Consider the following 72,089-nt stretch of genomic DNA (forward strand, 5'->3'; position numbering starts at 1 on the left):
CAAAATATATCACATATTTGCAAAAATCGTTATTTCTATCATTTGGCTGCGCGTGGTGTGAATGTCACGTGCGGACAAATAATATAAATAGCGAATTTTGTAAACATATGAAATATATTTTACCAATTAAATAAATATAGAACAAAAATAATAATAGATATACCTATAAAATACTTTTTGCAATTTCTAGCCTATAAAAATTCCAAAAGCATCTTTTCGTGAAATGGCATTGGAAATCCCAAAATATGTACACTAGGCAAAATATGTAAGCAGGATTAGGTATTAGTTAGTGTGAGAAACCCGAAAGAAAATATGCAAAGCGGATGGGGATGGGGAGACGTATTGTATGTATATTGTACTCCATAAATACAAATACAGAAGCAAGACGTATGCCTAAATAAATAGATAAATACATCATTTGCCCATGTGGGTTAAGATCCGGGTGACGAGAGCTTCCTTTTTCCCGGTAACTGGCAGCTTCTCAACATTCAAATAGTACTTCAGCTCTGCCACCGTCAGATCCTTCAACTGCAACATTACCAATCAAACACACTTACTAATGTCAACCCAAGAAAAGAAAATGCAACCCTTTAGTACAGTGAAGAATCCATTTGAACATGAATGTTTCTAATTCATAATTGGCAAAATTGCATATAAATCCCTTGCGACTTCGAACTCAGCGTAAATCTCCCTTCATTTTAAAAATTAGATGGCATCTCCACTTTTACTTTAAAAAAATATTGCATGAAACCCCTATGCGGTTTTGAAACTCAGGTAAATCCTCACTTTACTTTAAAAAATTGTATAGTGACCTCTTACACTTTAAAAAATATTGCATGAAACCCTTCGTTATGCAAAATATATTGATAGGAAATCATTTTTTCATCTCATAAGGAAGGTTTCATTGTGGTGGAGTTTCATTCAAAGTTCTATTAGGGGGTGCTATGCAATTTTTAAAGTATATGAGATTTTACGCTGAATTTCGAAATCACAGGGGAGTTAAATGAGCAATTTTACCTTCATAATGACAAGTTCGTTGAGTTTGTTCCAACAATTTAGAACTACTTTCGGGTTATTGTGCTGATTTAAAAACCCAAACACAAGTTGGCTCAGAGGAACCCATTTTTAATCAGCATTTTGACTCAATGCCGGATTCCAATTTATAAATTTTCATGCACAGAGCAAACTATGGACATACTAGCAAAGGTTATAGCATTACCTGTCCACTGTCTGCAAGATCAGACCAGTTGTAATTAGCATATTCCTTGGAAGCATGATCAGCAATCAATTTCCTTTTTCTGGAAGCTTCACTTGTTTTTCCGGTGTCCATCGTATCATTCTCCTCATTGTAGTTTTCTCCATAAACAGAAAGCTTAAACTCTTCTAATGCTGTAACTATCTTCGGTCTACCAAAAATGTAACAAAAATTGATATCAAATGGCCGACAATGGACCGCAAAACAATCAACATGAAGAAAGACACTGAGCATGCACCTATCAAAGTATTAATTCCACAGTACCTGGCAAAGCCTTCTTCATCAGGAAGAGTATCATCCTTGACATCCGGCATTTCATCTTCATCCAAAGCCAGAGCTTGTAGTACTGCATAATGTCTCTGCAAGCCTGTGATCATGATGTCATAAGCATATGAAAAACAGTTGGTGAAACCTTCAATTTCTGTTGCGTGCACATAGGGGCACCAACTCCCACACGGTTCAGATTCTTTCATCAATTATACTATGTTCCTCAGGAAACTAAACTGCACTGATAATACCTGGAGCACAATCCCTTCGATAGATTACTTAATGTGAGGGGAAGGAAGCACTTCTATTTTCAAATCTTTGAACTTAGCTAAGTCGCGTATCTTTGGATTAACAAACCTCCAGGCATTAAGGTATAGAAGATCAAGAAACAGAGTAATTTAATCATGCATTTGATACCAAAAATGTAGGTATTGCTTTGTAAACAGCCCATGCAGTTATATCTTCTTATTCCGCGTACACACATAATCTTATAACATACAACCCTGGTATTGTAAGATATTGTTATAATGTGTTATTAGCCTTCTTCTAAGTCATAACAATATCAAAAAATTGAATAAAATACACTCAAATTAAAATCTTACTAAGTGCTAAAACATTCTCAAGGCAGGCATTGACTAGTTCATAAAATACTTATGTAGTATTTATAATTTCCATTTGATATTAAATTTTGGTCAAAATTACTCTTCCCGCGATCAGGAAGAAACCAGACAACTAGAAGAAATGCTTTCCACAAATCCACACGTGTAGTGTTAATTGTCATATTCTTATCTCCTGATTCAATATGCCTTTTTGACACATTGGTGTATCTCTCAAAACAGTTTAGTGTGGGGAAAAATAATCTGGTTTATTTAAAAAATTAGTAACTCTGATCGCCATCATAATTGACATTATTGTGCGGTTACAAAAGCCATTTCTCCATTTATTGCTAATATCATATGCTTGAAAAGCATGTTCATGGGTAAAAACACCTGATATCGACCTTACCAGGGTTTGAGAATTGGCCCACTGAAAATTCTTTTAGCTCAACACGCTTCACGAATGAAGAGGCACTCTTTATTTGGTCATCAGTTGCCCGAGGTGCCACAGGATTTTTATCTGTGTGAAGCTGCAGACCCACAATATCTATTTAAATCTAAGATCTTTAAACAAAAACTAGCAGAAGGAAACAGAAAACTACCTCTTCAATGGGTCTGATATCATCAGAATATGGAAGATATATCATATGCATTCCAGCCGGTTCAACCTGACCACTGGCGCTAACTATCTCATCCTGTAACAGAAAGAGTTCCTCAGCAACGCATTGCAGATTTTTTTTTTTATTGGTTTGAAAGTATTGTATTAGCAGCCCAAACGCGCAAGTTGATTACTATCAATAACATCTTACTTGAGCAACTAAAGCCACCAAGTGAGGATTGCTGGAGCTTCCATTGAATGCAACAGCAAAGCTGCAACATAAAATGATGAAATAAGAAGCAAAACCAAAATGCAAATTCTTAAGGGGGGCCAACATCCAACACCACTCAAATCCTTTCCGGTCAACTTTCTGGTCAACTTTCTATACTTTCAATTCTTCCTCACATATGAATCCTTTTGCAAAATCAAACACACTCATGCATACTAGTTTATTTAAGTCAGAAATTGCCAAATAATCATTTTTTTGTGTTAACCATGACATAGGGATGTACAATAAGATGTAGTCTCCAAAATTAGAAAGCACAATTTACAAAAGCCTTATTTAGTATACCTTATTCAAGTGCCTTATTTCCAGTCCAAAACCCAACTTGTTGATTTATTTACAAAAGCTTTGGAGACTCGCACGTGTAATACATTTTTAAGAAGCTTAGCTTATGATATGTATGCTTTAACATGAGGGGGGATATTAGATATTAATTAGAAATATTTATTGGAGTTAGGTTTTTGATTTAGTAGGTGTTAAGGTTGTCTTTGACTCTTCCGTTTCATCTTCATCGCCTCTTTTGTTTCCCATCCTCCTTTAATTTCTAAGCCGATTGTCTTTAAATGGCTGTGTGATGTATTGAAAATATAAACTATGTAATAACAGTTCTCTTCTTCATTTCCTTTCTCTTTGCACAACAATCATGTAGGGAAAATGACAAGGAGGATTTTTAAACACACTATAACATGCGAAATGGCAGTACCTAGGCATGCTAGACAAAACTCAGAAAAGCACACTGTAATTAGCATGTCATATGATATGCAATAAGATTCTAGAGTATTATATCTTAGTACTGGTTTCTTTATCTAATTCTAGGAAGTGAATTATTTCAAAACATGACGTCCACTTCATCCATGACTGAAGTAACAAAATATTTATTCCCAATACATATGTGGTTGGTTTTACTCACCGCTTCAGCCGTAACATTGATCTGAGGAGAGCAATGAAAATCGAGGTACTTCCAATCATTTCCTGACCAAAGAACGTGTAAATAGAGGGAAATTTTTAACACCCAAAAAAACCTTAAAAAAGAGCTATTATCAATATCAAATGAATTGAGAGATTTAAAAATAAATTGAGGTAAAACAAATTGACAGGAAAGATAGACTTCTCATCACATTCTGGGTACAAGTTACTGCAATTACTCCTTTCTTCCCTGACAATATTAACTTGCACTATATAGATTACAAGATCATATTGGCTTATAAAGGAAAACTTATCATCAACCAGATTTTGACCTAAGCTCCAAGCTTGGATGATCACCAAAGCATATCTCTCCCTTAAGTGAAGTACATTCTCGATTAGTTAGTGAACACTTGTCAACATGTTGCTATTTTCGTATAGGTTCTGTTGAGATTTATTTTTATGTTCAGTAGGTTTCTACAAATTTATTACAAATAACATTCTACATTATTTTTAAGAATTTAACTCTGCTTCCAATTCTCCAATTCGAATTAACACTATAAAGGGAGGAAGACATTCCAGCTTCCAGGTGTGATGCCTACCGAACTCATTGCAGTCTTATTAGTTTCTAGAATAGATTACAATGCTTATCTGGAGTAAATTTCAATTCATTGCAAGGCACTATAGGTAGAGTTTGTGATTCATTAGTGTAATTATGTTGATTAGAAGCAAATGATCATTACTATAGATTTGATGTATGTAAGGTGATAAAGTAGAGATTTTGGATGATTAAGTTGACAAAAGTCACAAAACTCTAAATACTGCTTGTAATAATCTTAATGCGCAATATGTGTATAATGTTCATCTCCACAATATTCAAAGGTTAAGACAATGCATCACACTTATCCACACCAGCACAACTAAAACTGCTGCAATGATGCACTATGATCATAGATTTCAAATGCCTGATCTTCGCTCAGAATTTACACACTCAATATTGCCACGGTGAGGTTTCAGGCAACGCGCCACTGGACCGATATATTGCCTAGGCGACACGGTTTCTGCCAAAGCGACAAGTTGGCAATACGGTGACCTGTCACCTACCTATAATAAATTTCTAATATTTATTATATAAAATAAAATTATAAACTTGAATTAGTAAAATTTACTAAATTTCTAATAAAATATTGAAGCACAAACATACCAAAATACCAAGCATCATCATCAAAAGAACAAAGTTCTAAGATGTCACTCACAAACATCATGAAGAGAACATTAACTTCTAAAAAACAGTAAACTTCCCAAATATCACACTCGTCATCATCCATAATACAACTAGTGGCATATGCATCAAGGATCCATGATCTACGAGAGGTACCAGAGTGAGCGAGAAAGGCAGCCGGTGAAGGAGATGACTCTTACTAAACTTGGTATGCCATGTATTCTTCAAAATCAAAACCAGTTATTAACTATACAGTAGCTTGACAATGGAAGAGATTCAGCTTGTGAAACATTAGCCCAAGTGACCGGTCATGTAAGTTAAGACATTTTCATAGTATGGCATCACTTATTGCAATAAGTGCAATGCGGATGAAGTGCATTTTGATTCCAAGGGCTCCCACGTCACACACAAATGAAGAAGCCAAAGATAGTAGAACAAACTTGTTTCCAGATTCAATAGTTAGATGATTGACCGATGAGACACGTAACAATCAAGAATAGACATCATCTAAGGTTTAAATAACCGAGCTAGAAAGAAATTGTTCTGAAACCAAGCTCAAATCAAAACTAAGGTCAATAAGTGCGAACACTATAAAGGATGTATAATATCGTTGAACAAGCTCTTCATCAGCTATTTTCCCAAAAGGAAAAACAGAATTGAGCTAAATTTTTATTGATGAAAGTTTGCCTAGATATTTAGGAATTGTTGATACAAACGTTGAATACTATTGATTTATAGAGTTTTGACATGGTTTCAAAATTCATAGCAGTTGGTAAAACTGGTGAAAAAAGGACGCAGAGTTGGATCAATTGTCTGTCAAAACAAACTACATAGCAATGCATCAGCCTTAAACCAAGCAACTTTGTCGGACTCAACAACCTATTCAAAAGAAGTTACAAGATAGGTCTGTGAAGCCTTAACATTAGATCCCCCAACATTGTTCAATTGCAATTGCAGGAGTTACGGAGAAAGGGTCCCTGTGAATGAACTAGACATTGGGAGTAAAGAAAGCCCTATCAATAAAAAATTAACGCAACAACAAATTAGTGACGGGTTTCCAGACATAAGTGGCAACAACAAGAAACACAAGTGATCTGGGCACTATGATAGGGCAGTAAGGGCAACTGGTGAGGGCAACCAGACAACATGATAACACGATATCAATGAGAAGCAACAATGGTGAGACAGTTGTTAAAACTTAGTTTGCGGTGTGAGATGACCAATGAGGAGCATAATATGCCGGTGCGCTAGTGAGAAACTGCTGGCGACTCGGATGAGATAGTAGCGAGAGTAAGCAACCGAGCCTAAAATGGCTCTAATACCATGAAAGCTTGAAGCAGTGAAACTTCATTTCATCCGTGAACCTTAGGATACAAATTATATACTAACAACCAAAAAAGACCTATAAAATTAGGCTAATTTATATTAGGCTAACTATTACATAATATGTCCAACATGGTCCCGTTTCCGGGACACAAAACCGGGTCTCTTAGGTGAGAGCCGAGTATCCTAACCATCTAGACTACAACGGAAGTACCCGTTTGATATTTTTGAAGAAATTGGTTTGTCTGAATGAAAGCCAATAGATTTGCACATATATCCAAATTCCAAGCTTCTTGTCTTAGTGCATCCGTATTGTTTATAAGCTTCCATAGGCCTTTATTTCAATAAATGACACATCAACCCTAAGCCCATCTATGCACAACATTGACCCTATCATCCCTTTGTTTGAACCCCATCACCCAACCCCCATTTGAACTCCATCATTCTGCCATTGTTTAACGATGGCAACTTTCATCCCGCCACTAGATCATCATCCCTCAAAAAGGTCAAAGCTATATCTCTTCATCATCGTTATCCTCTCTGGCGGCCCACTAGATTTCTAACGCCTCCTCTCCGACGTCTAATGCATCTTCCATGTCAACGCCATCCTCTAGCAGCGAAAAAAGTTTCTCCAAGACTTTAAGATCATCCCTGCCATCAGGATACCTCTATTTCTCTCTCCAGGAGCCCTCCTAGTTTTTTGTACTAGTTTGTGATTGATTGGCTTTTTTCATTCCAAATGTCTAATTTCTTTATTGGGACTTTTTCAACTCCTACAATCACTACTGAACAATTGATTGGAGGATCTAATTATGGTCCATGGGCCAAGGCTTTTCAAATGTGGTGTGTGGGTCAGGGTTTGGCAGATCATCTTGTCACTCCTTTCAATTAGGTTGCAGAAAAACAAAGTTTCTTGGCTTAAGACTATGCCTTACTATATAGTTTACTTTGGTAGTCAATTGATCCAATCTTGCATCCTTTATTCATCAATTTTAACAATTGCTATTGAACTCGGGAAGTATGCCAAGACTCTATACACCAATAATATTCAACGTCTATACAATGTGGTCTTCAATTTAGTGAATCTTTGCTCCAGTGTAAGTGTTTATACAGGAATTTGGCACCGTTCGAAGTGCATAAAACCATTCTACTTTTTATAAAGACATGTCAAGTGGTAAGTGTTTATACTTTATTATTTGTTCTTACTAGGAATGATCAAGAAATGGTCACCCAGTTAAAACATTTATTTTAGCATTTTCAAACTAAAGTCATGGGGCCATTAAAGAATTTCCTTAATATTGAGTGCTCAATTGGTATTGCTCCTCAAAATTGTAAACAAATTGGTTTGTCTACCTGCAAGCCAATAGAATCTCTTATGGATCTAAATTCCAAGGTTCTTCCAAGACAAGGGAGCCATTAGTTAATGTTGGTAGATATTGTAGGTTGGTTGGTAAGCTAATTTATCACACACTTACTCAGCCTAATATCTCGTTTGTTGTCAGTTAATTCATCCAGTTTCCATGCGATGCTCACTTGGGTGTTGTAATTCGGATTCTAAGGTGCATCAAAGGGTATCCTGGTAAAGGATTATTGCATACTAATCAAGGTAACACTAAAGTAATTGATAACTCGGATGTTTGATCAGGCAGAATCTATATTTGCAGAATCTATATTGAATCTATATTGTATATAGGCCCTTTTTAGATATTTGTTTGTATATAGTGTGGGGTTTACTTATGAAATATTGTGTGAGTTAGAATATATATATATAAAAAAAAATAAAAAAAAAAATCATCTCACATTTGAAGAGAATTGATCTTGTATGTGCTCGTGAGCAATGACATGTTTAATGATATTTATTAAAAGATAGTCAAAGATAAGAATTGATGAACAAGTTCAATGGACAAGTAGATGATTATGATCAAATGTGAGAAAGCTTTGGCAAGCACTAAGCAAAAGTTCTCAAAAGTTTTTTAAACTTGTATTTTTTTTATTTTTTTATTTTCCATTTTCTATGAAATTTTAATTTTGAATGCTATATCAATTATTTCTTGATATGTATGGTTGATTGGTAGGATGCATATGACCCTAATAACGAAGAGCTTCAATCATGTATCGTAGGCACTATTAGTCTTTGTTGTTTTTCTTCCGGTTGTGAATGCAATTGGAGCACATTTAAGTTTATAAGTAAATTAGTTTTATATTTTGTTCTACATTAAGTCCTTTTAACCGATACTGGTAGATGAGTGTTAGATATATTATGTGTAGGGGTATTTTTGTATTTATAATAGTACGAGAGCAGTTTAGGTATTTTGTATAGTTTTAATATATTAGGGTTTTGTATATTGTAAAATTATTCTTCCTTTTGACGAAAATAATAAAAAAATACAGCGATATTCTTTATGGTATCAGAGCCACCGTAATCCCGTCATCCACCCTACCCCGCCGCGCCGCCCGCTGCGCTATCCTCTCTTCTTTCCTTCGGTCTGTTGTCTGTCAAGGCTGTTATGATTTCTCCTCCTAGGTTGGATTGTTATTAAGTTGTGGCTTAGATATTTCTTCAATTCAAATATTGCCCAACCATGTCTGGCTCTTTTACGGGTGTTCTTTCTCCAACCCCAGCTATTGCTACAGAACGATTGGTTGGGGGTTTTAACTATGGCTCTTGGTCTAAAGTTGTCCAATTTTACAAACTGTTATGATCTTTGGAGACATGCGAAGACACTGTATACCAATGATATTCAGCGTCTCTACAGCGTAAGTATTTAATTTGGTCAATCTTCGTCAACCTGGATTGACAATTCCAGAGTATCTCAGTAAACTTTCATCCATCAAAGTTGAACTCAATTCAGTTTTACCTCGAAGGAAAACGGCTGCGGAGGAGCTTGCTCAGCGTGATACATTCTATACGGTGTGTGCACTAATTGGTCCTAGTCCAGATTTGAGTTCGGTTCGTGATCAACTCCTTTCCAGCTCAACAGTTCCGACTCTTGATGATGTTTATTATCGCTTATTACGTGTCTCCTCTATGGCATATCCGATTATTGATTCTGGAGACAAGTCTGCTCTACTAGCTTCACCTTCTTCACATATGCGAGGTGATCCTAGTCCTCATGGGAGCTCTCGTGGGACCTCTCGTCCACGCTGCACTTATTGCAACAGGTGGGGCCATACTCGTGATAAATGTTTTAAATTGCATGGCCGGCCACCTCGGGCTATTGTTGCGCAGGTTGAATCTCCTCGGTTATCGGGTAATTCTGTCACTTTGACTGGTTCAGACTATGAGGAGTATATTGCATACCAAGCATCAAAACAGTCATCTCATTCACCCGTTGCCTCTGTCGCTCACACTGGTACCTCTCTTTGACCATGGGTCCTTGATTCTGGCGATTCTCATCACCTATCTGGTAATCCAAAATTGTTTTCCGAATTTCATAAATTTACCTCATTATCTAATGTTACTTTAGCTGATGGGTCACGAGTTTCTGTTAAGGCTGTCGATGATGCTCAACCATTGTATGTGTTCCTTTATCCTCCGTTCTTTTTGTTTCTCATTGTCCATTTAATCTTGTTTCTGTTAGTCAATTAACCAAAACATTGCACTGCTCAATAACATTTGACTCTGATTCATTCTCTATTCAGGACCGCAGAACGGGGAGGACGATTGGCAAAGGACTTGAGCTCCATAGACTATACCATCTTGACCACCCTCCACCACCTTCACTCCCAATTGCATGTTCCACTGCCAGTTCTCCTCAACTTGTACACCAACGGCTAGGTCATCCGAGTCTCTCTAAGTTGCGTCGGCTTGTTCCAAGTCTTTCTAGTTTATCTTCATTGTGCTGTGACTCGTGTCAGCTAGGAAAACTAACTCGCGTTTCGTTTCCCCAGCAGGTTAATAATAGGGTTGATATGTCTTTTGCTTTAGTCCACTCTGATATACGGGATCCGTGTCGAACTACTTTTGTATTTGGGTTTCAGTACTTTGTTACCTTTATTGATAATTTCTCAAGTTGTACTTGGCTTTATTTGATGAAAGCTCATTCCGAACTATTTTCTATCTTTGAAACATTTTATGCTGAAATTCAAAATTAGTTTGGTGTTTCCCGTAAAATACTTCGGACGGATAATGCTACTGACTACTTCTCTACTCCTATGACTCAGTTTATGTCATCTCATGGTATTTTACATCAGTCCTCTTGTACCTATACTCCTTGGCAAAATGGGTTGGCTGAACGCAAAAATCACCACCTAATTGAGACTGCTCGTACTTTGCTTGTGCATCATCATGTTCCTTTCCGGTTTTGGGCTGATATTGCTCTTACTGCCTGCTATGTTATCAACCGCATGCCGTCCTCGGTTCCCCAGAATGAAATTCCCTACAAGATATTGTTCCCTCAAGATCCTTTATATCATTTACCCCTCGTGTCTTTGGGTGTACAGCATTTGTGCATGATCACTCATTGGGTCGGGATAAGTTAGCTCCACGTGCGCTGAAGTGTGTTTTCCTTAGTGTCAAACTTATTTTCCATCTCCCTTCCTAAATCCCTTCGTGAAGCTCTTTCTCACCCAGGTTGGCGACAAGCAATGGTAGATGAAATGGCTGTTTTGCATGCTAATGGTACTTGGGACTTGGTACCTTTGCCTTTAGGTAAGTCTCTTGTGGCTTGTCGTTGGGTTTTTGCAGTTAAGGTTGATGCAGATGGTCAAGTTGGTCGTCTCAAGGCCCGTTTGGTGGCTACGGGCTTCACACAGGTCTTTCGTCAGGATTATAGTGAAACCTTCTCACCTGTTGCCAAAATGTCTTCGATCCGTTTTTTTATTGCTTTTGCTGCTATGCATTTATGGCCTCTTCATCAGCTTGATATTAAGAATGCATTTCTACATGGCGAACTTCAGGAGGAAATTTATATGGAGCAACCACCTGGATTTATTGCTCAGGGGGAGTCTGCTTTTGTTTGCAAACTATGCCGTTCGCTTTATGGATTGAAACAATCTCCGCGTGCTTGGTTTGGTCGATTTAGCAGTGTTATACAGGAGTTTGGCATGATCCGAGACGCATTAGACCATTCTGTCTTTTATAAGCACACATCAAGTGATAAGTGTTTATACCTTCTTGTGTACGTTCATGATATTGTTATCACCGGAAAGGATATTGTTATCACTCAGTTAAAGCAACATCTTTTTAAGCATTTTCAAACTAAGGATATGGGACCATTGAAGTTACTTTCTTGGTATTGAGATTGCTCAATCACGTGATGGTATTGTTCTTTCACAACGGAAGTACGCATTGGATATTCTTGAAGAAACTGGTTTGTCTGACTGCAAGCCAGTAGACTCTCCCATGAATCCAAATTTGAAGCTTCTTCCGGGACAGTGGGAGCCATAAGCTGACGCAGAAAGATATCGTAGAATGGTTTGTAAGGTTAACTATCTCACACTTACTCGACCTGATATCTCTTTTGCTGTAAGTGTTGTGAGTCAATTTCTTCAGTCTCCATACGATAGTCACTTAGATGCTGCCATTCGAGTCTTGAAGTACATCAAAGGGTCTCCTGGTAGAGGATTATTGTACAACAATCTAGGTCACACTGAAGTAATTGGCTACTCAGATGCTGATTGGGCAGGATCCCCAGTTGATAGACGCTCTACTTCGGGATATTGCATATTTGTGGAAGGTAGCCTTATCTCATGGAAAAGTAAGAAACAGAATATTGTTGCTCGCTCAAGTGCAGAGGCAGAATATCGAGCCATGGCATTAGCGACATGTGAACTTATTTGGGTAAAAGAACTTCTTCATGAGCTCAAGATAGTGGAAGTTTCAGAAATGAAACTCATTTGTGATAATCAAGCTGCCTTGCATATTGCGTCTAATCCGGTGTTTCTCATGTGTTTCATGAGAGGACTAAACATATAGAGATTGATTGTCATTTTATTTGGGAGAAGGTATTTTCTGAATGCGTCGCCACTCACCATGTTGCTTCGAATGAGCAACTTGCAAACATTCTTACCACATCTTTTAGAGGCCTCGAATTAAATTTTTATGTGACAAACTTGGATCATACGATTTGTATTCTCCAGTTTGAGAGGGAGTGTTAGATATATTATGTATAGGGGTATTTTTGTATTTATAATAGTATGAAGGCAGTTTAGGTATTTTGAATAGTTTTAATATATTAGGGTTTTGTATATTGTAAAATTATTCTTCCTTTTGACGAAAATAATAAAAAAAATACAGCGATATTCTTCAATGAGGATGAGGGAATTGATAAAGATGATGATATACATAATGAGAAAATGCATTTCCCACCAATTGAACATAATGAGAAAATGCATTTCCCACCAATTGAACATAATGAGAAAATGCATTTCCCACCAATTGAACCATGGATGATGATGAGTGAGATACTTGAGAAGTTGGAGTTTTTAGACGTTAATGATGTCTTCAAGGTGTTTTGAAATTTTAAAAGTGGCATCTTAGTACTTTGGTGTTTTATAGTAATGTTTGAGACATTGGTATTTAGTACTTCGATAGATTATTTGGAACTTAGTAAAAGTTAGTAATTTAATGTTAGAATTTTATATTGTATAGTAAATATTAGAAATTCATAATAGGCAAGTTGTATATAGCCAAATTGCCACCAACAAGGTGATTGGAAGTTTGGTGGTGCCACGCCCGGAACCTGACCATGACAATTTTGATGTCATATTTTCTAATAAACCATATGTTGAATATAGGTGATTGGAAGTTTGGTGGTGCCACGCCCGGAACCTGGCCATGACAATTTTGATGTCATGTCTTCTAATAAACCATATGTTGAATATATCTCACATTGGAAAAAATGTTGGGACTCCCTTAGTTTATAGGGGTGAAGGGCATCTCCATTTATTACCAATTAGTTTTAAGTTCGAGCCCCGGATTCTTTAACATAGTATTAGAGTCATGGTACCCTTATTAGATATTGATCCGGGGTTAGGATTTCGGGATGATATAATCTCGAGGAGAGAGTGTTGAATATATCCTACGTTGAAAAAAATGTTGAGGCTCCCTTAAATTTATAAGGGTAAAGGGCAACTCCACTTATTACCGATTGGTTTTAAGTTGGAGCCCCGGATCCCTTCTTAACACCATACAAATAGCTTAGCTATTGTAATCACTTTCTTTAGTGGCTTATGGCCTGAATATGAAACTTTTTCTCTCAAGTTTTGTTAGAATCTACTACTCCTTCCCTACCAGAGACCTTTACTTGATTTCTTTCAAAATGAGTTTCAGCTTTCTCAATCTGTTGTTCGTAACAGTTCTCTTGTGGAAATTCTTGCAGTGGCTCTCATGGTGGGGATCATGCTGTTAACACTAAATACATTCCAAAAATAAATGGAAAACCATTGAAGTCCATACAGATAACACTATATCATTTTAAGATAGTTTATATTTCAACAACTTTGTTCTAGTGCATTGGTTGAAACAGTTAAGTGCGCAGTATATTCTGGATCTAAAGTTTCCACATGGGTCATCTATTTTGTGACTCAGGTAATCCTAACCTACCACCATCATTTTGTACCACTACACAATACACCCAGTTTACCATAGCGGACAACTTTGTCTCTTATTCTTGGTTCTGAGTCTTCTGACACTATGGGTCTCACTTCATGTATCTCCTCACACTATGTGTAAGGCATACTAAATAATTTACCCTGTAACTTAATCTTTGCAATGTTTTCCTTGCCCCTGCCTTCCCTGCTTGTACATTTATATCATGATATTCTAGTATTGATTGAGACTACTAGGATAGGCAAGAAATTTCTTCAAATTACATTGTGTAAGGAACTATCATAAGAAAAATAGAAAAATTGCAAAAAATATTCCGTACATATGCCTAATTATTAATCTGTCTTTTAATTGTCACCATAGCTAAATACATCTTGCAAGTGTTACAATTTTGATATTTCAGTACATTGACCGCACCTAAATTTCACATCTTGCCAAATCCATGCGTTGCTGCAATTGAATGACACGTGGCACAATATTCGATAATATAAAATATATATATAAGATATTTTTTGCAAAATCGAGACATATACCTGATATATTTTGGCTAAAGTGTCCGTGAAGTGCAAGTCACTACGACTCGGATAGAAATTCATGAGGAAAATATATTTTTCTAGAATGATAAGTAAAAGACAAAAATCATAATTGGGTATAAGTAAAGAATATTTTTTGCAATTTTCCCTAAAAAAAATTAATGCACTTTGTCAATAGAATCCACAGGTTTAGGCCTTAGGGATTATGCAGATACAGGATAAGTCAAGGTGTATGTGCATGTGATTTCCCCAAATATGCATTAGTGGAACCACGGACCAAACACATCAAATCAAAGAACAAGAGAACAAATAAAGATAACAATTGTATTTTCAAATACCAAAATAATAACAATAATAATAATAAAAATAATAATGATAAATAAATAAATAAAACTGTAAATAAAAAATCTTCTATGAAAGGGAGCAGAAGATGCAAAAAGGGTCATCAAAACTAACAGGCATAATGATAAACAAAGTAAGTAAAGTAACCTCGTCACTTGGGAAAACAAAGGTAGATGGCCTCAAGTTGTGATAATCCTTCAACAAACTCAAAGGCTTGAACCCTAACAGACGAAGATGACCAACAGATGTTCTCTTTATTTCGGAAATTTCATCAACTGAGAACAAGATATTTTGACTGGAAAATAGTGTGATGTCAGTCATTGACAGTAAAAGCTAATGAGTCAAATGCATGTCAATAGAAAGCACATGTTTGAAGCAATAGAATAGAAAAGTCACCATAAGTACACTCAATAGCAAGAGAACAAATGCTTACAAAACACTAATTTCTTATATAACATGCACATCATATTCGAACAATGAAAATAATAGCAGATTGAAGTTTTGTTTAGCAAGTTAACGACTTTACAATTTACAAAGTGGCATACAGCTCAAAAGAATGACTTAGAAAGCATCATCAAAATAAAACAAAAAAAAAAAAATGAGATCTACATATTCAATGCAAAAATACAAAACAGAGGGCTGAAATGTAGAAGTCAAACATGAGTTCTATGTGACTTTGACAATGGAAAAGAGCCCTACATATTGCACTAGACAATTCAAGCATGACAGAGTACAAACAATGCAGCTTTCTCAAATTTGACTATCTAATAGCATATTTTTATACAAAAAACATGATCACATATATATATATATACACTATAGATTCTTATCGTCGCCAACAGATAAAAGAAGAAGAATAAAAAATAAACGTAATTGTAGTCTCAATGGAAAACACATACTTCTTGTAAGTCTGAAACAGCTGCGGAGACTCCTGAAGCAAAGAACCAGTGTCTGAACAGAAGAAAGATCGTTCTGACTGCAAAAGTGATAATCTAATAATTCATATTATGATACTGAATATCAGAATATACAATATTTGCAATTCTTTCATGTTGAAAATCAAAGTTTCAATTACAATACACCAGTTTAGAACAAAAAATTTTGTTCATTGCAATACCTTAACAGGAAGGTTAGTGACCGAATCAAGCCAAGTGATAGCTCCTGAAACCAAAGAGCAGTAAGAGATCCATAACTGAAAGGAATCTATAGAAGACATACACACACTTTAACAGACCTGGGTTGGTTGGGCGGACTAAAGCATAGGAATCCACCTCAATGGATATGCCATTGCCAAGGATGAAGTTTATTCTTCTAACTTTGCGTTTTCTAAACATGCGCTTTCTAAGTTGGTTTTTCATGTCTTCAAGTCTGAAAGAAGAAAATATTTTTGAACATAATTAGTCGATGATGCATATCAAAGCCAACACATTACGAATATTCCTGGAAATTGATACATCTGTTTATGTATGACTAGTAGAACATAAAAGTCATTGTCATTGTCTATATCTAAAATCCATCCAAGATATAAACTCAGGAGTTTCTACTCATTTCTCTAGACTGTTTGCAGACCCAGGCATCCCTTACTTCACTCCAGAATCAATGTTTTTGATTTTATCTCAAGGATGTCACCAAGTCTCTCTCCCGCATATTTATAGGAGAAGAAATATCTCTAACTATTTCAGCTTGCAAAGGGAACAAGGCACTGAGCCAAGATGGCTTCAGCTAAGTTTCTATAAAGCCTTCTGTAATTCTTACCGGCCAAATATTATAGATTTCTTTGCAGCCTTCTACTCATATGGTTTTATTCCACTTTATGGTGCTTGATGCAATATATTAGGAGCTGTTGACCAGGATGAGAGAGTGGATGGAGGAGATACACATTGAGATCCATTTTGTGGCCAAGCCTAATATGAAAAGGTGAAAAGACCAATTGACATTATCAAGTGCCTTTTGAAGTCCAGCTTAAGGACAAAACCACCGTCGTTGTTGTGCCTATGATGGTCCACTACTTCATTCGTGATTAGAATATCATCCATCCCTTGTTTGCCCATAAGAAAACATATTTGCATGGAACTAATAACATTTTCAAGAACTTCTTAAATAACTTATAGAGCCCCTGGATAAGAAAGATAAAATGTACTGGGAGGTTTCCATAGGTTTTGAAGACTTTATGTGCCGTTGATGAAAGAATAAGGGCATCCAAGTAGAAGGAAAAAAACATTCTTTACATCTGATGGAATGGAATTCCAAAATGGCTTTGAAGATGTCAAGGTGAAAACCATCTGGACCCAGAATTGTTATCATCGCTAGTTGAAAGAGCTAAATTCATGTAGAATGGGTTATGACGGACAAGTACATGTAGAATGTATCTTTACATCCCTGTTAAATATGTGCAACAAAAAAATAACTAGCATATAAATAATTTCTTTATAAATGAGTTCATTAATAAATTGATTTCTTTTCATTAATGTATAGAGTAAATGAAATATGAATACCAACTTGAAAAAATTTCGATCAAAATAGGTGTTAAAAAATTAGCACAGAACTAGTGAAGTGCAAACCTTTCTCCTACTAAGGCCTTGAAATCAGCCAAATCCTTGCCTTCCAATCCCAGTAAATCCTGAAAAAGTGAGAAGGGATGTTTGTACCAAATAAAAAAGAAAATCAAAGAAAACAAAAGAGATAGAAATCATGAAATTACTGCATAAAAAGTGGACATATTAAATTCATTGTCTGGTCGACTCAAGGGAAGAATCTCAATCGAGATGCCAAGCTCTTGAGCATCCTGAAAAAATAAATAAATAAATAATCAATTTTTAAACTCATATATTAAATAAACACAAGTGATAAAGTTTGGCACATTCAAAGCTCGAGGACTTTTGATCTTTATGAAGACTCAAGTTTTTAGGAAAGCAGGAGCATCAGAGACAATACTTTGGCTCTCTGTAGTGTTGTTCTCATCATGTCCATTTTTGTCACTCCCTTGATGTTCCCAAACGGATCATCTTCATTAGTAATCAGCAGAATCCTTTTATCTGTTGTCTTAATAGACCTGCATAAATTATTACACTACCAACATAAGGAACAATGAAAAACATGCAAACAAACATTAGCAAAGATTCTGCAAATAAAGAGCTTCTCTATACATTATTCTGAATAAAGCAAAACGAAAGTGCATACCCTTTACGTAATAATCCTTGTGCAGCCCAAAGGGCATTGTACAGAGAATTGTCACGAGTTCCAGACAAGATGCCATATGCACTCCCAATGTTCTTGCTAAATGAATCTGTTTGAATGAAAAAAAAAAAAAAAAAGTGAAAATTTGGGACAAGAACCACATTGGCAATGCTTCAGAGAAGGAAGACAAAACGAATAAAAGATAAATAAATAGGTAAATAAGAATATTGAAAATGCAGTGGCCATTTAAATGTAAAAATCAAATCAAAAGTTTATCCTGAATAAATAACAAAATTAGATTTTCATAACAATATTGAAAGTCACATCGCGGGGCACAACAATGTCGTAATATTCTTACTTCCTAGACTCTCAAATTTGGAAGAAATAATATTATTTCTTATATCTATTATGAGGTTACTTAACCTCTATATATACATGAGTCTACAGTCTATTTTAGGACACCTAATTCTAAGGAAAACAAATCTCTCTGATTATGTGATTGATCCTAAATACATAAACCTAATAATGGAAACATACACTGTTATAGGAGTACAGCACAGCAAATATAAAACTTCCTAAAATACACAAATACAATCACAATTTTGACACTCCCCTCAAGCTGGTGAATAGGTGTTTTCCATTCCTAGCTTGGATATAATTCCTTCAAAGTTAATGTTGTTTAGCCCCTTGGTGAGTATGTCTCCAAGTTGATTCTAAGTGGATACATATGGTGTGCAAATCATGCCACTGTCTAGTTTCTTCTTGATAAAGTGTCTGTCAACCTCGATATGTTTAGTTCTATCATGTTGTACCAGGTTGTGGGCTATACTAATTGCAGATTTATTGTCACAATATAACCTCATAGGTCCATCCCACCTTATCTTCAAGTCCTCCAATATGATCTTCAACCATGGGTCATTGCTCGAAATTCTACTTCAGCACTTGATCTAGCTACTACACTGTGTTTTTTACTCTTCCAAGTCATTAAGTTTCCACCAAGGGAGGTGCAATATCCAGTGGTTGATCTCCTATCTACTACTGACCCCGAATAGTCTGCATCCATATATGCTTCAAGATTTACACTATTGTTACTAAACTAACAGCAAAAGCAATGTCTGGTCTAGTGTCCACAGCAATATCATCCTCCGCACTTCCCAACTTTATATTTGGGTCAACTGGAGTACTTGCTCTTTTGCAGGTTGTCTTACCTGTTTCTTTAAGCAAGTCAGTAATATACTTTTGTTGAGATATGAAGATTCCTTTCTTGGAATGGGCCACTTCAATTCCCAAAAATCCTTCTTGTCATCCCCACTTAATAATATCATCTACATACACTAACAGAATTGTTACTCCCGCTGAAACTGAATGTTTGATAAATAATGTGTGATCCCTTTGGCTTTGTCTGTAGCCCAACTTGTCATCACTTTGGTGAATCTTTCAAACCATGCTCTTGGAGATTGTTTCAGCCCATATAGAGCCTTTCTCAACTTGCAAACAATTCCAGCAGCCCATATAGAGCCTTTCTCAACTTGCAAACAATTCCAGCAGCCCATATAGAGCCTTTCTTCAAGGTCTCCATGCAAAAAAGCATTCTTCACATCGAATTGTTGTAGGCCCCAATCATGATTTGTTGCCAATGACAATATTACTCTGACCGTGTTCATCTTAGCAACCGGGGCAAATTTCTCCAAGTAATCAACTCCATAGGTTTGAGTGAAGCCTTTGGCCACTAACCTTGCCTTGTAACGTTCGATGGTCCCATCAGCCCTATACTTTACTGTATATACCCACCCACTTGCATCCTACGGGTTTTTTTCCGGGTGGTAGGGTGACAAGTTCCCAGGTCCTACTTTTGTTCAACGCCTCCATTTCTACATCCATGGCATGTTTTCATTTCCTGTCAGACAATGCTTCAGATACAGAGGAAGGTGTGTGTATGGAGTTAAGGTTTGTGAGAAAGGTTTTATGGGTAGATAAGAATTTTTCAAAGGATAAAAAATTTGATAGTGGGTAAAGTGGTTGTTGGGTGCAAGTTCTGGTTTCTTTTCTAAGCGCAACGGGTAGGTCTAGAGTTTGGTCCACCTGTGTTTCTATATTTTCAGAAACAAACTCATTAGACTCATTGGAATTTATAGGGTTTGAAGGTGTTACCTCATGCAGTGATGATGGGTTGGATTCTCGGACACTGCCAAATTCTAGAATGGCCTTTCCTCTCCTTGAATATACCAGATTCTTCCCAAAATTACCACCATTAGGTGCACGATTCAGGTGCAGGTATTTCTGTTGGTTTAGGTGCAGGTTCACATACAGGTATTTCAGGTTCAGGTAAGTCTTCCCTCAATTTCAGGGACAGCGATGCCATTTGTCCCAATTTCAGGTCCAAATGTCATATTTGGAAGCAAGAGAGTCTCATCTTCCTTTCTTACATTCTCCCCCGAAGATGAGGCTGCTTGAAGTAGCTCTCTTATTCGTTGAAGGTGACATCTCTTGACACATAGAATCTTTTTTATAAGGGGTGAAAGCATTTGTATCCTTTTGTGTGGTAGAATACCCTAAGAATACACATTTGATAGCCCTAGGGTCCAATTTTCTCCTTTCATTACTATCAATATGCAGAAAGGATACATACCCAAATATTCTAGGTTGGAGTTTATTTATAGGATCCAAGTGTGGGTAGAATGAGGATAGAACTTCCACGGGGCTTTTTGAGTTTAAGATTTTAGTGGGTAACCTATTGATTAGATAGGTGGCAGTAAGAAGGGCTTCCCCCAAAATCTCTTAGGAACATGGTTTTGAAAAAGAAGGGTTCTAGTTTGATCTAATAGGTGCCCATTTTTTCCTTCTGCAATCCCATTTTGTTGAGGTGTGTTCACACATGACGACTCATGGATTATCCCTTCCTTGTGGCAAAAAGAGTTTAGGACAAGGCTAAAGTAGTCTTTGGCATTGTCAGACCTAATTCTTTTGATACCGACCCCAAATTAATTTTTAATCATTAAGACAAATGGAACAAACACGGAGCTAACCTCAGATTTTTGTTTCAATAAAAAAACCCAAGTCACCCGGGTACAATCATCTATGAAGGTTAAAAACTATTTAACACTTAAGATATTAGGAACATGAGCAAGACCCCATACATCCGTGTGAACAAGATAAAAAGGGAAAGAACTCATCTTGGTGCTAATAGGAAAAGGTACACGTTGTGTTTAGCAAACTCACACACCTCACAATGGAGACTCTCCATATTTAAATTTTTAAAAACGGAAAGAAAAAGCACCTTTATAACTCGAAATGAAGGATGTCCTAGACGGCAATGGTAAAGTTGAACTTTCTCTTTGTTGGTCATGGTGGATTCAGATACGAGAGAGTGGCTCTTGGTAGGCAGATTAGGATCCTCCATGTAGAATATAGGCCATTTCATTCTCTAGCATGTCCAACCGTCCTCCCCGAGTTCTTTGTCCTGCAGTACACAAGAGTTGCTATAAAAAACAACATTACATGGGAGGTCTTTTGTGAGTTTCTGAATAGAAATCAGATTGGTAAATAGTTTAGGGTCATGAAGGACATTTTTTAATGTCATGGATGGGCTTATCCGGACCTCTCCTTGTCCTGCTGCAGTTATAAAGGTTCCATCTGCTGTGGAAATTTTCTTGTTGCTAGGACATGGGGAATATGTGGAGAAGTATTTGGGTAGATGGGTCATATGGTCAGTGGCTCCAGAATCTAATATCCAGTAATGTGTAAATGGTGTATCTGAAACATTAAGTCCAAAAGGAAATTGAAACATACTTGAATATGTTACGGAGCATGTACCTGTGGGGTTTTCCAATTTATTGAGGATGGATCTTACCCGTTCTATATCTTCATGATTCAGCTGAACAGATTCTTCATTTTGTCCATTAGCAATGTGTGCTTGCCCTTGCGTTCCTTTTTTTGAAGGGCCTCCTTTCGGCCCCCATTCTCGGCTTGGGGGTTTTCCATGTAATTTCCAGCACTTTTCCCTTGTATGGCGCGGCTTGTTACAATGAGTACATCAAACCTCATGTTTTTTCTCTATATTGGCAACCCAACCTTTCCTCTGGTTAGCAACAATGATTCTTCCTCCTTCCGCAGCTTTCAACGGTTTAAGTCTCCATCATTAGTCCTCTCCTGCTTTCTTCACTCCGGATTATGGCTACCACTTCATTAAGCCTTGGGACTTTCTCTTTTCCCAGGATTTGAATTCGGGCCTGGTCATATTCAGGATTTAGGCCAACCAAAAAGTCATAGACTCTATCTTGTTCAATACACTGCTTTCAAATGGTTGAGTCTTCTGAACACTTTGCTTTTATAACTTTATAGTGGTCCAATTCCATCCATAAGGACTTGAGTTGATGGGCATATTCTGTAACTGATCTATTTCCCTGTTTGGCAGCCACGGTTTTCACCTTTACATCATAAATTTGAGCAGCATCCTTGGCCTTAGAATAAGTTTGTTCTACTGCCTCCCAAATTTCTTTTGTTGATTTAAGAAACATACAGGTATCACTGATTTCTGGGACCATTGAATTCCACATCCACGCCATGATCATGGAGTCTTCTTCGTCCCATGATTTGAACAAGGAATCTGTTTCCTTGGGTGCATTACCAGTCAGATGACTGATCTTTCTTTTTCCTTTCAAGATGGTCCTAATGAGTTGAGACCATTTGAGATAATTCTTCCCATTTAGCCGATAAGCAGAATGAATATTCTGCAATACTCCGACAGTCTTGGGTTTGTCCCCATTTCTAGGTTCACGACCTCAGCCATAACCAAGCGCGATCAAGTTAAAGAGGGTTGCGTAAAGGCTGCGACAGGGCTTAAAGGTAGCGCAACGATGAAGGCTGCAACTTAGGGTTATAGTCACAGTCAGAGACCCCCAAGGATCGAATGCTCTGATACCATCTCAATTTTGGAAGAAATAATATTATTTCTTATATCTATTATGAGGTTACTTAACCTCTATATATACATAAGTCTACAGTCTATTTTAGGACAGCTAATTCTAAGGAAGACAAATCCCTGTGATTATGGGATTGATCCTAAATACATAAACCTAATAATGGAAACATACACTATTATAGGAATACAGCACAGCAAATATAAAACTTCCTAAAATACACAAATACAATCACAGTTTTGACATAGACCAACTAAGTTAACTGCCAATACAGCAATTCAATAGAGACATGGGTAGAGAATTCAATAGAGCACTAGAAACTAATTAGGGCTTTTTGGTTCAAATGAGGGGCAGGAAGAGCTTTTAATAGAAGGGGAGGGGGAGAAGGGGGAAGAAATATTAAAATTGTAATAGTGTTTGGTTTATATATAGGGGAGGGGAGGAAAGGAAAAGGAAAGTAGTATATTTTGTATTTGGTAAGGAGGGTAGGGAAAAAAAAATAGAATAATTTTACTATTTGTGTCCCGGTAATGTATGCATAAAGAAAAATAAAGTCATATATAATAAAATTTGAATAACTTATTAATAAAATATTCATTCCAACACCATATTTATTTGTCCATCAAATCATATATAAATATAAATAGTAATGCAAAAACTAAATAATTAAGTTGAGTTACTATTTGTCAATAGGTAGTGTGATGTAGTTTGTTTTATAATAAGTAAATAGTAATTGAAACTAAAATACAAATAAAAATGATTTGGCTTAAAAACAATATAAGTTGGGATAAGCTAAAGAAGAACCAGATGTGGATAAAAAAATGTACAAGGGATTGGTTGGCAGACTCATATACCTTGCTCACACTCGATCAGATATAGCATATTCTATAAGTATGATCAGTCAATTCATGCATGATCCAAGAGAACCTCGCCTTCAGGCTGCTTACTTGAAAAGCAATCTGGATAAAGGAATCTTGTTCAAAATGAATAATATACTTACTCTTGAAGCCTGCACCGCGCTGACTATGTTGGCTCCCTAGTTGATAGAAGATAAACTACAAGGTATTGTACCTTTCTTGGAGGTAACCTAGTGACATAGAGGAGCAAGAACTATGATGTAGTGGCAAGGTCATCTGTAGAATCAGAATTTAGGGCTATTGCTCAAGGATTATGTGAATTACTTTGGTTGGGTATCATTTTGGATAATTTGAGAGTCAAATGGGAAGGTCCCATGAAGCTCTACTGTGACAACACGTCAGCTATTAATATACTCATAATCCTATACAACATGATAGGACAAAGCATATTGAAATTGATAGTTATTTCATCAAAGAAAAACTAGAGAAAGGGTTGGTATGTATGTCCTAAGTTCCATCAGAGAGAGACAATTAGCTTCTAACGAAGGCGATGAACAGTTCGAGTTTCCATGAAATTGTATCCAAGTTGGGAATGGAAGACATGTACTTCTCATCTTGTGCAAGAGTGTCAAAGAGTAGTTGAGCTGTAAATAGCTCTGTAAATATGTCTGCATTATTTTAAAACCCAAATATGTTAGGAGAATCAATTTGTAATTCCTTAATTTGGGGAATTAGTCAATCCCTTAATTGAGAGAAATAGTTTGTTTGTTTCCTTTCTTTCTCATTGTAATATTCTATTTAACACCGTGTATTATCAATTCAAATCAATGTGGAAATACATAATCTTTTTTCTCTCATCTCTAATTTTCCACAAATTCTATTTTGTTTATGTTTGGTTCATTTTCAAAAAGGTAATAGAGGCATATCTTTTAATGTGTTTGGTACATAAAATAGAATTATAGATAAATGATAATAGAAAATAGAATTGTTTGAGAAAAAGAATTGGTCTAAAGAATGAGAATTGAATATACTTTTTGGTACAACACAGAAATTCAACTGAGAAAAATATAACATAGAATCAATTATAATTTAGCTTGTGATAATAGAAAATAGAATTGTTGAGAAAAAGAATTGTTGTATGCACATATAACAATACACAAATTAAAATTTAAAAATATGCTAATCAATAATAATGTTAACAACAACAACAGCAATAACAATAATAATAATAATAATAATAATAATAATAAAGTTCTATCATAAAACTCTACTATTTATATGCAGAACTCTCCCATCACGGTGGATGGTGTGATGATGGCGACGGAGATGGAAAAGAAGAATTGGAGTTAGAATTAAGAAAAAATGTTTTTGACATAGAATGAAAAAGGATTATCTTTTATTGCTTTGTGATTTTGAAATTAATTTGAAATTAGTGTTGATTTGAGTTTTTCTTTAAATAATATTTTAATATAATATTTTATAAGAAGAAATAGTGTATTATACTGAGTATCAATAAATATTTATGTATTATAAAACAAACTACGTCAAACTACCAATTGACATATAATAACTCGCCTTATCTATATATTTTTGTTTTACTATTTATATTCATATAGTTTGATGGACATATAAATATTATTTCGGAATGAATGTTATTAATAAGTTATTCAAATTCTATTACATAATTTTATTTTTCTTTATTTATATATTGTAAAAATATAATAGTAAAATTATTCTATTTTTCTTCTTTTATCCTCTCCAACTAAACATAAAAATACTACTTTTCTTTTCTCTCATCTCCTCCCCTCCATTACAACCAACCACATTAGAATAATTTTAATATTTCCTCCCACTCCCTCCCCTCCCCTCCCTTGTATATGAACCAAACACTTATAATAATTTTAATATTTTCTCCCACTCCCTTCCCTCCCCTCATTCGAACCAAACAGACCCTAGGTGAATGAGACTAGCGAGAGAAATGTGCCTAGAGTAGCTGAGTAAGGAACATAGAAGAACTAAGGTTATAGCCAAACTCCAAGATCCCAAAACCTCTAGCTCCACATTTTGCAAGGAAGTCGGCTTCATGTTCCGAGTGAGAGATGCCGTGAAAAGTAATTATAGAACATCTAGAGATCTTTAGGCAGATCTTATTGATGTTCATATTAAGCTTCCAGAGTTTTTCAGAAACAGTTGATTCAAAAAGGTGTTTTATGCAATTTATTTTAAACAGTGGAATTGATATAGAAAGTAGGATTTCTTAGGTTTTTCATTCCAGTTTTTTACCATGAATATATAAATAATGTATATATAAATATATATATATTTTTTAACAAAACAACCACATCAAACATTATTTAAACACACCACATTAGGTACCTAACCATATGGTCTCAACATGTCATGTTAAAGGCATGTTGACAGTCACCCTTACAACAATTCTCAAATTTTGGATGGATAGAAGACAAGCATAAAGATTAGCAAACATAATGTGAAACGTACTTGAAAGTCCAGTTCAGCAAACAAAAATTAGATATTGGTGATAAGGCTGCCTACTATTTACCTTCTATGCAGTCAAATTCTTTGATAAGCCTAGCTGTTGGTCTATCCAAATCCTCTCGGTCCGGAACAGTAAAAACATATACACCATTCAAATCCTGTAAGTTCTTCTTTTCCCTCTAGAAAACAAGTACATAATTAAATAAATTAGATTAAGGGACAATAAATACCTTAGATTTGTTGATTTATAGATAAATAATTTCACAAGTATCAATCAAATTAGGTCAAACTGGGTAAACAGACTAATTCATTACCAAAAAACATCATATTAAGGGAGAAATATATTAACAAGGTGTAGGCCTTAAGCAAAGAATCCTACCAAAAAAACAAAAAATAAATACAATAACTGAAACTTTATATTACTTAGTAAAGTAAACTATGGGTGTGTTTGTTTGGGGGATTTTCCCCAAACCTTACTATTCATTCAATTTTTTCCCCCAAAAAAATATCAAATCAAATAAATATTTTTTATTTTTTATATTATACTAAAAATCAATTTTACATCCAAAACATCACATCAACCCCTATTTATATCACATCATACAACTATTCACATTCAAAATTTTTACTATTCAAATCCTAATCCAAAATCCAAACCCCCAACCAAACACACCCTATATCTATTGAATCAACTACTATTCATAATAGACTTTGAAGAATATCGTTTTATTTTTTTATTATTTTCGTCAAAAGGAAGAATAATTTTACAATATACAAAACCCTAATATATTAAAACTATACAAAATACTTAAACTGCCCTCATACTATTATAAATACAAAAATACCCCTATACATAATATATCTAACACTCCCCCTCAAACTAGAGAATACAAGTCGTATGATCCAAGTTTGTCACATAAAAATTTAATTCGAGGACCTCTAAGAGATTTGGTAAGAATGTCTGCAAGTTGCTCATTCGAAGCAACATGGTGAGTGGCGATGCATCCAGATAATACCTTCTCCCGAATAAAATGACAATCAATCTCTATATGTTTAGTCCTCTCATGAAACACATGAAAACACCGGATTAGACGCAATATGCAAGGCAGCTTGATTATCTGAAACTTCCACTATCTTGAGCTCATGAAGAAGTTGTTTTATGCAAATAAGTTTGCATGTCGCTAATGACATAGCTCGATATTCTGCCTCTGCACTTTAGCGAGCAAAAACATTTTGTTTCTTACTTTTCTATGAGATAAGGTTACCTCCCACAAATATGCAATATCCCGAAGTAGAGCATCTATCAACTGGGGATCCTGCCCAATCAGCATCTGAGTAGCCAATTACTTCAGTGTGACCTTGATTGGTGTAAAATTATCCTCTACCAGGAGACCCTTTGATGTACTTCAAGATTCGAATGGCAGCATCTAAGTGACTATCGCATGGAGACTGAAGAAATTGACTCACAACACTTACAGAAAAAGAGATATTAGGTCGAGTAAGTGTGAGATAGTCAAGCTTACAAACCGTTCTACGATATCTTTCTACGTCAGCTTATGGCTCCCCCTATCTCGGAAGAAGCTTCAAATTTGGATCCATGGGAGAGTCTACTGGCTTGCAGTCAGACAAACCACTTTCTTTAAGAATATCCAATGCGTACTTCCGTTGTGAAAGAACAATACTATCACGTGATTGAGCAATCTCAATACAAAGAAAGTACTTTTCAATGCTCCCATATCCTTAGTTTGAAAATGCTTAAATAGATGTTTTAACTGAGTGTCCTCTTCTTGATCATTTTTTATGATAACAATATCATCAACGTACACAAGAAGGTATAAACACTTACCACTTGATGTGTGCTTATAAAAGACAAAATGGTCTAATGCGCTTCGGATCATGTCAAACTCCTGTATAACACTGCTAAATCAACCAAACCAAGCACGCAGATATTGTTTCAATCCATAAAGCAAACGGCGTAGTTTGCAAACAAAAGCAGACTCCCCCTGAGCAACAAATCCAGGTGGTTGCTCCATATAAATTTCCTTCTGAAGTTCGCCATGTAGAAATGCATTTTTAATATCAAGCTGATGAAGAGGCCAGGAATGCATAGCATCCAAAGCAATGAAAAGACGGATCGAAGACACTTTGGCAACAGGTGAGAAGGTTCCAGTATAATCCTTACGAAAGACCTGTGTGAAGCCCTTAGCCACCAAACGGGCCTTAAGACGAGCAACTTGACCATCTGCATCAACCTTAACTGCAAAAACCCAACGACAAGCCGCGGGAGACTTACCTAAAGGCAAAGGTACCAAGTCCCATGTACCATTAGCATGCAAAGCTGCCATTTCATCTACCATTGCTTGTCGCCAACCTGGGTGAGAAAGAGCTTCACGAAGGGATTTAGGAAGGGAGATGGAAAATAAGTTTGACACAAAGGTATAGTATGTGGGAGACAAACGATGAAAACTAAGAAAATTGTAAATGGGATGAGGATTACGAGAAGAACGAGTACCTCGTCGTAGTGGTGCAGGATCCGGTAGGATAGGAGCCTTAGGAGAAGAAGACAATGGCTCGATAAACACTGGAGGAACATGAGCGGTAGAACCATCGGAAAGGAGCACTTGCGAGCGAGGACGACAACTATAAACTTGAAGAGGTGGATGCGAAAAAAGAGAAGAGAAAGGTATAGGTAACACGTGGCTGACAGACGGGATCAAAGATGACGGAAAGAAATAAGGAATGGACTCAAAAAAGGTAACATCAACTGAAAAGTAATACCTACGAATATCAGGAGAGAAACACTTATAACCCTTTTGAACCATAGAATAGCGAAGGAAAACACACTTCAGCGCACGTGGAGCTAACTTATCCCGACCCAATGAGTGATCATGCACAAATGCAGTACACCCAAAGACACGAAAGGGTAAATGATATAAAGGATCTTGAGGGAACAATATCTGGTGGGGAATTTTATTCTAGAGAACAGAGGACGGCATGCGGTTGATAAGATAGCATGCAGTAAGAGCAACATCAGCCCAAAACCGGAAAGGAACATGATGATGCACAAGCAAAGTACGAGCAGTCTCAATTAGGTGGTGATTTTTGCGTTCAGCCAACCCATTTTGCGGAGGAGTATAGGCACAAGAGGACTATGTAAAATACCATGAGATGACATAAACTGAGTCATAGAAGTAGAGAAGTATTGAGTAGCATTATCCGTCCAAAATATTTTAAGGGAAACACCAAACTGATTTTGAATTTCAGCATAAAATGTTTCAAAGACATAAAACAGTTCGGAACAATCTTTCATCAAATAAAGCCAAGTACATCTTGAGAAATCATCAACAAAGGTAACAAAGTACTGAAACCCAAATACAGAAGTAGTTCGACACGGACCCCATATATCATAGTGGACAAAAGCAAAAGGCATATCAACCCTATTATTAACCTGCCGGGGAAACGAAACGCGAGTTTGTTTTCCTAGCTGACACGACTCACAGGACAATAAAGATAAACTAGAAAGACTTGGAACAAGCCGACGCAACTTAGAGAGACTCGGATGACCCAGCCGTTGGTGTAGAAGTTGAGGAGAACTGGCAGTGAAACATGCAATTGGGAGTGAAGGTGGTGGAGGGTGGTCAAGGTGGTACAGTCCATGGAGCTCAAGTCCTTTGTCAATCGTCCTCCCCGTTCTGCGGTCCTTAATACAGAATGAATCAGAGTCAAATACTATTGAGCAGTGCAATGTTTTGGTTAATTGACTAACAGAAACAAGATTAAATGGACAATGAGGAACAAAAAGAACGGAGGATAAGGGAACACATGCAATGGTTGAGCATCACCGACAGCCTTAATAGAAACTCGTGACCCATCAGCTAAAGTAACATCAGGTAATGAGGTAGACTTATGAAATTCGGAAAACAATTTTGGATTACCAGATAGGTGATGAGAAGCGCCAGAATCAAGGACCCATGGTCCAAGAAAGGTACCAGTGTGAGCGACAGAGGCAACGGGTGAATGAGATAACTGCTTTAATGCTTGGTATGCAAGATACTCATCATAGTCTGAACCAGTCAAAGTGACAGAATTACCGATAACTGAGGAGTTTCAACCTGCGCAACAATAGCCCGAGGTGGCCGGCCATGCAATTTAAAACATTTATCACAAGTATGGCCCCACCTGTTGCAATAAGTGCAGCATGGACGAGAGCTCCCACGAGAGCTCCCATGAGGACTAGGATCACCTCACATATGTGAAGAAGGTAAAGCTAGTAGAGCATATTTGTCTCTAGAATCAATAATCGGATGTGCCACAGAGGAGACACGTAATAAGCGAGAATAAACATCATCAAGAGTCGGAACTGTTGAGCTGGAAAGGAGTTGATCACGAACCGGACTCAAATTTGGACCAAAACCAACTAGTGCACACACCATATAGAATGTATCACGCTGAGAAAGCTCCTCCGCAACCGTTTTCCCTGAAGGTAAAACTGAATTGAGTTCAGCTTTGATGGATGAAAGTTTACCGAGATACTCTGGAATTGTCAATCCGGGTTGACGAAGATTGACCAAATTAGATACCACGCTGTAGAAGGCTGAATATCATTGGTATATAAAGTCTTCGCATGTCTCCAGAGATCATAACATTTTGTAAAATTGGACAACTTTAGGCCATAGTTAGAACCCCCAACCAATCGTTATGTAGCAATAGGCGGGGTTGGAGAAAGAACACCCATAAAAGAAGCAGACATGGTTGGGCAATATTTGAATTGAAGAGAAATCTAAGCCACAACTTAATAACAATCCAACCTAGGAGGAGAAGTCAGAACAGCCTTGACAAACAGCAGACCGAAGGAAAGAAGAAAGGATAGCGCAGCGGGCGGCGCGGCGGTCGGCGATAGGCGCGGCGGCGGGCGGGGTAGGGTGGATGACAGGATCATGGTGGCTTTGATACTATGAAGAATATCGCTGTATTTTTTTATTATTTTCGTCAAAAGGAAGAATAATTTTACAATATACAAAACCCTAATATATTAAAACTATACAAAATACCTAAATTGCCATCATACTATTATAAATACCAAAATACCCCTAATACATATATATCTAACAGACTTGGACACCTTGACCACTTTTTAGCATAATAGTACTAAATTCTGACGGTACAAAACCTACAAAAATTTTAAAGTACTAATACAGAAAACGAATAGTAATGAAACCGAAATATTATTATTTCTTAGCCATATGCAAAAGACCATTTGACTCAGAGAGTATTGTGAGAATCTGTATCGGATACCGCTTGTGCCACACTTGAGATTGACCATAACCCTGCACCCCACCCAACCCCCCAAGATCACTCCCTTCTCATGCATCTAATTTCCCCTTCATAACCCTACTCCCAAGAGTGTAATTTTTCATAAATAGAGCAATTTTCTTTTTCCTCAAAAGGATCTTTAATCAGCTGAGCAAAACCTTAAAATACTCTAAAAGGAAATTTCTTAAGGAAACTGTAAGAGACAAGTTACCTAGATGCCAAAGAATCAAATCTAAAAACCACTTCTGTTCAAAAAGCATTAAGCTTACTGTATTAAAGAAGCATATTGCAACTTCATCATAAGATCTATTGATTATTTGAGTCTTCAAGGCACTTGCAATGCTGTGGACAGCAATCTCAAAGTGAGTAGCATCCTTCTGGTTTTCCTGTAAATAATAATGATACAACAAGGATCATCACCTTTTGCTCATTAATTAAGTAAAGAATTTTCTACACACTTTCGTGCACAATCCCATCCTACTTTCATGTGCCACAACAGAGAATGAAATAATCAATAGAATTCATTGTAATTAATGTATTGATAGGGATTTCATGAATCAATGAAAGAGAGACTTAGACACCTTCATATGACAGTTATATCTAAATAGTACTTACTGCACAAGCTTTAGAACGGCGTGGAGTAATCTTCCAATCTCAATTCTCTTCAGTTTTTCTTATCTTCTTCAAAACTAAAGATTTTTAAGCATTTTAATTTTTCTCTGTTCATCAAAAATTTTATCCTGATTTCCGAATAGTCTTTACTTGTTTGCTGACTTTCTTCGTGAATGATGAAATTAGCCAAAAGATTTCTTAATGTAAACTGCTCTGATGTCGTGTACAAAACTTACCGTCATTTTGCTATGCTTGGTAGAGACATAATCTTGTGTATCAAGACTTCCAACTTCCTGTCACGAAAAAGAAATCTCATATCTCCACCAAAGAATACACCATTTCCATTACCCACCACATATTTCCAGGCAGTTCAAAAATAATCACCAAAAAAGTGAACCTTACAAGTTACCAATTCCATTCCTAATTCAAATCTTCTCTCCCTCGTTACATTCATCGGAAAAATTGATCAGCCACTGTTTAAAAGCAAGCAAAACTCACATCCAGCTCAAAGAACAGCACATCACAGTTGATAAAATAAAGAAAATTCAGAACAATCCCATTGACATAAAACGTAGCAAAAATAGCAGCACACGGCAACATCCATTGAAGATTTTCCCAAAATACAAAAAAAGGAAAAGAGCACTTCAGCAAAGCAACGAAATTAAGTAAAATAAGAAACAGGAAGGAAAAAGAAGCAACCGAAGAGCAAGTGGCAGAGAACATTCTGGGGGAAGCATCCACCAAATAGACCACCATCTCCTTGGTGGCATCTCGCTCCTGCAGATTTCTCACAGTTAATTAATTCCCACAGCATAAGGAATAGAGGGGGGGTGGGGTTTGGTGAAAGAGTGAAGTCGTCCCCTTCATCACTAACCGGGTATGGCCCATTCTCGGGGTCTTCGTCGCCGTCGCCGAAGATTTCGTCGGGATCAACTTCAGAATCAGACCAGTCCATGGCGCTTCAAATTTTGAAAAGAACTGAACAAGCCCTTGTTGCAGCTGATCGCGGTGGACTTGTACGGAGTCTCGAACAAAACTGGTGTTTTTGCTCCAAAATTTTTACATGAGTTTTTACCACATAAAAAATTAAAAATAAAAGAAAAAGAAAAAAACATTATACTCCGCTAGTGAAAAAATAAAATTATTTTAATTATTTCTACTTTATTTTTACAATATTTTAATATAATACTAATATTTAAAAAAAAAAAAAACAAATTGATACTTACTTCTGAGACGAAAGGAATATAAGATACTATGGGTGTGTTTATTTTATATTTTGATTTGAAGACCAATTTTGATACTAGGTATAAAGAATTCTGTATGTAAGATAAAAATAATAAATGTGTATAATATATTAATATTTTTGAAAAAATGTGTTAAAAATTGTTTTTGAAAATAAACAAACCCTATTTCACTTCTCTCCGCAACAATTAAGTTGAATAAATGACATGATATTTAAGATAGTAAAAATTTTAGTCATGTAATTATAATGAATTATCTTATTATTTTATTACTTCTTTCGTTCTATATAAATGTTCATATTTTTTATTTTCTTTCGTGCTTGCACGTAGTTTTTTTTTATTTTTTTTAAAATATAATTATACATTTTAATTATATTTTAAATAGTATAATTTATAATTTTGTTAACTATAATTAAACTATTTAGTTATCTTAATTTATAATTATTTTTATTTTATAATAATTATTTTTACTAATACATTTCTTAATTACTTACTAATTATATTTTACCTAAATTTTCGTATATATACAGTAACGTAAACATATTATTTGGGACGAGGGAGTTTTTTTTATGTGAATGGTAAATTGTATTATTGATAAGTTCAAAATAAAAATTTATATACTCTTTCATTTTAATTGACATATATATTTATATTTATATTTGTCTTACTTAGTTGGTATTTTTCTATTCTTATAGTAAATTTATAAATATTAAATTATATTTAATAAATATAAATCAATTAAATTAAGATATTGTTTTGTGGGTTTTATTCATCAAAATTTTTCTTAAAAAATATTAAATCAAATACTTATTATTTATTGTCTATATTATATTAAAAATTAATTTTATATTTAATATATTACATCAATTAATATTAATATCACATTATATAACTATTCAAATTCAAAATATTTACTATTTAAATCCTAAACACAAAATTGAAACCCTAAAAAAAACACAATCTAGCATTTACACACATGATCCACACAAAATATTTTTATTTCTCTCTTTTAATTAACTTTATTAAATTTTTATATACTTTAATCGTGAAACTTACTCAAAATCTTTTTATTTATTTATGGTTTCAATAAACAAATATTTTTCATATTATCTTTGTAAGAAATCAATAGAAAAAGACAGACAAACATTACACAATAGTATTGTATAGATGTTTCATTGTATATTTTTCATCAATCATATATTATATATTATTGGGGGCATTGGTGACACCCGATGGTGTCATTGGTGGAAATGAGTGAGGTAATAGTTGCACTTGTTATAATTATTAAAAATGAGAGTTTAATATTGGACAAGATGTTTTTATTCTTTCTGTAAGAATGAATTTTTCATTGTTATAAACTTACGTTATAGTCAAAGTGTTCCAAAAAATTTAGAGTCAAAATTTGAATTTATTGTTGGATAATTGGTTATTTTACAATCGATTATTTGGTGAGTGAAAATACGACGGGTCGATAATACCAAATTAATTAGATTAATTTGAACTAAAGAAATAAATATTATTTATTTATTGTATATGAAGTTTTGTTAATATTTTAGTTATTTTGTATGTCTCGAGACAAAACAAATTGTACAACCCCAAATTAAATCTAGGTATATGGCTAAAGTCGCAGTATTAATTGGATAAAATATTATCCGTTTGATAGATTTATTATAATCTGAAACGAAAGGTTTGAATTAGAATAAATTACAATCGTTTCAAACGGAATGTTTGAAATTAGAATAAATTACGATCGTTTCAAACGGAATGTTTGAAATTAGAATAAATTACGATTGTCACAAACGGAAAGTTTGATTAGAATCAATTACAACCGCTTCAAGCGGGAGCTTTGAATTTAGAATAAATTAAATCAGTAATTAATGTCGTAATTATGATCATAATTGATCCTCTGCCATTTTGGCCGAGTGGAGACGCCTATATAAAGGGTCTCCCCCTTCATTATTGACACACCAACAACTCTTTCATCATCCTCTCATCTCTTTTAGCTTTCTGGCAACTTCCCTAGCTCAGTTCCTCTCTTTCACTTTGTTCATCGGAGCTCCAACGATTAGAGTTGTCACTCTCATTGGAGACGAAAACCGTTTTATCTCTGGGTTAGAACGTCAACCACCGAAGGCACTACCGGGGCATATCTAATTTTCGGAAATATGATCCATTATCGACTCGGTTTCATGGTAAACGTTACTCTCGCAATACCTATTTATTTCAACAATCGAAAATTAGATATTACTTTGCGAGAATGTCAACCTCTGCCGAAGTCGCCGCCGGAGCCACAGCCAGAACCATCGCCGGAGGAGTCACCGCAGCCGCCCCCGGAACCGTCTCCAGATTCGCCAGAGCTGCCAGAGGAGGAGTCGCCGGAGCCGCAGTCAAGGTAGTCGATCCTCCACTTAGGCTAGTTCTCTTTATAGGTAGCCCTACGTTTTCTGGATTTGCTTCAGGGGGATGTGGGGGCTTTTCTAGGTTTGTGGCCGCACCCTCTGCTTCATTCGCGACCAAAACTGTTGGTCCTGGGCTTGGCCTACGGATAATGCCCCATGTACAAGTTCCACAACCATTCATTGGGGTGAACTTTAAGAGGTGGCAGAAGAAGATGTTCTTCTACCTGACTGCGATTGGATTTGCTATGTTCGTGTTGTACAATGGCCCAATTACCTCAGAGCCCAGTGCGGACCAGCAGACACATGTGAATTATGCATCGTGGGCACATAGAGACTACATGACAAGAAATACCCTATTATGTAGTATCTTTAACTCCTTTTATAATGTATATTGTAAAATAAAGAGTGCGGAAGGGTTGTGGGATGCCTTTGAAAAAATATATAAGTCTGAGAATGTCGGGTCTAAAATATTTGTTGTAGCCCAATTGATGGACTATAAGATGGTAGATGGCAAGTCTGTCGTTGAACAAGTGAAAGAATTTCCACACATTGTTCACTTTGTTCTCGACGAGGAGATGCCACTACCAGAAAAGCTCATCACGAGTGTAATGATTGAGAAATTGCCCCCGAGTTGGAGCAACTTCAAGCATGGGCTGAAGCATGAACTAAAGCAAGTGGGGCTTGAAGATCTGATTGTCCGAATCCGGATAGAGGAAGACAACAGAAAGCAGCATAAGGCTAAAAACGGAGATATTGCTAAAGCCAACTTGGTCAGAGATCTCTCCAAAAAATGTGCACGTTCAACTCAAATGGACAAGGGCAAAGCCAAACAGTCCAAGTTTACACTTATATTTTTTAACTATGGTAAAACAGGACACCAGGTTAAGGACTGCAAGACACCGAAAAAGAAGAAGTCGAGTTCTTAACTGGTCGGATGAACCACCGGACTGATCGTGATCTCAATAGTGACGACCTTGTCACTGTTGTGTACGAAACAAATAATGTGGAAAGTCCTAGAGCTTAGTATATTGACACCGGAGCAACCTGTCATGTTTGTTCCGACAAAACAAACTTTTCGACCTACAAGGAGACCGACGGGAGAAAACTGCACATGGGAAATCACACAACTTATGAGGTCCAAGGCGTAGGGAACATGGTGCCGAAGATGACCTCTAACAAATAACTAACCTGAAAGATGTCCTGCATGTGCCAGACATTCGGAAAAATCTCGTCTCAGGATCGCTACTAGTTAGGCATGGTCTTAAACTTGTCTTTGTAGTAGATAAATTTATATTAGCGAAAACGAGATGTGCCTAGCTAGGGGTTATCTTACAAATGGGTTGTTCAAATTGAATGTAATGGCCGTGCGCCGAGCACCATCTACTAATAATAAAAATGTTGCTTTTTCTTCGTACTTGATTGAGTGTTCTGATTTATGGCATTGTAGATTAGGTCATGTAAACCTAAATGCTATAAAAAGATTAGTAAATATGAATTTAGTAAATATAAAAGAGGTGAACACTCAAAACAAATGTGAAGTTTGCGTGGAGGCCAAAATGACATAATTACCCTTCTTGTCTGTCGAAAGGAATACTAAACCATTAGAGTTAATTCACACCGATGTATGTGATTTAAACTTTGTGCAAACTAGAGGTGGAAAGAAATATTTCATCACCTTTATCGATGACTGCACAAAGTATTGCTATCTTTACCTATTAAGGGAAAAGAGCGAAGCAATCGAGGCCTTCAAGAACTTCAAAAGCAAGGTAGAAAATCAACTTGACTATAAAATCAAGACAGTTCGAAGTGATATAAGTGGCGAATATATGGCCTCGTTCGAAGAATTATGTAACAAAAGTGGCATAATTCATCAGATAACGGCACCATATTCACCTCAATCGAATAGCGTTGCAGAACGCAAAAATCAAACACTTAAGGAAATGATGAATGTCTTGTTGATAAGTTCAGAACTTCCCCAAAACCTGTGGAGGGATGCGGTACTGATTGAAATTATATTTTGAACAAAATTCCACTTAAGGGTAAGGATGTCACACCTTACGAACTATGGAAAGGCAAGAAACCCACATACAAATACTTCAAAGTGTGGGGGTGCCTAGAAAAAGTGCAAGTTCCGTCTCCAAAGAAAGTCGCTATCGGCCCAAAAATAGTAGATTGCATATTTATGGGATACGCACTAAATAATAGTGCTTATCGTTTCATAGTTCACAAATCGAAAATCCTTGGGATGACCAAGGGAACTGCGATAGATCAAAGAATGCCACTCAATGATGCTATTTTTTTGTGCCAATTCGACTTCCTTAACTTAGTCCACCAATGCCACATATAGAAAATAGTTTCTTTCCATATGTCTCGTTAAATGTGGCGACAAAGATGTTATAGGATTGTGAACGACCAATTGGCTTGAAATAGGACTTTCAAATGTAAGGAATTTTTCTTGTAATTTATGGAGTATGTGTTCTTTGTTGAAGTATACGTATAGTTCCATCGGAATACGGTGCCGACACACATAAAATATCGGCTTTGATCGCGAAGTACACATTTTTTCTAGCGCATGTGCAGATTTGGTAAGACACAAGTGCATGTTGATTCCTACATAGGTAGTACTTTGGGCTTGAGTAGATACTTCCTTCCTCCATTGTAAGTATAACCCTCTACATACCATTTTTTCGAGTTGGTTTGACTTCCTTAACTTGATCCACCAATGCTACATATAGAAAATAATTTCTTTCCATATGTCTTGTTAAAGGTGGTGATAGAGATGTTATAGGATTGTGAACGTCCAATTGGCTTGAACTAGGACTTTCAAATGTAAGAGATTTTTTTTGTAATCTATGAGGTATGTGCTCTTTGTTGAATTATATGTATAGTTTCATCAGAATATGGTGTTGACATGTAGAAAATATTGGTTTTGACCGCAAAGTACACGTTTCTTCTAGCATAGGTACATATTTAGGAAGACACAAGTGCACCGTGCATGTTGATTCCTACATAGGTATCACTTTAGGCTTGAGTAGGTATTGTTTTACTCCATTTTAGGTACAACCCTCCGTGTGCCATTTTTTCGAGCCGGTTCCATATATTTTTTGTGTCATTGATATGTATATATGTACAATGATTATAAATACTTTTACGCATAGATATTCATCTACATATACATTACATCTAGACTTGAGTAATATTTATAAGCACACTTACTAATACCACATCTTGTCGGATATATTCCTATTATTTATAAACAATACTTACATATACCTTTATATGTACGATTACAAGTTTCATGTTTACATTTACATTTATATGTACGAAAATATCAACTTATCTTTATGATAAAAAATTTATATTTTTTCATAAATGCGTTAAATGCATAAGTATATTCTTTCCAAGCACTGAGTAAAAGACATTTTTATTCTAAGTAGAAGATAATTTTATTCTAAGTATTATTTCATCCATCTTTAGGTACAACAACTTATTGTATTATGTATAATTTATAAAACTCTTTTGCTAAAACAAAGAAATATTTTGTGAAATAATAAGTTAAAACACTTAACCACCAACACACCATTTTAGTCGCCCCATGTTGTTTCTATCCACCGGCGACGTCTGCCCGAGCCCGCGCCCACAGACGCCCACTGTCGCCACTATGCCACCCGTCATTGCCCCATTCGCCTAATCCCCGCCCATGGTTGTTGTTGATTCCCTTTGCGCGACTATAATACAAGATGGAAACGACTATCCATTTCAAGTGAATTTTAGTAGCGACAGAACCATGTCACCCTTTGCCCAATACTTTCATGAATGATGAAGAACCAAATGAAGAGAAAGTGTCTACTCTACCAACAACTCACGTGCGTAGAAATTCTGAGAGAGCCTCCGTTAGAATAAATACAAGTAATAGCACAACTTCGGTGTAACCTAACACCGGATGAAGGTTAGAACGACTGCATGACCGGATCAATTAAATGGAGCGGACAAATTTGCGCTAACCGCATGCTCGAATCTATTATGGATAGAATGAATGCATCTTAGTTTTCGGGTCGAGATAGAGCTGAGACTTCGAGTTGATTTAGTTTTATTGTATGGTAGTTGTGCCTCTATTTTCGTATTTTAAATAATTCGTGGTTATTTCAGAGTGATGATCTAGGGTTCAAATTTCAACTGATTGTGGTTTATCTATATGCATTCTATATGTTTTTGTTCAAAATTTTATATGCATTGTATACATTTTGGTTCACAATGTTATATACATAGATAAATTGGTTTTACTTAGAAACATCTTTTTTTAAAAAAATTACATGTTTCTAATGGAAACAGGGTGTGTTTCCGCAAGCGTGTATTTTTGTTAGCTCGCGGAAACATACCCTGTTCCGCTGAAAACAAAGATTTTTGATCGTGTATATGCATATAAGTACATGAGATTAATCAATGCATATAGGTAGAAATAGATATTTTTTAACATTAAAGATAATATTTTATATTACACATGTTCATTATTCTCAAAAAACTAAAGAAGGAACTTCCTTACACATTACCAACAAAAATTAAAGTTCTGGTACGTTACAATTTATAAATAATACCAATGTACATTTGTTTGTGAACAAAAAGAAGCGTTGAATTGGAATTTACAAAGGAATTTACTTGTAAGTTCGGCTGTTATGTCCGGTTCTACCACAACTTTTGTATCTTCTAACTCGAATATCACTTGTGATGGAATTCATTTCGTTCTTCCTTCACCTGACACCTCTATATTACGGTAAAAATAAAAAATAAAAAATCAACATGTTATTAAAACACACTAATCCTAGAAATAATTTAAAAACAATAAATAAATAGTATAAAAACTTACTAATAATTTAGATTTCAAGTGTACAATACTTTATTGATAGGAGAAAAACCACAAAGTAGTTCCGGCGAAACCTAATGCAAAAAGGCTACTAGTGCGTGCGACTTTTACTTAATGGAAGTGTCCAACGGGAAAAAATTTTGTTTTTTTTTTTATGTTTGTTTAAATTTTGTATATTAAGAGCATATAAATCTTTTCTTATAGTAGGGACAATTAAAATATTTTAATAATAATATGAGTTGAATAAAATATTTAGGATGGAGAGTTAATAGAAAAAAAAAATTAATAATAAAGAGTTATAAGAAAATTGATTTTATTAAGTAGAAGATTTCCTATATACAATATATAATATGAAAATTATAATAATAATTTTATAAAATAAAAACATATACATCTTTCTCCTCCCATTCTTCTTTAAAAAATTGATCGAATAAGGTAATTCTATTTATTTATTTATTTTGATTGTCCTCTTTCCCGTTCTAATCCCTTCAAACCAATCAAACCCTTTACGTCACTGCTTAGGGGTAATTATGGTGTATTCTTTTTTTTATAAACAAATCAATATTAAAAAAAAAAAATTAATCCTTCCTCCGTCCACCGGAATTGAATATTTTGATTAGAGACACGGTATTAAAAAAATTATATTTAATTAGTTAATAATAATGAGTTATAATATTATTATATTATTATTTATGTAATTAATAATATTTATAATTTTAAACTAAATGCAATATATATGATTAAAAAAAATTAAAATATATGTTTAAATATTTAAAAATTACATAGAGCAATTAAAAAATATATGAAATATGAATATCATTTTATAGAGAATAAAAATTTCTATAATACAAATAAATAAATAAAAAATATTTTTGTTTATTTATAATTAACACAAATCAATTTTATAAAAGATGTGAAATTTTAAATATAGATAAAATATTAATTTTTTTTAAAGAGAAATATAAATAAAGGGGTTTTGAGGGGATCCTATGTCATTTTATGATGTTGTATGTTATGTCGATATTTAAATTGATTTATATTTGTTAAATATGTTTTGATTTAATAATTTTTTAAAAAAATATAAAGGTGTCAATTGTTACGGGACAACAAAAAAATGGAAATAGTGTCAATTGTGGTAGGACGTAGGGAGTATAATATTTCAATCTGGGTATGGTCCTGAATATCATCCTGAAAAAAATTCAGCCGTCCGATCAAAATTTTAATCAACGGATGAGATTGCAATTAGGGGTAGATATGTAATTTGATTTTAATAATTAATAAGTCAATGCTTTGTTTTAGTATAAATTAGGGAAATATAAATACAAATAGATGCAAGTCGTATTCATAATTTTAATAGGTTCACATCCAAAAAAAAGATAATTTCATCTTCTTTCACCGACATCCATCCAAGAAAATAAACTGTGAAGAAGTCGAAGCGTATAATATGATGAAACAAAATGATGTGCATTTCAGTCGGTTCTAGTGTACTATGGACGAAGATAACGTTTTATAAATTACAGAATGGGGTAAGTTTTTTTATCGATCGCGAAAGTAACGTATTGGCGAATTAATTACATCATATCCCTATCTTCTGAACATTATGTTTTAAATATATATGCATCATAATCGTATTAGTCATTCAACGTATCAATAGTTGTACACAAGAATTATTTAATCAATGACTGAAATAATAGAAGACTTGCAGACTTCTATTAGTTCAATTAGACATTAAATTTATCGTAATTGTCGAATCCAATATTTGTGCGAATGATATGTAGCCTGAAATTTTAAAAATATATATATTTTACATTATTTTCTTGAGAAGTTTTTAAATCTTATTATATTTTTGTAGAATTTATGTAAGTACTCACTTAAAAATTTTAATTTTCTAATATAATTTCATCGATTGCTCTATGAAATTATATTTAAAACCAATAAGATAAAGAGTATTATACTTTATCCAAATTTAAAAGTGTTTGAATTAAACTAATTTGCCCTTAAATTTAGGATCAACCTCCTACAAGTATGGAGAGTTAAAACAATTTTCAAATTAAAACATATCTATTATTTTTTTCGTTATTTAAATGTCTAAAATATATATAGAATATTTATCCAGTCATATACTACGTAAATAAGGAAAGTAAGTAATTTAGTTACTCAATATTCAATACTAAATTCCGTAAACAATATTATTACATTAAAATAAACAACATATTTTATAACTGTGTATATCATTTGACTATTCAATTACGACTATTGGACAAATACATTTTTTTCAAGCTCCAACGATGCATACAAGTCATATTGTAGATATGCGCATAGACAAATATTTTCCGTGCAAAAACAAATGCAAAAAGGAAAAAAGTGATCATCAAATATACAATACATTCATTATTACCGCAATAAAAATGGTGAAAAAATAACAGTAAAGTTGACCTCAATAATAAACGAACATGTTCAGAGGATGTTGCCGCTCAGTCATACATATAAATATAATGGTGAAATATATAAATCATAAATATAAATCATAAAATGAAATATATCATAACTATACGTACAACATAGCTATATACAACTTACATCATTTATATCTGATGTATATATTATGTCTATTGAAGTTATATATCATATTTATAAACATAATTGTGAAAAATATATCTAACATAAACCATCATTTAAATCTGATCAATATATCATAATTATCCAATATGTAATTCATAAATATGAACCATAACATGAAATAAAAGTTGTGCATAATAAGGTTCAGTATCATCATTCTATAATGAGTTAAACAACATATGTGTCATGAATATACATCGTACGTGTCCGGAGGCCAATAAAAAGATTTTTAGGAATAAATGTGTTGATATTTTTTTCTAAACAAGACTAATCAAGAATGCACATATACTCATTATCACCATAAAAAAATTATGCAGTATTGAAAACACAACCACCAAATTTGTTCGTTTGGCCGAAAAAGTTTCTCGTTGTTGAAATCTGCTATCTTTTTTGGCACATATGACACTTGAATGTGCTTCGTTCTCTTTGTTTTGAGTTTAATAGAAGTCTCGGGATCTCACTTAGTTGAATCCGTCATTGGAAGATTCGTCGAATGTGAACTTCTAAATAAAAGAGGAATTGCGCGTCGTCGCCGACTTCCGTCAAATGCGGATGTGCAGATAGAGAAGGAATCGATGGCGGGGCTGCTTATTGGACGCCGACGGGCGTGGCTAGAGAGGTCAGCGGCAGCGGTGGGCATGACTGGAGAGGTTAGTGGCGGCAGAGGCGGACTGTGTCGTAGATGGAGGCAGTGCGACGGAGGAGGGGTATCTGCGTGGTGAATTTAGGTCTTAGTAAATAAGATGGGGTGTGAATGGTTAAAAAAGTTAATATTATAGTATATATTTGATTTTTAATTTATTTAAATAATTGTCATATCATAATCGGCAAGTTTATAGAATGTATCATAATACATTTATTTGGACATCGTTTAATTAAATTATATAAGAAAAATATTTCATGGTAAAACATCATAATAGTATTATAGAGACATCATTTTAAAATACTGTATACATCATTATAATTTGAATGTATACGATTTTGAAAGTAATTATTTGCAAACGTTTATGTTTTGTTTAAGAAAAACTTGATCACAAAATTATAGGAGGTAGTTACAATAATTTTTTCTAATTGATTTTTTCTAATTGTCTATTTCAATTAGATATCTTAATTAATTTTTTGAATTACCAAAATACCCTCAGTCAAACTCAATAAAAAATATTAAAAATAATATTAAAAATATTCAGATGCTCCTGAATTTTAATCAACAACATCAAGAAGGTACCAAAATTCATAATATTTATTATTTTTACAATTGTTTTAGATATCATAAGGGTGTGTTTGTTCGGAAGATTGGTTAGGATTTTCATTAAAAATTTTTCTAAAAAAATATCAAATCAAATATTTATTTTTATTTCATTTATTATATTAAAAAATTAATTTTACATTCAAAATATTACATCAACGTCTATTTATATTACTACCTATACCTACCGTACAACTATTTGAATTTAAATTTTTTACTTTTCAAATTCCAACTTAAAATTTAAGCTCCAATAGACACACCCTAAGAAAATATTACTTTAAATTATTTAACAAAACAAACACGGCTTGCAATCCAATCCTTTTAGGTTTTTTCTTAGTTGGAGTGGCCGCTGTTTTTTATCCGAACACGGCCGTGTTCCTCCGGCGATGTCATTAAACCGAAACAATTTAAAGTGGACGAACGAATTGTTTCTTAAATCCAAATCGAAACTCAAATCCGATTTTAGCCCCAACTCCAATTTCAATTTCGGATCCTCCCGTCTCCGGCGGCTCAACTCCGCCGTCGCCGTTTTCCTCCGGCGGTTTTTTCTTCTTCTTCTTCATAAGCTACCTGTTTTTTCTTTTCTCTTGTTTTCCTCCGATTTTGCTGTCTTCTTCTTCGGCATCTACCACGATCAGGATCTTCGTTGTCGTCGTCTTCTTCTTCCGCTTCGTCGCTGGCTTTGTAAGTCACTAAATTTTGAATTGTTTGCTGTCATCAATTACAACGACGAGTGTTTGTTGTTACGGGTACTGGATATGGCTGATTGTTTTTGTGTATGCTGTTAAGCAAGCTATTTCAATTGATAATCCTGGCAGTTTCTATTTCAAGTGATTGTTGTTATGTTGATTCAATTTGTTCTCATTTGGTCCAGTAGTGTTTGTTATTATCTTGCCAATCCAGAGTTGATGTGTTTGGTCTACACCATGGCTCTAATATTTCATTAAATTCATTCGGTTTGATTTTCGTTTCCCTATCTGGTTGAAACAGGATGCAGCTATGGAAGAAGCAATAAAGCATGCTCTGAAAGCACTAAAAAGACGGTCTCTACTGGAAGAGGGTGCTCATTCGCCTGCTTTGCAAGCTCTCTCTCGCCCGATCTTGTCTCAGGTTATTTGCCTCGTTTTGACTTTATGTAATTGTGATTGGCATAGGGAAGAAATTCATGTGGCCCCTCAGTTTTTCCCTTGTAGGCTTAAGTTCCTCTTGGAAAATAGTTTTGAGATTGCCGATTATTGTAAGCCTTTACCAGTGTTACTGTAGATATGTCTTGCAAGTAAGAGCAAAAAATTGTAATGGTAGGTTCATCTGTTTGGTAATTATGATTGATTCACATATTAAACTCAAGTACAAGCATACATATATTGAATTTATATCAGGGATCATTGTTTGGAGCAACAATTTATAAATGCATATCAGTCACCACTCTTCTGCAAGTTTCATTCTATCTATTCTATTCTATTCTATGTTTCTTGGCATTTGAATTTCCTTGTCTGCTTTGTTTAGTCTCTTAAAAATGGACATATTGAGATACATCTATACGATCACAGATGAATTTTTGGATGCTAGAGTGGGGAATTTGATTATGCCTTGAAATTTGATGCAATTCCATCATGATTCAGAGAATACAATTTATCAAATATAGTAAATTACTTGTTTTAGGGTGTATTCATTATTCATTTCTGGGATTTTTCTTATTTTTATTTTTATTTTTTGATATTTTTTGTTTTGATGATTTTGAGGTGAGCAAGGTGAAATAGTTGCTAAATGTGATATATTGAATGGAAAATGGAAATTGGGTGTTGGATGCGATTCTTTTGGGGGAAAATGATAATTTGTTTAGGAAAAAAAATGAGGGGAAACAAAAATGCAAATAAAGTCACCCTTAGTTGCAAAATGATTGCTAGTTCTTATTATTATGCTCTGAAGGGCTCAGAGCAAAAGAGTACGCCACATGAACCTATTACCTCTGACCTCATGTAAAACCATTGGCTAAAATCCGTAAGTGTTGCATATTGAAGGGCTCGGAATGGAGAGAAAAGGCTGAAAACCTTGAAAAGGAACTCCAGCAATGTTACAAAGCTCAATCCCGGCTATCAGAACAGCTTGTTGTTGAAGTGGCCGAATCCCGAGCTTCCAAAGCTTTAATACAGGAAAAAGAATCCAGGATATCTGAGTTGCAAAAGGATCTTAGTGAAGCAAGGTGTTGTTTGTTCTTAAAATCTTTTGTCTCCTCCCTCTGTCAAATACAGTGGAACATAAGGTAATGCATCGATTGTCATAGCCTTTATTATTTTCAGGGATGAATGCTCCTCCTTAGCTGTGCAGCTGGAAGAAAAGACAAAGGCTCTAGAATTGCTGGTAAGGGAGCATCAAGATCTGAAACGACAACTTGAGGCAACTACAGTTAGAGCAAACAATGCAGAGGCAGAGAACAAGATGCTAATTGACCGTTGGATGTTAGAGAAAATGAAAGATGCTGAACGACTGAATGAGGTATCTGCATTTTTACGGCTTCAGTATCATTGTAATTCTTGTATCTTTTAGGCAAATACTCAAATGTATTTTAACATTCAAGTGGAATTTTCGTCCCCCCAATAAAAATCACACATCAAGGAGAACCTCTAGAGTCTAGGCATTGGTTTCATTGTGATGGATTTAGTAGTCATATTGTTTAAACATTGTGTACTGTGTTGAATAAATGTTTTTTTATCTCATATCAACTAATATTTAGATAAAAAGCATTTTTGGAATCGAAGATTTGAAGTATTTCAGAAATAAAATATACAGGAAGAGTTTGGAAGTGAATCATCTATTTACATATCCATTGAAGTCTGCATTCGGAGTTTACATGAGTGAAGCATGTCGTACTCTATTATTTGCAACTGTGAAGTAATAATTTTTTATTCTCGATGGTTTTTATGGTTGATACTTAATGCTTTCTATTTAGGCAAACGCTCTTTATGAAGAATTACTTGACCGTGTCAAGGGAAGCAGTATCCAACTACTTGCGCGTCAACAAATTGACGGCATCGTTCGCCAAAGTGAAGAAGGCGCAGAGTATTATGCTGAGTCAACTGTTCCGACTATGTGCAAGCAAAGGATTCCTGCCCATGAGGGTGGTTGCTCTTCAATACTGTTTGAATACAATTCTGGTAAACTGGTCAGCGGCGGACAAGACAAAGCCATCAAAATGTGGGATACAAACACCGGGTCTTTAACCCGCACGCTTAATGGCTGTTTGGGCTCTGTTCTCGACATTTGTATCACCCATGATAACAAAACCGTGATTGCAGCGAGCAGCGGGAATACATTGTACGTCTGGGATGTAAGTTCAGGGCGTGTAAGGCACACACTCACCGGCCACACGGACAAAGTCTGCGCTGTGGATGTCAGCAAGGTGTCGAATCGCCATGTCATCAGCGCTGCCTACGATCGGACGATAAAAGTGTGGGATCTTCAGAGAGGCTACTGTGTCAACACTCTTCTCTGTCACAGCAATTGCAATGCCATCTGCTTCAGTATGGACGGGCAGACGATATGTTCGGGCCACGTGGACGGGAATCTCCGGCTGTGGGATATTCAGACGGGGAAACTCCTGAGCGAAGTCGCCGCGCATTCTTTTGCCGTGACTTCTCTCTCGCTTTCGACAAGCGGGAACAAGATTTTGTCGAGCGGGAGGGACAACCTGCACAACTTGTTCGACATCCGTACTCTTGAAATCTGCGCAACCCTACGGGGGAATGGCGGCAGAGTGGCGTCGAATTGGAGCAGGTCTTGTGTAAGCCCTGATGACAGCTATGTGGCTGCTGGATCGGTGGACGGGTCGGTACACGTCTGGTCGGTGGCGAACGGGAAAATTGTGAAGACGCTGAACGAGCACACGGCCCCGATCTTATGCTGTTCTTGGAGTAATCTTGGCAAGCCTTTGGCTACATCAGACAAGAATGGCAACATTTGCTTGTGGTCTTGAAAATGGAGTTGTGAATTCTCAAGAAGAAGAAGAAGAAAGGTATGCATGTACAAAGGTATTTTTATTATTTATTTGCTCTTTGCTATTATTGTTGGGCGTGATTGATAAAAAATGTTGATTTATTATACATTCATAGTTTTTCAATTATGCAAACACTAAAATGTTCATGTCCACGTTGAGGATCTTGAGGTTGTTTAGAAAGGGGATTTTGGAGGTTTTTGGAAATTTGAAAGTTTTGAAAAAGTAAAAAATTAGTATTTGATTTGATGTTTTGTAAAAGAAAAAAATACATTTGATGTGATGTTTTGTTTTTTGAAAAATGAATAGTGTATTGGATTGGGCATATTTTACTTGTTTGTTGTTCTTGTATATAGTCAGATACTATTATTCCCTCCTTCTACTAACAAGATATACATTTATCTTTCGGGGAGATTAAAAAAACTCAATATATATTTAAATGATAGTTGGTGGTGTTTTTAAGCAAAGATCTTTTGTTCTGTGTTTTAATTTTATGTTATGGTAGTTGGTAGATGTAGATTAGTATAATGTGTGATGTAGTCAAAACTTATTTAAAAGATAAAATATAAGTTAAATTATATAATAGTTTTAGTAAAAATGCACGAAACAACTTTTTTTTTTGTTTAAAATTGATGTCTGATTATAAATAAAAATATAAATTACACAAGTTTTATACAAATAAAAAAAGCAAAATATATAAAAATTTAAATTACACAAGGTTTATACAAATACAAAAAGCAAAATATTTTAGATAAATTTTTTGAATAAAATAAATAAATAAATAATTGATTAGTCCTTTATTTTATAGTTTTTGGAGACAAAATTTTTTGTAAAAACTATAAAAATTAATGATTGATCATTTATTTATTTTATTAAAAAAAATAATTTAGATATTTTGCGTTTTTTTATTTGTATAAAATTTACATAATTTAGATCTTTATTTAGCACAACACGAGTGTTATACTCCATCTGTCATGCAAATGTGTGCTCATTTGACTGGACACGAGTTTTAATAAAAGTGAGTAATAATTATTATTTTTTCCTTTTATAGTAAAAAAAAAGTATAAAACTGTAATAAATTTTTACTTAAAACATAAACGAAAATATTTTTCGATGACAATTCAAAAAGGGAAAGTGAGTATAGATTTGAATAACAGATGAAAATAATTTAAGTGGATAGACGGAGTATTATTGTAAATGTACTGTTAGATAAGATTTTTTGAAATTTCGAAACTAGTAAAAAAAGTTTGATTTGATATAAATATATATTAATGTGATGTTGATACAATCTATTGTAGGGGGAGTAGTATCTTTATTGGAAATTGTATTGGGTGAATGGTAAAAAAGTAGGTTTGAAATCAAAATCAAAATCAAAACAAATGCCATGTGTTCTTTTGTATTTTGTTTTTGTTTTGTGCTTTTGTGTTATGTTTTGGAAGATAAATGATTTGTATATTTAATATTTTAGCTTGAAATGTATATATATATATATATATATTTTATGTAAGACACGGAGAATTAGAGTATCAACAATCAACAATGAAAATACGTTGTTTTTTTTTTTTTTTTTTGGATATCTTCATTTAGTTTCACCTTTCATGCTACATTGTTTTTTGTCACTATAGCTTAGATACTTTTTTTGATTTTATATCAACAAGAAGGAAATTTATTCTAATTTTTTATTTATTTTTATTTTCCTATCATTGTATATACATTTATTAAAAAAATTATATATTTTTATTAATTTTATAATTAATCAATACTAAATTAATTATTAATTTTTGTAATATGTAATTTCAGTTAATTTAGTTTTATTTTTAAAAATTTTATTATCAAAATATTCTTTTTAAATTGTATTTTTATTATTATAACTATTATTTTAAATTGATAAAATAAATATAGAGATAATAATTAAAATTTTCAAAAGTAAAAATAAATTATAAATACAATAGAAATATTTAATATTGATATTATTTTTAAAATTAAAATTAAAAAATATATTTAATATTGACATCATTTTATAAACGCACAATTGGATATAAAACCCTATCTGCACAAATATTTTATAATTCAGTCCCAATTTCAAAACATTTACTCTGCACTCCCCTCTTTTTCATTTTCATTGTTTTCTCCTTCCCATTCTGTAATCGTCCAAAATCGATCATTTTTTTTTTCCGCGTGAAATCGAAGGTAACGAAATTGGTGACTGAAAAATCGAAGCAACCATCCGCACACCCATTATTTGTTGATCTCAATACTTAATCTCCAGTTGCCGATCTCGAAGACGCATCTGTCCCTTCCGAAATTGTCGTTGCCATCACGCCGGCTACGGAACGTCTTCAACAACAAGCGACGGATGTTAGGGTTTTAAAATATTAGTATCTGTTGTAAATTTATACGCATTCAGAGGTAGATAGAGGTCGACATTGTTCTATTCGAGCTGTTCGAGAAGAAAGCCCACCGTTCCGTCATTGGTGAAGGAAGATGTTGTGGGTCTGTTGTTCATCGTTGAAGAACAGTTGTTGCTCGAAGCCGCCATCACTATCCGTCATTGGATAAATCGATCTCGAAGTTTTCAATTGATGAATTTCGTGGAATATCGAACAAGTTTTGTAATTTGGTCTTGTCCTGTGCGTGAATCCTTCAAAGAAGAAAGGTTTGTTTTATTTTCTCAATATAAGAGCATTGTTTGTTTGGATATCTTCTGCTCTTGATTTCCCACTCTCCTAATGTCTTTTTAGCTTTAGAATTATGTTAACTTTAATTTTGTTTCAATATTATTAATTTGGATTTTATTTCGATTTTGCTTTCGTTAATATTTTTATTTGTGTTTATGAGGTTTGTTCGATAAAAGTCATTGATTCGGAAATAAATTCACAATAGTAACTCTATTTCAAATGGGTAAATTTTGTTTTAGACGTGTTCAAACATGTTAGAAGTTGGGATTGAAGTTTTATTGGAATTGCTTTTATGTTTTATTTATTTATTTTGAAGGTTCAGGCACATGGTAATAATCAATTTATACAAATGAATTTTATGTAGGTATAGTGTAGGTTAAATTATTTGATTGTATGTAGTACATGGAATAAACAGAAATGATAGGCTGCAAACTTGTGTTGAGGCAAACTTGTGTTGGGGTAAAGCTTATTGGAAATATTATGTTTTTAATGTAAATGTCAATTTAATCACATAATAGTTTACTTGTCAACTTTAAAGATCAACTTGCTCCTCCTTTTGAATATAGGTCTGAGTTTTATGTGTATCATGTGGCAATTTACCAAAAATCAACATGAAGCAGTATAATTTATTTTGGAAAATTTTTTATTTATTGTTTTCGAAACGAAGTAGTATATTTCTATTTGCGGGATTCATTACATTAGTCACATTTTATTTTTATTTTTTTAAAAAAATATTTTAGTTTATCTTTTGTAGTAAGATTTGTTTGTTTGATAATATCATTATAGATTGTGAGGAAAAAATTATTTATTTTTGTGTATGATTGATCGGTTTTGATGGAGAGGGAGTAAACAATCCACAATTGTTAATCACGTGTTCATATCAAGGTGAGGTTCATGAAATTACTTTAGAAGAGGAAACCCTGCTAGAGAATCTTTACATAATCTATCATAATCTAAATGCTTTGATATAATGTGTCTTTATATATATACATATAAATATATATTCGGGCATGATTATTATATTAATAAAAATCTTAATTCTTTGTTTTCTTAACAAATACTAGTATAACGTACAATATTTTATCCTGATCATTATTATGTCCTATTTGTTTATATATGATCTGTTTAAGTAGGTGTACCATGATCCATGTGCTAAATATTTGTAGCTTACAGTATTTTACTGCATTATTTAACTTGCCGTAGTAAATAAATACAATTGTACTTTTAAATACCCTTGATAACATAATAGTTAATTTTACACTATTTGTAAATACTTTGTAAAGTAGAATGAGTACCTACCATTTTTGTCTTTTTAATAAAAGAAATATTATTACCATTTAGAATTGGAATTCTGAATAATTGTGAGGATATTTATTTGTAATTTTTTCTTTGTTATGCAGGAGCGAGATAGTTCGGTTGTAAAATATTATGCCGTGGTAATTTTTCTTTGTTATGTTGTGATAATATCATTTAAATATTATATTGTGGTAATTTTTTTCTTTATCATGCAGGAACTATGAATTGGTACATACCTTTTTTTTTTTTTTTTTTTTTTTTTTTTCCTTTGGTTGATTCAACATAAATTATTGCGTTGTGCATCGACAAGAAATGTGTTTGGTGTATTTATACATCCTATCATATTCTCGATTGTAATTTGCCATACGTACTTGCAATTTGCAACACCTATAATTTGAGATTCGAACATAACCGACGTAGTTGCAATGACCGGGTATTATAGATCTTCTAAAGTTGTAGTTTTTAATTTTGAAAAGATGTACATCAATCATTTACTTTGTAATTACTTTTGGCATTTGGGTGTAATGTAATATTATAGGTAAATATACAATAATAAGAACTAAAATTGCATTGAAACTTATTTGTAAATTCGTTGCACTGTGGTATGTGAACGGAAAGTACAGGATTCAACTATGGTCAATTATAAATTAATTGTTGGCGATAGAGATTTATTTAATGGTAGCATAGGTACAAGTCACATTGCTCGATAAATTCCATCACACGAGTATTAAGCTAAAAGATGTAAAAAACAGAGTCTAGGTATACATGTTAGGAAAAAATGGTACATTAAAATAAAAATGAGGCATATCAGAGGCGTGATGAAGTACTTAGTTATTCAACCAACTTATTATTGTATAAAGTGCTATTGAACGGTTTTTACATGAATCTACGAGTGTCTGACAGGTCGTCTTGCTATATTTTATGGTCTCAATAATTTTGAATATGATTAATTGACCTAATACGTAGAAAACACTCAAAGTCCAAGTAATATATTACAACTCGCTCTTTCAAGTAAGAAATACATTTGTCTTGTGTTGCTTTGTGTGAAGAAGTTCATGTTGTATCGATAAATCAAATTTCGTAGCAACAGTCAAATAGCCTAATAATAATAAATATTTTAACCAACTAATTTTTCAATTTGTTTATCATCCACAAGTGAGAATGAATAGTTAATGTATATGTTATAATGTTCTCCAGTATATTTTTGTAAATGTGTACATTTTTCCTTTAGATACTCTTCAGTAATGGGTGACAATACTATAATTTATAATTCACCCCGATAAAAATATCACGAATAATTATAAATATATTGTATGTAGTTACGTGACTATAATACTCAGGTATTAACACTGGATTTATGAGTATATATATACATTTGAAAGGTATTATCTGTTAAGTAGTATGTATATTTGAATTTAATTGAGTTCCTACGATGGCGGAGAATTTTCTAAATGAGTTCTTATGGTTTAGATTACCATGTGATGAGTCAAAATATTTTAAAAGATAAGTGTTTGTTCTATTAGATGGAAAACACAATGGAAGTTCTAGTACTATATTATAACTCATCTTTTAAAGTAAATACTATATTTTTCTTGTGTTACTTTGTAAAAGCAAATTCATGTTGCATAAATTGTTTAATAATCTCGTAGCAGTGGCAGTGTAGCCTAGTAATGAAAAATATTTTAACGAATTTCTTTATGACTTCGTTTACCATCCACAAGTAGATATTGGACATTTATTGCATATATGTAATGGTATTTTTTTCGTTGAATTTTTGTAAATATTTACTATTTGCATTTTAATACTCTCTAAGAATGGGTGAGAATACTATTATGTTGAATTCATCCCTATTTACCATTAACAAGTGGATATATGATATCCAAAATTATAAGTTTCTTAAGTAGGGGTTCCCCGGGCATAAGTATGTGTACACGGAGCATTTGATATTATATTATAAGTACATAACTACCGAATTACGATATAAGTATAGTGTATGTAGGTACATAAATGTGCGTATCGGGCATATAAACTGACAATAGAGGTATACATATTTATAGATAAGGTATTAGGTGTAAAGTACCAGGTATCCGTAAATGTAATTGATTTCTTACAACAACAATCAATCTTCTAAAAGAGGGGCATAAGGAACTCGGTGAAAGCATGTCCCATATTATCATGTGTTATACTATAACAAAAAGTTTAACCACTATACGTATGTATTCAACAAGGTATGCAACACATTCAATGACATTGTAGTAGACATTGTAAAGTTATTTATACTTATCTTTTGTGTCTGCATCATCCAACTTGTCTTCAGGTAGTTGGATGGTAATGGATATTAAATCTTCATCTCAATGCAGTATGCATCATTGAAAATTGGGTTGTCGAACAACCATAAACCAATGCAGTCTTTATGTTATGGGTAAATTGACAGCATGTATGAGTGCGAGGGTATTTTTATGAGTATTATGCAAGTATATAAACTGTTATTTAAAGTATATTGCTGGAATTCAATCATAGTAATTCGATTTACTAAAACTACATGCATTATTCTAACCATTTATAGAATTATTAAGAAATTTAATTCCAACAACTGACATAATTTCGAATAAAAAAACATAATCATCAATTCCATATACAAATATGGGTGTGATTGTTAAAATTCAGGCAGACCCATTAATCTTATTGCTTCGTCACCATGCATAGTCACCAATCGCAGTAAGGTCATCCACATACGGTAACAAAAAACAGAAATACAGAATAATTTGTGGTACAAATAAAATATTTGCAAAAATAAGCAAAATAAAGAGAAGTGTCACATCAACAACAAATAAAGGCTCCAGTCTCTGCGCTAGAGTCTCATCCTGCTTCTGCAACACCTAGGCACAGGCCAGAGAACGTGGTTTGCCCCCAAATATCCGAACAAAGCATTCATCATTTGTTGATGCGTTGTCCGTGACGTAAACTCCTGTCGAATGTAGTCCCAAGACTATAGAATATTCCTCCACTTCAAAGGGCAGTTCAATGTCACGTATGTTGAATGACGTAGACTCCGGGTTAAAGTTATTAACCAAGACAAGAAGGCTGTGCCACGACAGCCTCATCTTCTAGATATCCAGAAAATGACTGAACGAAGTCATTTTAATGGTTTTAATATGTTCGTCCAACATGTGTTTCTTCAGTTTCCCCACCTCTTTGCGGAAAAATAGTACTGCAAATCTCATGATAACCAATTTATATTCCTTCTCCGATATGTAAATAAATATCATCAGACTACATTATCCAAATCTCGAATTCATTTAAAATTTTATCAATATATATCAGGAGTACGTAACAACACATTCTGAGTATACAATAGTCCCCTTAAAGTATATTACTTAGCAAACTAACCTAAAAAATACAACTCAGGGTGCCTAACAATACCACATTTGTCAACCCACAAATATTACTAATTACCAGATAATCAAACAAAAAAATTAAAATATGCAACTCCGGGTAACTAAACAAAATATACATCTACAAAATAAACAAAAATTACAAATTAAATAAATAAAAGCACCCAAAATCAGTGCCAAAATAAAACACCTAAACCGGTCTATGTAGGCAAATATACGAACGATCACCCAAGATTCCTCAACATTGAACCGATACATATAGATACGGGACAAAGCTTACACCCAAACAATCAAACAAACTACGATATAAAATACTAATGTCAACAAAATAAACAATCGAAAAATGTCCGACTAGACACTTACTTCTTCCATCTTGTTCTTAGGGATGGGAGCGGATCAGCTATTTTTTTTTTCACCATTTTTACACCGATCGGTTGTTACTTGATCGCTGAGGGTTGGAGGGTATCAGGGTTCGCCTGACGATGGAAGTTGTAAGGTTTAAATAGGGATCACTACAAAAAAATATCAATTTTGTAACAAAATTTTTTCGTTGTTAAATCTACTTTTTCTGTTACTAATGATATTAGAGACGGAATTTGAGATGGAATTACGTTAGCTACGTGAACTTTAATAACGGAATTCCATTACGAATAAACTATTTTTTTGTAGTGGATAAGGGAAGTTATGAGATGTTTCCTACTTCAACCCCTATAAACCGTGAGTAATTGTCTATTTGTTTTTGTTTTTTTTTTAATTCGCGAAAAAAGTACGCGATATTTAAGTAGAAGTATACAAAGTTATAATAGGGGTAGAGCGGGAAGTAATGTAGGTATATATTAAAATATTAGAAGTATTGATCAACCTATTTCGAATTCTATTGCATGTACAACAGTGATTGGGGAAAAAACAAATTTAGGGAGCTATAATAAACCTAATTCATAAAGTAGGGAGTGCAGTGTAATTAATTTTTAATAGGGACTGAATTCAAAGTGAATTTCTCTGACATGGATTTTAGTCCAACTCTCCCTTTTATAAATTATAAAAATATTACTATAAAATAAAATTACAATAATGTATTTAATAAAAATTGCATTAACAAATTATACTTATATATAATGTATACCATGTATATATACATATAATAAATCTATGCAAAGATGCCTTGGTGATAAAATTTTCTGTTTTTTTATTATTATTGTTTTTAAATTTTTGATGTAGCCCGGCTCGATAATATAAAAAATAATATTTTATTTTAAATATTAATTTTTTATAAAAAAATATAATAGTATATTTTATATTGCAAATTGTGTCAAGGAAAGGAAAAAAAAATTATTGGACAAGCAATTTTATAATTGTTGGATGTGATTTTTAAGAAAAATAAGAATACAATTATTATTATTATTGGTGATGATGATGATGTCGTGGCTTTCTTCATCTTTATTATTACGGTGTTTAACTTTGGTGTTTGCTTTTAAGTATTTCTTCTTAATTGTGGATTTCTTGACCTAAATATTTGGTTTATTTAATCCACAGATTCAGTCAGAATACCTTGGAGTCTTTTTATTACACTTTGTATTTATGTTTGTACTATGTTTAGTTTAAAATGTCTAAGTGGGTAGTTGTTCATTCCTTTTTTTTTTTTTTTTTTTTTTTTTTTTTCAAATAAGAACTATCCGAAAGTGCGTACAGAGTAAATTCTTAGCCGAACCTAATACAGTCGGTAGTTATTCATTCTTAATTTTATATTCAAATAAGGTTGATTTTAATTGATTTTTAAATAATAATAATAATAATAGTTAAAAAATATATATATAAGTTAAGAGCAAACACAATATAAATAATAATTTTTGGGTTTTCCATATGTGACAATATTGTTTTGACGAAGCCGAAAAATCAAGTCACAGAACAAGGCAAACATCAAGGTTATTTTGAACCCGTCTCTTTGACCTGGCCTGGATTAGTGGAGGCTCGTCAACAATGATTTTCTCTTTTCTCTTTTTTCTTTTTCTCTCTTCCTCTCTAGAGTTTCTTTTCAAAAAATATTCACTGCATATGTTTATCACCGCCAACACGAACCTTAGGTGTCGTTGCCGCAATTGTTGTTGTCAGATCATCGTGTTGATTTATTTTTTTCTTAATATGGAGAGTATTTTGGTAACTTCACAAATAAATCAACCTAGATATAATTTTGAGATTGAGTGGATAAAGAGGTGAGAATGTGTAAGAAAGTTGCAACCGCCATTTTGCTCATTATATGTGCAGTCTCCGTATATACGAATATCCAACCATTGGATCGTCCCCAAATTTATACAAAAGGTTCTCTGGGAGCGGATCCTCGGTCGAAAATTTATCCAATCTACTCTATCTAACCTATAAGAATATGACAGATGTTAAATGCGTATTATTATTATTATTTTTTTTTTGGTTTTAAATCAAAAGTTGCAAATTTTGCAAATCAATCCACTCCTATTTTCTTTCATTCCCCTCGTTAACTCACTAACTCTCACACCCAAATTCTCCCCCCCCCCCCACCGTCGACGCAGCCCCCGGTGCAGCCGCCGCAGACCCACCCAAATCCTTCCCCCACCCCCAAATCAACCGACTGCCGCTAACGCCACTGCCGACGCAGCTCCTCCAAAGTCTCCCCCAAATTCGACCGTCCATCCACCCTAGCCGCTACCTCCGCTGACGCCACCGCCAACCGACCGCTCTGTAAGGGCTACTATAGTTATTAAATCAAATTGTTATTATGATTAAATAAATATTGTTTTCTTTAATTTAAATTGGATAGGGAATCTCCCTCGAATTTTAGACTGATGTTACATTAATTTAAGTAAGCAAGACGTTTATATATTTCATTTATAATATTAATATGAAAGAACTTCAGTAAAACTGAAATAATCTTTGTCGATTACAATGACAATCACAATATAAACCAATGCATCCCCAGGAACAAAATATGTATTTTGACCCTTACACATTCTACTATAATCATCAATATCAACCATTCTATTACAGAAACAAAATGTATCAACTCTTTCCAAAATTAGTATTTGCAATACAAACTAATCAATCAAAATCTTATATCATGCATGCAAACATACACTTCCAACAATAAAACACAATGCAACATTATCCCAATATTGCATTTAGTAGGTAAAGTCCATATTTTTATAGGTGAGTCCACAAACAAAGTTCTTTGAATTCATAGAAAAATCTTGACTCCAATTTGTGATCAGACGGAAAATCTGTATAATATATATTTACATATATATATGCGTGTATAAATACATGTGAAGAAGACGTTTGAGGAGAGATAGACAGTGATGGCGTTGAAATTGCTTGGTGGCTGCTATGGAGTGGCGGAGGAAAATGGTGTTCCCTGTAAGACGGGCTTGGTTTGTTTTCTTAGCCCATTTCAAAGCCCGCAAAAGTGGTTTGTCTCTGCGTCATTTTTCTTTCTTGCTCTATAATTTTTCTTTTATGTATATAAAGATCATATCTTTTATCCTTCAGTTGATTGAAATTAATCAGCCCCGATCGCAGATTCGAGTCAAGATTTCCCAATCTTGACGAATTTCGGCGACGGGAGTGGGCGGTCGGTCGAATTTGGATCTTCAGCGGCTGTGGCGGGGGCTGCGTTGGTGGTGGCTTTAGCGGCGGTCGGTCATTTTTGGGGGTGGGGGGAGTATTTTGGTGGGTCTGCGTCGGCAGTGGCGTCAGCCCGGTCGATTAGTCAATTTTGGGGGGGGGGGAGAATTTGGGTGTGAGAGTTAGTGAGTTAACGAGGGGAAGAAAAGAAAATAGAAGAGGACTTATTTGCAAAATTTGCAACTTTTGATTTAAAAAAGAAAAAGAAAAAAAATAATAAGCATTTAACACCTGTCAGATTCTTATAGGTTAGACAGAGTAGATTGGATAAATTTTCGACTGAGGATCCGCTCCCAAGGTTCTCTATTCCTATTCCTACACCTTGAACGGTGGATATTGGAATTGAAACACCATAGATTGTGATATAGACCCGAACAAAGGACTTTGTTTCTTCTTGGATTCTGTCATCCCAGTGTCAGTGTTGATATAGAATCGGAAGATCTAACCGTTGGATTAGGTTGGAATTTGAGTATGTTGTTGGAGACATCTTGGAGTAAATTGTGAACGGTGAAGATAGTGATCAGACCCTTGGATCATTGAGGTTTTTGGTCTAAAAGGAAATGTGTTATTTGTGAGCTTTTTTTTTTTTTTTATTTCCACTCATATTTTGTTGACAAGATTGATTTTATATCTTGTAAGTCGGAAGTTGGGTTGATTTTATTTAATGATTTGTGCCCATTTTTTTGTTATTATAGTAGAGATTTTGTGGACTTCGGTACCATGGTTTTTACTCTTCACATCGAGGAGGTTCTTCACATAAAAATTGCTCGTGTTCTTGTTGATTGATTGCATAACTTCATTCGGTGTGGCTATTCTATTGTGGTTGTTTCCTACTCACAAAAGGGGGATAACTCATAGTGAGGTTTATGAGTATTTATCCCATAACAACGTTGGAGCCAGCAATCATTGTCGTCGCCGTCGGTTGAAAGGAAAATCGATATATTTTTTACCCTTCAAGAACTCAGAGTTAGGTTGAGGATTTTTGGTTTCCCTTACCGGAACTTGAGCGGCCTGATTGGATGTGATCCTTCGTCACCGGTGTTTGGGTCTCCGAGAGGAGATTGTGCTTGGATTTGAGATCTCGATAAAAAAGCCACTATGTGGTGTTTGTTTTATTTTCCATGGTTGAACACGTTGGCCCCAGACACGTAAGTTACACGTAAAGTTTAGACGCTTTTTTAAAACCGTGTATCGTTGTTGTTGCTCTGATCAGGCTAGCCAAGAATGAGATTCTAGACAAGGATTCAAATTGGCGATTACTGTACCAAAATCCATTTTCGAAAGACTAGTGTTTGTTAGGTCTATAAGAAGGGTGACAAAGATGCGTTCTTTGGCCGATTCAAAAAAGCTTATAGGATAGTCTCATGTAGATGGATCAATTTGTGTTTTTGGATCATGTTCGTATCGGGTTGAACTGTGGGTATAACAAAAAATTTGATAACCCAAACCTGATCTGAACTTGATTTTAATCTAAAATCCTAAATCCGAATACGATACGAATATTTTTGGATCAAGTTCAGGTCAACTTGATTATTTTTCAATCATTGGAATGAACCTGAAGAAGTTGACACGAAACAAATCCAAAATTTTGAAAATTAACACGAAATAAATCCAAAAACCTGAAAACTAACACGAAACCAACCGGAAACATAAAATTTCAAACTTATATAAAAAATTCCGATGCAAAATAGGTTCAAAAACTTGATTTTTTTTTTAATAATTAGTATATTATTTTTTTTTTTTATGATTCTTTCCTTTCTTATAATATTTTATTTTGTAATATATTATAATTTAAAATAATAAAAATTAGTAATTTTAATTATAAAGTCATGTTAAAATCAAGTCGGGTTTGAATTTCAGATTATCCAATAGTCTGATTTTTATATTTCCGGTTATCAAGTCAACCCAAAATCTGACCTGATCTAATCCATTTTTTTTTGTTTCGGGTTCGGGTCAATCTGACTTTTTAAAAACCTAAAACACCTAAACCGAACCTGAATCAGATCGAACGGGTTCGATGTTTTTGGACAGATTTAATGTTGACACCCCTAGGATGGATAGGTGAACGAAAAATTAGCATAAATATAGTAAAAAAATGTTAAAAAAAATTGAGTAAAGTTGGCAAATGAAAGAAAAATAAGATAAATTTGCATGGATTTAATGAAGAAAAAGAAATACTCACATATTGTATAAGAAATAAAAAGTAAAATAAAAATAAATAATAGAAAAAAGATAAGTTTTTTTTAACGTAGTCTTGGTCGCCTCCCTTCATCCTCATTCCTTTTTATTTCTATTTGTTTATTCTCCTTAATTAAGTGTTCGAGTAACGTCCACTAATACTTTTTTTTATAATATTTTTTGAGTTTCATTATTATCTCCTTGAGTAACTCTCATAACTCTTCATCTACATTCCCTTTACCTTTCTTTTTTATTGTTTTCTATCTCGTTTCACTTTTACTCTTTTCCTCTTTAATGTGTTTCAGTTATTTCTGAGTAAATTTTGACAAAGTAATCTCTTCATAAATGTGTATTTAGTTCCTTAATTGCATGTAACTCTTATAACTGACATCTTTCAGCTCCTCACATTTACTTCTATCTTCCAATCAAGAATGTAGATTTTTGAACACTTTTCTCTCTTTTTTGGTTGATCATCATCTTTCTTCTTGAGATTTTACCATCATTTTTTTTTTCTTGTCAATTTATCTTGCGTCGGATCCATCTATTTCTCTTATGCATTTTTTGGGTTTTTTTTTCCATCAGAGTCTGACTTTCATAAATTCATCGACCTTTTAATAATTCGGTATTTGATGCATCCAATCTTAATTCTTTTATAATTTCTCCAAAATCACGCAGCTTGTTTTGGCATAACAATGATATTAACACCACATCAACTCAGTCGCCTCTTGCTAGGCACACTGGGTTGGCTCTACGCACGACATGATTATAAATTTTATTGAATTGTCAAATTTAATTATTTTTAAATATGAAAATCATTTGAATAAATCAAAATATTACTCACTTAGGAGAGCATCAGAATGTCATTAAACAAATCTCTATTACATATCCCAACAATAAGTTTAGCTAACAAGATATTAACATTTAATTCATCTAGCAATAACTCAAAACACACACAAGCACACATAAGTAGATGAGCAAGACTAGACAAAGACAACTTACTTTTGTGATAGGACTATTTGAGCTACAAAAGAATGCATAATGTCATAGTTCATCTTGCTATTCGTCAAAATATAATTAATCAGGAATACAAAACGTAAATATTTAAATCCAATAATCTATTGAATGAAATGGGCCCAATAAGAATGGATGAGAAAAATGATTATGCCAAAGATATTTTTCAATACTATTAAAAGTTACTCTTAAGATAAAGATATGTTATAACTTATATTAGAAGACAATTCAAGAAATCACTAAGGGTGTGTTATTTTGAGGGTTTGGATTTTGTGTGTAGGATTTGAATAGTTAAAATTTTGAATTTGCAAAATTATATGATGTGATATAAATAGGTGTTGATATAATATTTTGAATGTAAAATTAATTTTTAGTATAATATAAAAATAAAAAATAGATGTTTAATTTGATATTTTTTTAGAAAAACAAAATTGATGAATAATAAAATTTTGAGTAAAAATTCACAAAAGAACACAACCTAAATCTTTTCAGCAAGCCTCCTGTGATGTGATAACCCTTGCACTTTTTATTCCTTAATAGTGTCAAGAACTGTATTCTCATTTCACTTGTTTCTTATCTATCTATAGTTTCCTAAGGCTAATACAAAGTGCCCTCTAAACTTCAATACTCTATCAACTTCAATAAGTAACATCCACATGACATAAAATATAGCATCAGTAAATACAGTATGCCCCTTAACCTTGATCATTAATGTGATATCAACAATAATAGATAATCAAACCACTATCTTTACAAAAGCAAAATATTGTCACTGAACACCAACAACAAATGCCATTCTTTTTAAGTAAGAAACAAAAGGATGTCATTGTACAATCTAGACAAAATTCTGACTTCTTCTAAATTTTACTTGAACCAATTAAAGAAAGTAACAGAAGATGTCAATACACATTCAAATGACATTTCATTAAGCAAAATAGCAACATAGTCAATAAAATTTGTTGAATACCATAAGAAACTAAAAAACCTAGGGGTGTTTGGAAAACAGCTTTCTGGAGAGAGCTTTTAGCTTATTGAACTGGCACGACCACACTTACACTATACTATTAACACCAATTCACATATGACTAAACGATAAACATGCTATAACCCCTCTTAATTACTTATATATATAATAACCTGTTAACCTTATATATATATTTTTTTCTAGCAAAACATAACATAACTCAACAGTAACCTGTTAACATTCACCAAAATGATCTCAAACCATATCAAAAACTACACAACCGACATACTATTCATAACAACACCATACAACTTCTAAAACAGACGTAATATAGAACAATGGAAGCAAAACAAGCCACGGTCCTGCCCGCAGGTCATCATCTATGTACACGGTAACTCAAAATGCCTGTAAGAGCGCCACAACTACTCCAGTCTGACCATCATGTCATATATCATCAGGATTACCTACAATGCATAAACTGAGTGAGATTTTTAAATCTCCGTAAGTAGAAATTATGCATGATGTGAAGTTTATCTCAAAATTCACAATGTGCAAAATGTGCTCTCATTTGAAATCACCAATTTATTTATGAAATACTCCCCAGGCTCTTAGACACACTGCTATATACCGGAAATAGCTCAATATCCATATATTCAAATCAAACGGTGGCCTATACCAGGTAGCCTACACCGGGTTTCCACGCAAGGTTTCCCCGGGTTGCTTCTTCTCAGGTCGCCTCTTCCGAATGCATTGTATGTAAAGTCACAATAGACGGTGGCCTACACCAGGTAGCCTACATTAGGTTTCCCCAGGTCGTTTCTTCCCAAGTCGCCTCTCCCGCCTTCGGTGTATAATCAGCGGTCTAACATAGTAAAACCATCTTATTTCATTTCAATGCATGATATGCATGCTTAATGAAAATGCAAAGCAACAACTCACTAGTTCAAACCACATCAATTTTGGAGCTCACAGACCCCTTCAACATCAAATATAGAGTTCATAGGCTCAACCATATCACATACAGAGCCACAGGCTGAAACTAATTTATATACGGAGCTCACAGGCTCAAACCATATAATCACATAATATTAATCACATATTACAGTTTTTTTATATTCACATATTATCAATCAAACATAAATAACTCACAAAATAATATATTTATGCATTGTAGTTGCAAATGAATTTCTACTTACCTGAAATTCACCAAAAACATCAATAACCCTAACTCTTACAGCCTTTTTCATGATTCCAGTATCGTATCTAACAACAATTAATTACAAATATTACCCCAATTTACTAAATAATTATTTCTACTCAAAACTTCATCTACTTAGTAAAAATAGCAATAATTCGTGAACACAGAAAAATACCTGAACTAGGCTTTTAACGAATTCGGCGTAAAAAGTTTTTTTTTTCCTTCTTCGCGTTGTCTCTCTTCTGCAATTGAAGATGTCTAATTGAGGTGGTGGGGTGAGGATTATTACCCCGCCCCACCGCCTTAATTTATTTATTTATTTATTATTATTATTTATTTATTTATTTATTTTATTTATTTTACTTTTTATTTAATTATTACAATTAATTTTCAAGTGATCTTTATTTAACTTATACCACTAATATCCAAATAATTTACCCAACTTATTTGTATCCTGCTAGAATCTCAGATAAATTATGATAACATTTTCTTATTACTAAACAGGTAAGACATATACCAAATTATAAACAATTTAACATTCAATAGTAAAATAAATAACCTAACATCACTAGTGACATATAAATAATATAAAGTGCATTCTAAGTATGAATTATACTCAACTAATTATAAATTAACACATAAATAATATAACCATAACATATAATTAAACAATTAATACTCAAGTAAACTAATGTATGCAACTCATGAAGTATATTAAACTACCACAAATTAATATATAAGTAATTTACCAGTACCTAAAATATGAAATATATATTGGCCAATGAGTAGTGAGAAACTCGGGTATCACATCCTCCCTTCCTTATAAAAATTTCATCCTCGAAATTTAACTTACCTAAAGAGTTCTGGGTACTTAGATCTCATTTCATCATCTCTTTCCCAAGTAGCTTCTTCTACTGACTGATTTCTCCATAGTATTTTAACTAATGAAATCTCTTTATTTCTAAGTTGTTTCACTTTTCTCATAAGAATTTCTACTAGAACTTCTTCATAACTCATATATGATTTTAGCTCTGTAGGATCACTTTTCAAAACATATGATGGATCTGCTATGTACTTCCTTAATGCTGATACATGAAACACAATGTGAATTTGAGATATGGATGTAGGCAAATCAAGTCTGTAGGCCACTTCACCAATTCTTTCAGTAATGGAGAATGGACCTACGTATCTTGGACTAAGCTTTCATTTCTTTTCAAACCGCATTACCCTTTTCATTGGAGAAACTTTTAGAAATACCTGATCACCCACTTCAAACTCTAACTTTCTTCTTCTTTTATCAGCATAACTCTTTTGTCGGCTTTGAGCAGCTTTCATTCTTTTCCGAATTTGCACTACAGTTTCACTCATTTCTCAAATCAAATCTGGACCCAAAAGTTTTCGTTCCCCAACTTCATCCAATGTACTGAAGATCGACATTTTCTACCATACAGTGCTTCATATGGTGCCATTGCGATAGTAGACTGATAACTGTTATTGTAAGAAAACTCAATCAAATGCAAGAATTTGCTCCACTGACCTTGGAAATCTAACACACAAGCTCTGAGCATATTTTCTAGAATTTGTATCTTTCTCTCTGACTGTCCATCTATTTGTGGATGGTACGCAATGCTGAAAGATAACTGAGTCCCTAATGCTTTATGCGAACTCCTCCAGAAATTAGATAAAAGTCTGAAGTCTCTGTCTGAAATGATAGTTATGGGTACACGGTGAAGTCTAACAATTTCTTGTATATATATCTGAGCGTAACGGTCCATAGAATATGTAGTGAATATCGGTAGAAAATGAGCTGATTTAGTCAATCTATCAACAATTACCCAAACTGCATCATAAACCTTGACTGTCTTGGGAAACCTTGTAACAAATCCATTGTAATATTCTCTCATTTCCACTCTGGAATAAACACGGGCTGTAAAGTTCATGTTGGTCTCTGATGTTCTGCTTTGATCTGCTGACAAGTCAAACATTGTTTTACATATCGAGCAATGTCCCTTTTCATATCTGGCCACCAATAATGCAATTTCAAGTCCCTATACATTTTAGTGGCTCTTGGATGTACAGAATAAGGTGTCAAATGTGCTTCAAACATCACATTTTCATGAATTTTATCAGTATCTGGGACATATAACCGGTTTCTGTATCGGAGTACATCATTCTCTGTCAACTAGAAATAAGAGGGTTCACCTAAAGTGATATCTTTCTTCACCTTAGCAGAATACTTGTCATGTTGTTGTCCTGTGGGTGAATTTGATCCAACAATGTCGGCCTGAGTGTTAAAGTTGCAAGTTTTGTTGTTACAAGTCCAGGTTCAATAAGTTCGATGTTCATCCTCTGTAGGTCAAGGAGTTCAGGTTTCTGAATTAAAGTCATAGCTGCCATTCTTTCTACTGATTTTCGACTCAATGCGTCTGCCACAACATTAGCTTTACCAGGATGATAGTTGATCACACAGTCATAATCATTTACAAGTTCTAACAATCTTTGTTGTCTCATATTCAATTCTTTCTGAGTGAAGAAATATTTCAGACTCTTGTGATCGGTATAGATCTAGCAACGTTCACCGTACAAGTAATGTCTCCAGATTTTGAACGCAAACACCATGGCTGCTAACTTCAGATCATGTGTGGGGCAGTTCTTTTCGTACTCTTTCAACTGTCGAGAGGCATAAGCGATCACTTTATCGTTCTGCATCAATACACACCCGAGACCATTCTTCGAAGCATCACTGTAAACTTTAAAACCTCTAGTCCCGGTTGGGATTGCTAAGATAGGAGCTGATGTCAATATAATTGTCTCTTCAGTTCTTGAAAGCTTTGTTCACATGATTCTATCCATTTATATGTCACATTCTTCCTGGTCAATTGTTTCAATGGAGAAGCAATTTTAGAGAATCCTTCCCCAAATCTATGGTAATATCCTGCCAGTCCGAGAAAACTACGCACTTCTGATGAATTTGTAGGTTGTGGCCAGTTATTAATGGCTTCAACTTTGCTTGGGTCAACTGAAATTCCTGCTCCCGATATCACATGTCCCAAGAATAGAACTCGATCTAGCCAGAATTCACATTTCTTGAACTTTGCATACAACTGTTTCTCTTTCAGAACTTCTAACACATTCCTCAGATGCATCGCATGCTCTTCTTCAGTCTTGGAATAAATCAAAATATCGTCAATAAATACAATGACGAACTTGTCTAGAAAGTCCTTGAACACCCGATTCATCAGATCCATGAACGCTGCTGGGGCATTTTTCAGTCCAAATGGCATTACTAGAAATTCATAGTGCTCGTATCTCATATTGAATGTTGTTTTCGGAATGTCTTCTGCCTTTATCTTCAATTGATGATACCGAGATCGCAAATCAATCTTTGAAAAGATAGTCGCACCTAAAAATTAATACTCAAGTAAACTAATGTATGCAACTCATGAAGTATATTTAAACCACCACAAATTAACATATAAGTAATTTACCAGCACAAAAAATATGAAATATATTTTGGCCAATGAGTAGTGAGAAACTCGGGTATCACATGAACATACTTTTAGTTGCTTGACCAGTCAAAAAGCTAATTTCAGTGTTTGCTAAATTAGCTTTTTGAAATAGCTTATTGGCCCCAAAAAACTAGTTTTTGAAACGTGTTTCAGAATAGCGGTTTGACTTTATTTGTTATTTCTTATTTAAAATTAAAAATAAATTATTCCTTTTACACATATTAATATATTTTTTATTGTAGTATTTATTAATTATGTAATATATATTTTTATTTAACTTTTAAATTTACTTTTATAAATTTGATATAATTGAAATTATTATTAATTTATTTATATATATATTATATATTGTTTGTCACATAAATTTTTTTTATTAGTGATAAATATATTAGAATAAATTTATTTAAAATTATAAATAATAAAAAAATTTATTCAAAAGTAACTTAATAAAAAATATATATACAATTTTTCCAACAAAACATTTAAAAAAATAACAAAAAATAAATATTTTAATAAAATTTTTATAATTTTCAATAAGTAATAATAAAAATTCTAAAAAGTTTTAAGGAGAACGAATGCACAAGCCAAGAGTGTGCAAAGACAATAATTTTTCTTCGTCATCATATTGACGAAACTCTGAAAAATGAAATACCTCATAGTAAAATATCCATTTGAATTATGGAAAAATTTAAAAGATCGGTTTAACCACCGGAAGTCGGTCATATTGCCAAAAGCCAAAAACACGCATGACAAAACTTGTGTTTGCAAGATTTTAAAACGGTTGCCGATTATAACTCTTTGATGTTGAAAATTGCGTCCTGATCGAAGATTTTTGGAGAGTTTTTTCTAAAATATCTTGTAAGATACAAAAAAAAAATATATGTATAAAATGAAAATAGTGTTGTGCGTGTTCGTGTAGTAACTCCAAAAAGTTCGTCAAAAATAAAAAATCTCTTTAACCGGTGAGTGTCCGGGTCGAACTCAGGGAATATACGAATATCCTATATTTAATTAGAAAAAGTGCAATGAGTTAATGCAATCGAAGAAACTGAAAAGATAAATTGCGGAAATTAAATCTAACTAAAAAGCGATAAAATATACGTATCTCGAAAAGGATGAAGCGAGGCGTTTGTGTCTGACTTTTGCGTTCCTTAATGGCTAGATTTCCATGGATGAAATGAGCGGGATGACGATAGCGTGACAGCGAAAAATATATGTATAATTGCGGGGCGGCTCGGAGAAATGAATGTGATCGCATTTGCTCGCTTAAGCTGATTATCGACTCGGTTGGTACTTAATCTTGGGGGATTTACAACGAGGCTTCAGCGACACCCGGCGAAGAACATTATAAGCAAGAAACCCTACTGTCACTAGGAATCCCTGTGACCCAATAGACCCCCGCCTATGCCCCATGAAATATTCTTCCAACCGTTCCGCTAGTGGCTCTACCCCTTTTATTACCTCTCTTTAATCAAAATCGAATTCAGAACAACAACTAAGCAGGTCGACAAGGCTCCCGCATACTTAGCTACGTTGAACTACCCGGAAACCGCTTTTGGCGCATAACAGGGCTGAAATAGTCGATTCTTCTGTCGCCCTTCCGCAACCTTGTCGAAATCCAACTTGAACAATTCAAATCGAACATGGAATTTTTGGGTGAAGGTGAGGTGGAGAAATATGATAGGAATTTTACTAGCTAAAATACTATGCTAAAATTAAAAGAAAAAGGGGGAGAAAATCAGTTTGCTCGCGACACAAAACCGAAAATATCGTATTATTAAACTAGATAAAAAAATACGGAAGAAAAGAAATGGAGAAAATAGAATGTATATTATTGTGTATATATGGTGTATATATATATATCTATGGTGTATCATATATATATGGTACAATTAGAGGGGATATTTATAAGGGGAAAAACTTCTAGAATCTTGGCGGTTACAACCGCCAATAAATAACTACTTCTAAAAATAACTATTAACTACCTCTAAAAATAACCATAAATAACTAACTCTAAAAATAGCTACTAATATAACTACTAATAACTACCTATTTTCTATAAGGTTCTAGAATAAAAATTACATAAAAATAGCCAAAAATTGGCTAAAAAGTAGTGCAGGATTTTAATTAAGAGAGCTGGGAGAGTGTAGTGAATGCAGGAGCTGAGGGTGCAGGAGACATATATGCAGCAGAATTCTGTGCAGGAATTATTGTGGCGGCGCAGTAAATGCACCGCTGACCAGCGGCAATAAATGCAGCGAGAATTAATGCAGCCGCCGCTTCGCTCACTTCCACGTATGGCTTTCCGCTTCGCTCATATTTCCGTGTCAGCCGCTGCTTGCCTTTCGTGCCAACCGTCATCGCTTTGCTCACTTCAATGCCAAAGTTTCCGTGCAGCCGTCGCTTGTCTTCCGTGTGGCCGTCGCTTGCCTTTCGCGCTCATAAATACAGCTGCCGCTCGCCTACCGCGCTCGCTTGCCTTCCGCGCTTGCGCACTCCTACGCAGCCGCTGCTTGTCTTCCGTGCGTCGCTTGTCTTCCGCGCGGCCGTCGCTTGTCTTCCGTGCTCGGTTGACTTTGACTTTCGCGCGTTGACTTTTTTTGCGTTGACCGTTGACTTTTGTTGACTTTCACGCCGGTGACTGTTTTTTCGCTTCTGAAGCCATTTTTTTCACTTTTTAAGGCCAGTTTTGGGCTCCTATATCAGTTTTCAAGCATTATTTCACCTATATAAATAATGAACATCTTATAAATATTTTTTTAAATAAATAATACTTATTAAATAAAATTAATTTAGTTAAAATTAAATACTTAAATAGCACATAAATAATGCCAAAAAATATAATTCAAGAAACACATCAATTAATTTAATTTATACATCAAAATAATTATAAATTGCACTTAAAAACTAATAAATTAATATTATACAAACAATATGAAATGAATACAATTATTAGAATAAATTAACATAAATAATACCAAAATTCGACATAAACAAATAATTAAATAGATAAATATAAGCTATAAAATATGGCAAAATCAAGAGTTATCACGTCCCAATTAAAATTTTATGGTGAGAATATCAATTATAGCGATATGCTGGAAAAAAACATTCACCACGTTTTATGTCTCTAATATAGTTTTGCAGCAGCAATATCGAGAAAGAGGTTTTACTAAATATTGTGATTTTATTATTTGTTTTTTGGTTGCTGAGTAGAATAATTAATTATTATTAAAAAATTATGAATCTAGGCTAACTGGTGCAAGTCCATTCCATGAAGTGAATGCGATTTAATATTTGAACAATATGCCCAGATACAACGGCGGAAGAGGTCACGGAAAAGGCCGTGGGACATGGATTTCACCGTGCACGTAGATTCAATCGTGGATGTGGAGCCGATTGTGAATGTGGTCGTGGCAGGTTTGTTTCGCACAATTACAATGAGTTTTGATGAACAGGAACCAAACAGGCAGGCCCATGAAGTAACCTCAGGATGATGTTGATCAAGGTTCGAAGAAAATTGAGGATAATTATCGATGTGGGATGACAGGACATTGGTCCATAACTTGTCGCACAAACTCTTACTATGTAGAGTTGTACCAAAACT

At 34.1% G+C, this 72,089-nt stretch overlaps 3 protein-coding genes across 6 annotated transcripts; 1 reads left to right on the plus strand and 2 right to left on the minus strand.

The window, feature by feature from the left end:
• Positions 1 to 262: 262 nt before the first annotated feature.
• On the minus strand, positions 263 to 33,265 carry LOC127264350 (ATP-dependent DNA helicase 2 subunit KU70). The gene is made up of 20 exons (XM_051293831.1): positions 33,120 to 33,265; positions 32,945 to 33,022; positions 32,482 to 32,538; positions 31,903 to 32,019; positions 26,385 to 26,499; positions 18,052 to 18,157; positions 17,806 to 17,923; positions 17,573 to 17,656; positions 17,433 to 17,491; positions 16,106 to 16,239; positions 15,989 to 16,032; positions 15,771 to 15,847; positions 15,019 to 15,166; positions 3,910 to 3,971; positions 2,928 to 2,988; positions 2,721 to 2,813; positions 2,528 to 2,648; positions 1,520 to 1,622; positions 1,220 to 1,406; positions 263 to 528 (listed from the first exon to the last, which is right to left on the minus strand). The coding sequence occupies exons 1-20, from the start codon at positions 33,198 to 33,200 to the stop codon at positions 415 to 417; spliced, it is 1,959 nt and encodes a 652-aa protein (XP_051149788.1). The 5' UTR covers positions 33,201 to 33,265; the 3' UTR covers positions 263 to 414.
• LOC127264351 (uncharacterized) lies at positions 29,620 to 31,738 on the minus strand. 2 transcript variants are annotated; one of them, XM_051293832.1, is made up of 3 exons: positions 30,500 to 31,738; positions 30,256 to 30,384; positions 29,620 to 30,012 (listed from the first exon to the last, which is right to left on the minus strand). In XM_051293832.1, exons 1-3 carry the CDS (start codon positions 30,546 to 30,548, stop codon positions 29,801 to 29,803), a joined length of 390 nt encoding a protein of 129 aa, XP_051149789.1. In that variant the 5' UTR covers positions 30,549 to 31,738; the 3' UTR covers positions 29,620 to 29,800. The 2 variants fall into 2 exon arrangements, 1 of the variants encoding a protein (XP_051149789.1); XR_007841663.1 differs by having other exon boundaries at positions 29,620 to 30,020; positions 30,256 to 31,738.
• Positions 33,266 to 45,160: 11,895 nt separating the features above from the next.
• On the plus strand, positions 45,161 to 53,056 carry LOC127264352 (autophagy-related protein 16). 3 transcript variants are annotated; one of them, XR_007841664.1, is made up of 8 exons: positions 45,161 to 45,295; positions 45,602 to 45,721; positions 46,633 to 46,814; positions 46,912 to 47,107; positions 47,562 to 48,623; positions 50,793 to 51,258; positions 52,681 to 52,716; positions 52,792 to 53,056. XR_007841664.1 is itself a non-coding variant. In XM_051293833.1 (6 exons), the coding sequence occupies exons 2-5, from the start codon at positions 45,611 to 45,613 to the stop codon at positions 48,582 to 48,584; spliced, it is 1,512 nt and encodes a 503-aa protein (XP_051149790.1). In that variant the 5' UTR covers positions 45,161 to 45,295; positions 45,602 to 45,610; the 3' UTR covers positions 48,585 to 48,623; positions 50,793 to 51,403. The 3 variants fall into 3 exon arrangements, 1 of the variants encoding a protein (XP_051149790.1); XR_007841665.1 differs by having other exon boundaries at positions 50,872 to 51,258; positions 52,792 to 53,055; XM_051293833.1 differs by lacking the exons at positions 52,681 to 52,716; positions 52,792 to 53,056 and having other exon boundaries at positions 50,793 to 51,403.
• The last annotated feature ends 19,033 nt before the right edge of the window (positions 53,057 to 72,089 follow it).

The sequence above is a fragment of the Andrographis paniculata genome, unplaced genomic scaffold (assembly GCF_009805555.1).
Source record: "Andrographis paniculata isolate CXL003 unplaced genomic scaffold, ASM980555v1 Contig70END, whole genome shotgun sequence".
Taxonomy (NCBI): Eukaryota; Viridiplantae; Streptophyta; class Magnoliopsida; order Lamiales; family Acanthaceae; genus Andrographis; species Andrographis paniculata.

What these genes read in the sequence shown, in the direction of transcription:
- LOC127264351 (XM_051293832.1), bottom strand. Translation starts at nt 30,548, where the DNA reads ATGGGAGCTCTCGTGGGAGCTCTCGTCCATGCTGCACTTATTGCAACA. An exon ending in TGCTGCACTTATTGCAACAG is followed by an intron (nt 30,385 to 30,499) that starts GTGGGGCCATAC and finishes TGACTGGTTCAG; the next exon opens with ACTATGATGAGTATCTTGCA. An exon ending in CGCTTCTCATCACCTATCTG is followed by an intron (nt 30,013 to 30,255) that starts GTAATCCAAAAT and finishes TAAGGACCGCAG; the next exon opens with AACGGGGAGGACGATTGACA.
- LOC127264350 (XM_051293831.1), bottom strand. Translation starts at nt 33,200, where the DNA reads ATGGACTGGTCTGATTCTGAAGTTGATCCCGACGAAATCTTCGGCGAC. An exon ending in AAGGCCTTAGTAGGAGAAAG is followed by an intron (nt 16,240 to 17,432) that starts GTTTGCACTTCA and finishes TTCTTCTTTCAG; the next exon opens with ACTTGAAGACATGAAAAACC. An exon ending in TTGTTTTCCCAAGTGACGAG is followed by an intron (nt 3,972 to 15,018) that starts GTTACTTTACTT and finishes TTCTTTGGTCAG; the next exon opens with GAAATGATTGGAAGTACCTC.
- LOC127264352 (XM_051293833.1), top strand. Translation starts at nt 45,611, where the DNA reads ATGGAAGAAGCAATAAAGCATGCTCTGAAAGCACTAAAAAGACGGTCT. An exon ending in AAGGATCTTAGTGAAGCAAG is followed by an intron (nt 46,815 to 46,911) that starts GTGTTGTTTGTT and finishes TATTATTTTCAG; the next exon opens with GGATGAATGCTCCTCCTTAG. An exon ending in ATGCTGAACGACTGAATGAG is followed by an intron (nt 47,108 to 47,561) that starts GTATCTGCATTT and finishes CTTTCTATTTAG; the next exon opens with GCAAACGCTCTTTATGAAGA.